This window comes from Leiobunum rupestre, chromosome 1, assembly GCF_980474605.1.
Source record: "Leiobunum rupestre chromosome 1, qqLeiRupe1.1.hap1, whole genome shotgun sequence".
NCBI lineage: Eukaryota > Metazoa > Arthropoda > Arachnida > Opiliones > Sclerosomatidae > Leiobunum > Leiobunum rupestre.
Genome location: NC_143384.1, coordinates 26,994,800 through 27,066,888, shown reverse-complemented (window position 1 = coordinate 27,066,888; position 72,089 = coordinate 26,994,800). Strand labels below are relative to the sequence as shown.

Below are 72,089 nucleotides of genomic sequence, written 5' to 3'. Positions count from 1 at the left end.
TTGCGCTGTCGATTGCACTTTTTGGCTGTGAACTTCTTTTGTTTGCATTTGCGAAATGATTTACCCATGAAGGCTAAGCTATAATCGGTTTGATCAAATTTCGATCAACATGGGATAAAAATTTTATCGAAGAAGATTTGGCGGATAGTTTTATGGCTTGTAAAAACTAGCACACGTGCTTTTGATGTAAACCAGGATACATGACGCGGAAATTGATTTGGGCGATACAACAGTAGTGGTCTCTGATCAGTATTTCATTGTCGTGTTCCCTAGTGTAAAAAAAAGTATTATAATGATTCTTTAAGAATATTCATTGGTTTATAAAAGCTAGTTTTTAATACATTTCTAGCCATTCGTGTGACCGTGGCTAATGGCTTTCCAATGCGTAGCAAAGACCCCAGTTAGCTACACTGGAAATCAATGTTACTTGAGAATACTTAAATGCATTATTTAAATAATATTTAATAAAACAGTAATAAAAATCACTGAACTTCATTAATTGGTATGTAGGTAAAATTAGCTAGCTGTAATTGCTTTGTTTGTACATGTACCACACACCTGATTTCGCACTTTGAACTCAAGCTCACAAAAAACTGTCTTAAATTACCAAGATAAATTAGTAGTTTTTTATTTAAAAAATCTTTGGTTACATGATATTATAAAGGATATTCAGTGCCGTAGCTGAAAACTCAGAGCCCCCACCCGCAAAAATCTCAATGGGGGCCCCCTTTTCAATTTTTGTTAAGTTGAGCCGGGCCCCCCTCACCGCAGGCCCTGCGGACCATCAGCTACGCCACTGAACATATTATCAAGTTCTTTAGAAGGTCGAAGAAGCTGTTATTGGAGCGATTTGGCAATTTCCAAAAATGCGTAAACTCGTACGTCGTTTTGAATATTTTGAAAACGTATAATTCTAGAGAATATAAAATATTTTTTTTCATGTTACGTTCAAAGTTCTAAAATACTAGTGTTTAACGTAATATTATGTACTTCTTTAAAAATAAATAAACATGTATATTTCCTTCACAATTCATTCTAAATTCCTTACAGGATTTTTCTTTAAAGGTCTCAATTTAAAAATATATATATATTTCTTTAAATATTGAAATGAATCATTTTGAGGAGCACATGACTCCTAGAAAGCCTAAAAATTTCTTCTGGTGGTCAACGCTATTAACGAAATATTTTTCTTCCTCCCATTACGTTTAATTCTCAAGCGGTTACAATCTAGATCGGATCATTCACCTTCAGTAGCATATGCTTATAGGAAAAATAATATTTAGATTTCAATGTCATGGATAGTCTTGGCTGATTACCATATGAAATATCACGTGAGAAGAAAGTAACGAACTGGTTTATTTGTCGGTCTAATTATTAAAACTTCCGGTTTTTGTACTTATGGAGATTTTAGGGAAAACGATGAAAATTTAAAAGATCGCAAATGTCGTAAATTTGGAAAAATTGTTTTTTAAAAATTATCTTAAAAATAAAAGCGGTTTGTGTAAAGCCAAGGGCACACTTAATCAAAAATCTCAGTTTAAAGTGTTGGCTGCACGAAATTTTAGCTATGGATAATTAATGATTCATAAGAAAGAGCAAACATTTTATAGCAAATACAGGAAATGTCTTTAAAATTGGTTAAGAGGTCTTTGAATTATTATAAAAAGAAGTCAAAATGGTGAAAATCGAGTTTTTCGGTGAATTTCCAGATTTCTAAAATTATTTCCGGCACCCGTGACGTCAGATGATGTTAATCATATCATTGCCTAATGGAATTCAGCCTTTTTATTTAAATATAAATTTTAGTGTGCAATACAAAAATGTTGACTCTGCGTCTAATAAAAAAAGGTTAAGCAAGAGCCCAAACACATGTTGGAGTACTTGCAGTAGTGTAGACGTAGATTATGTTAAAAGTCTCGTTTAATGAATAGTGAGTATACAGTCCACTAGCGAGGCCCCCGGACGAAATGTGTTCAATACCGAGTCCGCGTTGCGTCTTTGGACAGCGACCATGGAAGATATGTTTTGACCATGAAAAATACTGTATTTATACCTAAATTTAAAGGAAACTTAATATCGACTAGTCAAGTAACTGCGAAGGGATACAAAGTAGTCATACAAAAGAATACTGCTCGAATAGAAAAAAATGGCGAATTGATTGCAGAAGGCAGAAAAGAAGGACGTTTATATTACATACGTAAAGAAAATACTGAACCAATCGATTACGAGAGAGTATCGGCAAAACGATTATGGCATTGGAGATTGGGACATTATCGGCCGTTGAAAATTTGGAACGAAATGGATTCTTAACTATCGACGTTGGAGAAGATGAAGACACAAACTATTGCACTGTCTGTATGGAAGGGAAATTAAAGGCTAAATCCTTTCCGAAGAAAAGTATCACGCGAGAAGATAGAACACTAAGTTTAATTCATTCTGATGTAGTCGGACCAATTAAACCTACGTCCAAAGGAGGAAGTAATTACTTCTAGACATTTATTGACGATTTCTCTCGATACACAGAAGTCTAGATGTTAAAACGAAAAAGTCAAGTACAAGACAAATTTGACGAGTATCGAGGAAGAGTGGAAAATTTTCATGGAACGAAGATCGTTACGCTAAGAAGTGATAACGGAGGGGAATATATGTCAAATGCATTTAAAGACAATCTAAGAGAGTGTGGAATTGATAGACAATTGACAGTTCCTGGAACGCCACAACAAAATGGCGTGGCGGAACGTGCCAATCAAACAATTTTGGACGCAGCAAGATGTATGCTTTTTCAGTCCGGTGTGCCAACGTATTTCTGGGCTGACGCTGTAGCCACTGCTGTATACATTCGCAATCGATGTCCAACAAAAGCAAATGATGGCGAAACCCCGTTGGAAAGATGGAAAAAGAAACCAATTGAGACCTCACACTTGAGAGTATTCGGGTGCAGAGCTTTGGGGGGTGAACAAGAAGAGAGAAACGAAGCTTTCACCGAAAGGAATACCTTGCATATTTATTGGGTATGACGGACATGCAAAGGCTTATCGTCTATGGAATGAAGTGTCCGATGAAGTTTTCATTAGTCGGGATGTTAAATTCGAAGAAGAACACTTTCCAATGAAGCTAAAGTATGACGAAGCAAAAGAAGAGGGTATTTCTAATGAGGACTCGCTATGGTATGGTTTGATTATACCCATGGCGGAAGAATTTAAAGAAACGGAAGCACAGCGTGAAGTGGAAGCTAGAGGAGACAATAATGACCGCATAGTCGAAGACAAAGTCGAAGCAGAGTATTCAGAGAACGAGGTCGTAGAATGAGGTTCATGTGGAAAATATTGCTCGTACACAGAAAAAACAACGTTTAGCTTTTCAACATTTGAATTGCAATTTAACGCGTTATAAATGTAAATGGATACTTTTGCCATTGATTCACTAAACACCAAAGTGTTTAAATCCAAAATGGCTAAACGACTAAACACGAGGAGCAAGCGGAAATCTATAAAAACGCGTAAAAAACCTAGGCGTTTAACAAAATCAACATAAACCTAAACATCTGTGTTTTAAAGTGTTCAAAACGGATCCACTCAGAAAAAACAACGTTTAGCTTTTAAACACTTGAATTGAAATGTAACGCGTTATAGATGTAAACGGACCAAATGGCTAAACAACTAAACACGAGAAGGAGTCGAAAATCTATAGAAACACGTTTGAAACCTAGACGATTAACAAATCAGCATAAACCTAAACACCTGTGTTTTAAAGTGTTCAAAATGGTTCCTCTGGGATATAGATTTGAAACGGCTTCTGTTATAAAAGCCAAAGTTTCCGCTAATAACGCGTTAGATCCGACTGCGCCGATGTAACCGTTTATTTTGCTTCTTTCAAATTCTAATGTTCCTCACAGATTTAGTTATAATTCGTAAACGAGTTATCCTACGGATTTGCGGTCGGTGAAATTCGGCACTAAACAATACGTAACATCCGAAAGTATGGTTGGTCTTGTCCAATATTTAGTGAAATTTCGAGAAAATCACGTTTTTGAGTGTTTTTTTGGTCATAACTCGGAAACTATTAGTACTAGCGACCCGTGCTAACACATACTACAGAACGATACCCAACTCGACCAAAGTTCTAAATTTAAAAGGTTTTTTCATATCAGAGAAAAACGACTACGTAATTCAGTACAAATTACTCGGAAACAGTTCATCGTACAGACCTGTGGTTGGTCTCATTCGACTCAGCGTGAAAATTATTATCGGGCACAACACCAAACGCGGTCCAATTCGTTGAAAGCAAATTTCGGGGCCAACTGCCCCCTATTGCCTATTTTGCCCCACCCCCCAAAAACTATGTTCGCCCCCGTGCATCGCTGCGGACTCATCATCCTTAAAGTAGGCCAAATTGCAAGTTGGGGCGAATTTTGCCGTTGAGCTATAGGGACGGTTTGCAGTCGTATATTTTATTATACCTCTCGTGAAAAACGTTCGTTTACAAGCCACCCCCGCGTACCCCGGCTTGAAATTTGGTGATTCAATTCGGAAACTACTTAGTTCTTAACGCCATCCATCGTTCGGTTTTTAAACAAATATACGGAATTTTACGCGCCAAAATAGTCAAGTCGTCTGCTAAATTTATATATGTTTTATAAATTATTTGTAATTTCTGACAATAGAGTAATGACCGGCACTCCGTAGTTTTGACCATAGTCGCCATTTATGTCGCGATTTTTTATCTATAGGAAAAAGCATGGGTGACGTGCCGTGACGTCACACTGCCATTACTCTATACATTACTTTCCTGTATATCATTCCAATGACTTAAATTAGTAAATATCACTAGATTATCATCGCTGTCATGTATTTTAAATAGTTTAATTAACTTCAATATTCCAATGGCCAAGGTCTTAGGCCAAGGAATAAAAATCAACCTATCTGAAAAACTAATTCCTTCATCATCACAAGGTGCTCTTTTTTAATATTCCCTACATTTACAAAATAGAATTAATGGGTGCGGCTCTGATGTCTGCATGGCTCCTGATTATGATAGTTGCTAGAAGACTTGGAAACAGCGGTAGTCCTGGGGCCAATGGCCCTTAAAAAAATCAGGGGCCCCTTAAAATAAATCAATTGAACGGGGGTAGCGGGCCACCAGGGCCCTCATATTAAATTAAAAAATATTTTTTAAGCTGTTTCTTAAACGCTGTCTTCCTACCCTAGATGAGAGCGAAATCTAGCGTTACTGATAGTCTGATGTGTTACAAATTTTACTACTTAAGCCCAGTTCACACTATACAATTAATTGGGCCACTTAATTGTATCCAACTAATTGTAAGCAAGAACATTGTACAGTGTGAACAGAAAAAGTGGTGACATATAATATAAACAGAAAAAGTGGTGACATATAGTAAAAACAGAAAAAGTGGTGACATATAGTAAAAACAGAAAAAGTGGTGACATATAGTATAAACAGAAAAAGTGGGGACAATTCTTACAATTATTCGGCTCACACTATACAATTTTCTTGCTTACAATTAGTTGGATACAATTAAGTGGCCAATTAACTGTATAGTGTGAACTGGGCTTTAGTTACGTTTAATATGTGTTGAACATCTGCCAACGCTGTTCCTTAGAAATATTCGCATAGTCGCGTTATTTATGCTTGACTTCCATTTCAAGACGATTCCGAGCTGATCACGTTTTTCTTTGAAAGTAAGTCTACGTGAGAGATGATTTTATTGAGGTCTTGAAGTGCTTAAAATGTAAACTCGTCTATTTGACGAAACGTTTAATTTTCAAACGCGTCGAGTTCTTGACACGTGTAATATTCAAACGCGTCGAGTTGTCGAATCGTTTAAGTTTCAAACGCGTCGAGTCCTTGAAACGTTTAAGATTCAAACGCGTCGAGTTCTTGAAACGTTTAAGATTCAAACGCGTCGAGTTCTTGAAACGTTTAAGATTCAAACGCGTCGAGTACTTGAAACGTTTAAGATTCAAACGCGGCAAGTTCCCGCAACATTAGAATTCCAAACGTATCGAGTTCTTGAGACATTTCGGATTATTCAAAGAAAAAATTGATTCTAAAGAAAATTTTTATTTGCAAAAAATATTTTATTGATTATCAAACATTTTATATCAATATGATGTTCTTCCGCAAATTTTAAATATTTGGTGGTTTTAACAAATGACGATTTTGGGGACCGATTATTAAGTACGTACTCTTGCTCTGCTCCGCAGAGCTCCCCAGTGGCCAAGGGGAAATATAATCGTGCAAAAACGGACACAACCGTCTCTTAAAAATAAAAAGGTCTCATATCGGCCTCGTTACAAAAATATGGTCTCAGCTCGGACTCGTAGTAGTACATTATATTGGACTCCGCTAAGGGTCACTGCAATTTACTATATTTTAATGGTCTCATCTCAAGCTCACATATATACGCTATATTAAAATAGTTTCAGTTCGAGCACACGCTATAATATAAAGGTCTCATCTCGGGCTCAAATTAAATGACCACAACGTTTTGGTCTCTTCTCGGGCTCGTATCATTTTCATAAAAAGGCTGAGCTTAGCTTCAAATCGAGCTCGGGCTCTTGGTGTGAGACGAGCCCGTTCAGCTATGTTCTTTCCTAAAACTTCATTTTTTGTTTTTCTTTATTATTTGACCCAACCAAACTGATGTGAAGTGAAGTAGAGCTAATAAAGAAGCTTTTGAGCTGCGTGGACAATATTTAGTAAGTTGTGTGTCTACAACGAAAGATGCCCAAGAATCATTTAGACGATAAATTTGCGTGTTTACATATAACACTTTAGATTCGTAGCGCCAAGTATACGATTTCGTTCTGTGACGTAAATAGAGGTTTTGGCGCCCTGGGCTAACATTTAATTTGGCCGGCAGTTATAATACCAACATACAGGGCCGTTCTTAAGGGGGGGGGGAGAGGGGCGAGCAGGACGGTCGCCCAGGGCCTCTAAAATTTTACCATAGGGATGTATATACCGGAGGGCCTCTACACTCAGTTTCGCCCATGCATTTCGCCCGGGGCCACGATTGCTCTAAGAACGGTCCTGTACCAACGCAAAATACGTTGAAAATGACATTGCCTCACGTTAAAAATGCAGCCCAGATCAAACCGCCCCCTCCGCAATGGTACTGACTTTATTTATTACCACAATCGGTTTTTCGACAATAGGAGTCAGGTGGTCAAGTTAGTAAGAATTTTGTCTAAACCACATTGCATGCATTCATGAGTTCTACTTCACTTCAATAATATCAATTTGCCAATAATTATATTCTAAGCTTAATTTCTAGACTAACCCCTTCCTACTTTTAACCTCTTCGATAGTTTAACTTTACCAACAGCATTTATAATTATTGACTTCCCTAAATTGTAATAACATTGTTGAATTTCATATTAATTTTTGATCGAATTAATAATTAGCTTAGAACTAAAATGTTTAAGTTTTTATTTACTAATCGTTTAGATATAGATTTCATTAGGCAGACTAGCACTGGTATTCATGATAATAGTACAATACTACATCCAAGCTTAACTTAGGCCTAAATTTTCGTTAAGCAGATATTTGGAATTACATTAATATACAAAAAGAAGCAACTCTTCTATTTGGCAAGTAATTGTTAATCAGAAATAAAACAATCTCTCACGTAGACTTACTTTCAAAAAAAAAACGTGATCAGCTCGGAATCGTCTTGAAATGGAAGTCAAGCATAAATAACGCGACTATGCGAATATTTCTAAGGAACAGCGTTGCCAGATGTTCAAAACATATTAAACGTTACTAAAGCCCAGTTCACACTATACAGTTAATTGGCCACTTAATTGTATCCAACTAATTGTAAGCAAGAAAATTGTATAGTGTGAGCCGAATAATTGTAAGAATTGTCCCCACTTTTTCTGTTTATACTATATGTCACCACTTTTTCTGTTTATACTATATGTCACCACTTTTTCTGTTTATACTATATGTCACCACTTTTTCTGTTTATACTATATGTCACCACTTTTTCTGTTCACACTGTAAAATGTTCTTGCTTACAATTAGTTGGATACAATTAAGTGGCCCAATTAATTGTATAGTGTGAACTGGGCTTAAGTAGTAAAATTTGTAACACATCAGACTATCAGTAACGCTAGATTTCGCTCTCATCTAGGTCAGGAAGACAGCGTTTAAGAAACAGCTTAAAAAATATTTTTTAATTTAATATGAGGGCCCTGGTGGCCCGCTACCCCCGTTCAATTGATTTATTTTAAGGGGCCCCTGATTTTTTTAAGGGCCATTGGCCCCAGGACTACCGCTGTTTCCAAGTCTTCTAGCAACTATCATAATCAGGAGCCATGCAGACATCAGAGCCGCACCCATTAATTCTATTTTGTAAATGTAGGGAATATTAAAAAAGAGCACCTTGTGATGATGAAGGAATTAGTTTTTCAGATAGGTTGATTTTTATTCCTTGGCCTAAGACCTTGGCCATTGGAATATTGAAGTTAATTAAACTATTTAAAATACATGACAGCGATGATAATCTAGTGATATTTACTAATTTAAGTCATTGGAATGATATACAGGAAAGTAATGTATAGAGTAATGGCAGTGTGACGTCACGGAACGTCACCCATGCTTTTTCCTATAGATAAAAAATCGCGACCAAAATGGCGACCATGGTCAAAACTACGGAGTGCCGGCCATTACTCTATTGTCAGAAATTACAAATCATTTATAAAACATATATAAACTTAGCAGACGACTTGACTATTTTGGCGGGTAAAATTCCGTATATTTGTTTAAAAACCGAACGATAGATGGCGTTAAGAACTAAGTAGTTTCCGAATTGAATCACCAAATTTCAAGCCGGGGGACGTGGGGGTGGCTTGTAAACGAACGTTTTTCACGAGAGGTATAATAAAATATACGACTGCAAACCGTCCCTATAGCTCAACGGCAAAATTCGCCACAACTTGGAATTTGGCCTACTTTAAGGATGATGAGTCCGCAGCGATGCGGGGTGGCGAACATAGTTTTTGGGGGGTGGGGCAAAGTAGGCAATAGGGGGCAGTTGGCCCCGAAATTTGCTTTCAACAAATTGGACCGCGTTTGGTGTTGTGCCCGATGATAATTTTCACGCTGAGTCGAATGAGACCAACCACAGGTCTGTACGATGAACTGTTTCCGGGTAATTTGTACTGAATTACGTGGTCGTTTTTCTTTGATATGAAATACCTTTTAAATTTAGAACTCTGGTCGAGTTGGGTATCGTTCTGTAGTATGTGTTAACGCGGGTCGCTAGTACTAATAGTTTCCGAGTTATGACCAAAAGTACCCCCAAAAACGTGATTTTCTCGAAATTTCACTAAATATTGGACAAGACCAACCATACTTTCGGATGTTACGTATTGTTTTGTGCCGAATTTCACCGACCGCAAATCCGTAGGATAACTCGTTTACGAATTATAACTAAATATGTGAGGAACATTAGAATTTGAAAGAAGCAAAATAAACGGTTACATCGGCGCAGTCGGATCTAACGCGTTATTAGCGGAAACTTTGGCTTTTATAACAGAAGCCGTTTCAAATCTATATCCCAGAGGAACCATTTTGAACACTTTAAAACACAGGTGTTTAGGTTTATGCTGATTTGTTAATCGTCTAGGTTTCAAACGGGTTTCTATAGATTTTCGATTCCTTCTCGTGTTTAGTTGTTTAGCCATTTGGTCCGTTTACATCTATAACGCGTTACATTGCAATTCAAGTGTTTAAAAGCTAAACGTTGTTTTTTCTGAGTGGATCCGTTTTGAACACTTTAAAACACAGATGTTTAGGTTTATGTTGATTTTGTTAAACGCCTAAGTTTTTTACGCGTTTTTATAGATTTTCGCTTGCTCCTCGTGTTTATTCGTTTAGCCATTTTGGATTTAAACACTTTGGTGTTTAGTGAATCAATGGCAAAAGTATCCATTTACATTTATAACGCGTTAAATTGCAATTCAAATGTTGAAAAGCTAAACGTTGTTTTTTCTGTGTAGGTGGTTGGCTATGAGGGTCTCGTCGACGACTTTAGGCGCGGGATTCAGCGAGGGGTTCTTTTATTTTAAGTTGAGTTAAGAGGGATATCCGAGCGTGACTTCATTGCGCATTCTTTTATAGTTCTTCCGACATGGTCTCGCTCTTGCCCAAGAATCAGAATTCTTCTGACCCTTGAGGATCAGAATTCTGTCCCAAGTCTCTCTTGAGAATCAGAATTCTGAAGTCTTGGGCTTCTGTCTCCTGGGTTTGTTCCGGGGATTGTGGAGCGGGATTGTAAAAAAAACAACTGATTACCTCCCAAAACAGTCAGTGGGTTTTCGCTTTTGGTAGTATGTACATTATACTCATTTGTTTAAGGTTGAAATTTTGAGTTGTGGGATACTCTAATAACTAAATTCAATTAAAAAAAAGACCTAGTAAAAACTCGGATATCGGCGAATTTAATTTAAGAAAGAGCGATTAACGATATAGAGGCCTTTTGAAATCCAAAATGTAAATTTGTGGGATATTTTTTAGTGACACGGCCTTTTACAGGGTGCTCCAAATTGCGATATCAGGGCATTTTCTACAAAACCATTTACTTTATATAGAAAACTGATATTTCCGGGATATACTTTTTACGTAGGACAGGTATTATTTGGTTAATTTTGAAAAAATCGGAAAACTTTCACGGTTTTAAATGTTTTTACCGATAGGTGCTAGTTCAAAAGTTTCAATGAGAAGCTGCTGAGTATACTTGATAAACATTTATATAGTAAAGTTGGTTTGGTAGTAGGAGACCATATCTATTTTGTCAGAAAACTGCAAGCATAATAGTCTGTTTGTAAGAATGATTGATGGAAAAAATTAAATTGATGAAATTCATTTTGTTTATTTCCAATCTTTGAAATAATTAAAGAATTGTTAGAAATAAATTATTTTAAAAATTAAAAACAAATCACGAAAATGGTTCAATTCTTCCGCCTTCGGCTACAATATATATCGCTGCACTATGAATCAGGATACGAAATGTTCTTTGGATTAGGTCTGGAGTTACTGCTTCCTCAAATCTTCTTCGTAATTTTTCCCTCACTGGTCACAAGTGTCTGGTATTTAGAAACTTTTACTGGGCGCCGCCATTATCGTACAGACAACCAACGAGCAAGCCCTCTACCGCAGAAATGTCATCCCCCCAAAACCTAAATGAAAAAGCCCCAAAGGGAAAAGTCGAGTGGTGTTAGGTCAGGTGAGTGTTGAGGCCATATTATATAGCACGATTTCGTATAATCCATTGATCTGGAAATTCGGCGTTTCAGTGTTAATGAGCTTTTCCACCATCGTGCTGGAACCATAGGCGTCTGAAATCGGCCAGCGGAATGGTGTTCAATTGCAGTTAACGGTAATAGTTAGTGTAGGGAGCTGTTGGCTCGCATGAAGGGATTGTCACTACCCTCCTACGCATTGTAACCCGACCATCTGTTTAAGGCATTAAAAGTCGCTAGATGACTTGGGTGTTAGCCTACCTGATTTTTATAACTTTTTCCTCCGCTAGCTCCTTTTGAACGAAGGCTAAGTATTTTTGGCCAATTACTTGATTATGAAGAATGAATTGCCCAATAAATCTATCGCCTACCAGACTTGCCCAAACATTTAATCGAAATTGCTGCTGGTGTTGATTGAAAAATCCCCGGTGATTAACTGGCCCGTCGCTAGAAAATGAACATTCGTCAGACACCAAGAGTAGATGATGAAAATAAGGATATTCGTCGGACATATCCATAATCCAGTTGCAAAACTCTAATCGGCGTTCAATGTTTGAGTCATATAGCACTTTGTATGAAAACTGTTACGGTGATGAAGTCTCCAGATATAAGTCGTTGCTCGCACGGCGATACTCAACGAAATTCGAAGGATAGTATCTTCCTTGTCGATATTTTGACGACTTAGTATCCTGAACCTCAGGTTAAAGTTTCTTCTGTTGCTGAAATGACGAACCGCTCGAAGAATAGTCGTGTGACTAGGTCTGCTGTTTCGATAACGCCTTCTAAATAACCGGCTAGCTAAATTAGCGAAACGATTACCTTGACCACAAAGTAATTCCACAACGAAGGCGCGCTGGTCACGAGCGTAAGACGCACTAGAATTAAATTTATAACTGTAAGTTGCATATGGAAGGTATTGCTTTAAATTTTCACGTGAAATAATGACCTTTGTCCGTAATAAACAGTTATGTAAACACTGCTTTAAGCCGGGTGCATACGATACTGTTCTCTCGCATGCGATTCGTTGCATTAACACTATGCGTTTGCTAAAGCCGATAAAGAAATAAACAAGAAATAGCTTTAAAATCCCGTATCAAATAAACCGTTGCATTTTGTTTTCATCTCACTTTTGCCGAAAACTTTGAAGTAGTAGGATGAATAGGAAAAAGCTACTCGTGTTGACTTCAGGGTTTTGGGAAGTAGACAATGAATTTGTAACTAATAGGAAAAGGAAAAAAAGGACAATAATTCCTGTATAAATTTTCTTATTTGAGTATTATTATCAAAATTAACAAAATCGCTATCTATTAAAAATATAATAATTTGTAAACGGTTCCTTTTGAAATTGTATATTTTCTCTTACTATCGCCGTATAAAACTTTTCACTAGATGGATTCTCTAGCTAATTCGTTTTTCTTTCCATGGATACTTAACAGGTGAGTGTTCTACCACAGAACCACCGACACCAGTTAAATAACTAAAAATTAGAAATTCACCTAAAGCGAACGAGTTTATTTATAGTTAAATGAGTCTTACATTTGTGCTCTTATTTAAATTAAATTGGATTCCGTGTTAGATTTAAAGTATTATACATAGGTTTTCAATTGTTGCCACTTGTCTATTGAATAAAAACAAAAAGTGCAACCGAGATTTGAAATCGGGTCCTTCTGCCCTTCAAGCGAGTGCTCTACCACCAAACCACCGTCACATATAACACTGCAACGTTATTTGGGGAAACAACTCTTCCTTTAACGTCAATTTATTCTCTAATAAATTTACGTTAATAATTTGATAAAAGTCAATTAATTCTGTAAGATTTGTATTATTAATAGATTAAATTAAAATTAATTGATTTAATTTAAAATACGGTTGTAGCCAGGAATCGAACCTGAGTCATATTTTAAGCAAGCGAATATTTTACCTTTACGTCAGATGGTTGAAAATACGCTACAACGATATTCAGACAAACAGCGTTGGAGAAAGTGAGTTTAAAATAAAGTAATTATATTAAATACATATTTATTTGGGAATTTACACGTGTGCTTAATGAAGAACCAACGACACACATGTGTTGTGAGTTTCGGTGCAAAACTATCACTCCAGAAATTTGTGCAATGTAGAAAAAGTGTCGTTTCTCTGCACTCAAAGTTACTGAAGGTATGAACTCTCTCATTTTAATGAGATACTAGAAAGGTTTAAATTTATTATATTTCTCTAAGCCTTCAATTAATCCGTTACAGCTACATTGAAGGCATTCTTTGAAGCCAAACAAGAAGAAAAACCATGCTTTAATGTATGTCCATTACTCCAATTAATTAAACCAAGAATGTTTATAGGGTTGTAACCCGGGTTGTAATTTGTTTTTGGAAGTTGTTTACTTTAGAATCAACCGATTTAGGGCCCGTTCCAGAGACGAAAAAGTATCATTAAATAACGAGAAAGGGGACGTGTCTAGTAGAAATGCGTGACTTTTTCAAAAACGCGTTCCAAAGACGTTTTAACGAGACCAAAAGTCTAGTGCCTTCTACGAAAGCTCAGGAGCTATCGTAATGGATGAAGCACTATGACTGGAATAGAAACAGTCATCAGGATAGGTATCTCTATAGGAAATTCGGCAGACTAAAACACTAGCGCCACCTGAGAGTGAGCGCACCCACTAAAAAATAAATACGAATTCCTAATTTTTTGATTGGCTGATAAATTTACAAGATGGAAGTAGGTATTTCGATTTAGTAAATCGGTATAATTTACTAGGCTAAATACAATATTCGTTTTCCAAAGGACTATGGAAGGCCGGGAGTAGTGGCTCACTCCTGTAATCCCAGGCGTCCGGGAGGCAGAGTTTGTGGAAGGCCGTGTGAGGACGACTACCAATCCCCCAACGGGTGGTCGGGTTACTTCCGCCACGGGTGTCCCCACCCCTGTCCCCACGTATCCCCCCGTTGGCGTGGCCGTTACACATATCTCACCCTGATTAATCAGTTATTGTGTGTGTTCTGGTGTCTAACGCCTCGGGTCGACACCGATGTTTGTGTATCTCAAAAAAAAGGACTATAGAATGTAATTAATAATTTCTATTTAAGGTAATTAATAATTTATGTAAGGTAATTAATTTCGGTATTAAAATATTTCTTGATTAATTCTCAATAATGAAAGACATCATTTATGTTAAATTCAATTGGGTTTTTTTGATAACAGAATAATACCACTTATTGTATCAGTTTGAAAAATAAATTTTAAAAACTAGTAAAACGTTACAATATGTGTACAATGTTTCTATTTAGAAGTTATATGAATTTCATTATGTTATAAGTTGTTCAGTTTAAATGTGTAGTACTTTTGCAAGTTTCCGTTTTTTTCTATCGCTCCTGTCTTGACCCTCACTTCTTCTCATAGCTGATTTAGTTTCCACGTGTTCTTGATTTAATGATGAGATAGTACGATGAATACGACATAAGTTCAGTTAACTTGACTACATATAGTTCGTCTACTTCTTTGCAATTCGACCTGTCAGATTTGGAAAACAATGACGAGCATAAAAACTTACGGAAAGTAAACCTAAATTGCTGTCATGTGGGATTATCATTACTACCAGTCAAAGATCTAGGTTTTGAAATAAAAATAAAAAATCAAGAACATCTGGATTTAGATTCGATGTTATAATGTATTTCAGTTGGTTATTGTCAAATAAGTCTGAACTCATTTGTATCAAATCCAGCCCTTAAAGCACGGTGGCCCCCTCTTACAGTCAATAACTTTGATCGTTTTAAAATAGTCCAATTTTTCTTTAAAAAATTTTAAACTTGGAGAGTCTTTTACTAGGGGTTTCCTTATTGGTTTGTCTGTTTTCAAGGTGGTGGAGTTAAAAATGTCACATAATCTGTCAATTTCTTTGACAAAATTGGCTGTAGCCAAGCACTCTTTTTCCATTGCAACTGCTTGGCTAAATACATGACATGCACGTTTAACAGACATTTTTTGAAAGTTTGTTGGATTTAAGTCCTTTCCTGTTAATTTTGGTGCTGTACGAAAAGTTTCCACTGAGTTAAGTCCATGAAATTTTTCAATATGGTCCCATGACACTATTTCACCATTTCTATCAAAGTCATATTTTAAGAGCATGTTGCGTAGTGATTCCAGGAGATGGGGTGGATCAGGCATAAAAAAAACTTTTTGATTTTTTATTATAGCATAAGGGGTATCTTCGGTAATATTGAATATTGGCACCTTGGTCACATATTACAATTTTAACTTTAAATCCCATATCAATTAATTTTTCCAGTTTCAATTAAAATTTCATTAAGAATATTTTTCTTTACGGAGTTTTCAACAAAGTAGTATATAAGAGGTTTTTTCCAATAATGACTAATTCCCGATATCATGAAAACAGAAGCGTAATTCGCATAGTTTGAAGTCCTAGAAGTTCCGCAGTCCTCAAGTCCATCAATTGAATCAGCTTTTTTATCGTATTGCAGACATTCCTTTAAAGCCATTTCATCTACAGTTACAACAGCGGGTTTCTCTCTCATTGTGTGAACTTTCAACTTTAATTGTTAATTAGATAATTTCATTTTGGAAACCAGTTTGGCAAGGAAAATTGTCTAACCACGAGTTTAGAGTTCTTGGAGCTGGTAAATGGAACATTTTACGCAGTTGTCTAAAACTTTCGGACCCTGGAAATGTAGAGCTAAGCACATTTGTTTTTCTTCATTTGTGAAACGTCTGCCTTTGGCTGCTTTATTAATACGTCTAGACTGCATTTTTAGAAAAGCTTTGCCTTTTTCAGGTAAATTTGAAAAATTATATTCAATTGGATTTAATTCTTTAAGCCCCTTTTTCAAGTTTTTTTACTTTCTTGTTGTATTGTGTTTTGAGTAAGTGGCAAGCTTTTAATAATTTTCTTTCATAAAAGTCATGGCTAGTAGTAGGGTGTAGAATCCATTATCACATCTGCTGTTTTTTCTTCCTCGTTAATTAAGAATTTTTAGATTGACTCTTATTTGGTAATTTTTCACGGGAATCCATCATTACATCTAGGCTTCTTGAATCTTCAGATTCATCTTCAAACAGTGCAATTTCGGATCTTGTCAAGAAAATTGTTGGTTCAGCATTTTTTAGAATCCGATTTCTTAACAGATATTGAAATCAGCGAAGGAAATATTATACGGAGTATTTTTTTAAGAACTAACCTCATAGTTTGATCATAAAAACAATCATCTTAAAAGTGATTGGCGCATAAGACGAGTCCAGCTTTAAACAACTCTAGTTATCTTCCAAATAGATCCACTCTTCCACACTTTTCAATCCATTTAGAACACCTTGAAACAAAAAGTGACAAAGGCTTAGAAATGGTTGTCAAAGAAAATGACTAAGAAATAGTTCAACAGTCAAAAAATCAATAATTACCGTAAATTATCCTTAGGAAAACGGAAGAAAGATATTGTTGGGTTACTTTTCTTAGAAGATTTACAATTATGAGCCACGAAATGTTGTTTATTCCCTTTGGTTGATTTACTACATCCCTCCATTTTGAGGATGTCCCGCGGAATAACCCCTAAATTTATCAGCCAATCAAAAAATTATAAATTCCTATTTAAATTTTAGTTGGGTGCGCTCACTCTCAGGTGGCGCTAGTGTTTCAGTCTGCTGAATTTCCTTTAGATATACCTATCGTGATGACTGTATGTATTCCAGTCATAGTGCTTCATCCATGCTATCGTAGAGCTCTCGTAAATGCGTTTGGAGGATAAAATAATAATTTTTTTAGAAAATGGCGGTGGAGTTTCTTTGAGCTAACGTGACAAATCAAGGTGTAAACAACATCGAAACAGCCATCCCGCTGAAAATAATGTATTGTGAGTGTCCCAATACTATGAATTGATTTAAATAACCGGATTGGCTATTTTGAAGAATAGGTCCCTCTCCTATATATTTGTTTTGATTGTGCTATAATATAGTATTTTCGCAAGGAATCTATTGCCGTTAAAATTATTTGTGGGAAATGAATACTTAAGGATATATAGTTAATTCAAAATTATATATTATTGGTCGCGTGCGCATGCACCCGTCGGCCTAACGCCGGTGTGATCGGCAGAGATAAAACATTCATTCACTTGAATACTCGGTGCAATGCTCAAAAACATAGGGAACAAAGGCTTAACTTTGAATTTCCATTACTCCACGAATAATTGTTTCCGCAAAAAATGTTTGCACCATTGAATCCCTATCATCTTAACCTTTTTAAAAAATAAAATAAAATTAGGCTCAGGGACCTATAATTAAAAAATACCGCCCAAATCGCAGGACGCTCCATAGATTTTGTTACGTAAGTAAGAATTCCTTTACCACTATTTTTATTTAATAATCAAACGAAACTAAGAATGAACGATCTTTTCGTTTCAATATAGGTATATATAAATTGTCACTTTTGGATCCAGCGATGCGGATTCGCAAGTAATTAACTTTTAAATAATTGGCACGTGAATCGCGATTCGCGCGCCGCGAATGGCACAAAAGTGAACGTTTCCGCTTTGCTAGGTGCGCTACGGCCCTACGTGAAACAAGGCCATCAAAACCATTTGTTTCTTGAGATTGTACTTACAGAAAAGTTTAAAAAAGACTCTTGTATTAATGTATGTGGTTTAATATTTTTTTAAAAAGTAGTTAGTGACCAGTATTTTAATATAGTCTGGTTTATTTGTAATTGTCTGCATTATTCTTCCAAGGTGTCAACAAGTATCGCGTGTTTGTGTTCAGACATGGGTGAATGTTGTGTATGTTATGTAAGTATAAGGCTTCTTCTCTCCAACTCCTAATTTGTTTTTACTTTTGGGACCGGCCGAGTGCTTAGGGTTACGGTAAATTATGTTGCAACGATACTTATACAAACAACTTTGGGAAAAGTCCGTCATCCTTTACGTTTTTATGAACTCATTAACGTCATTTATTATATATTTATTATATATATTAATTGAATCGGCAAGATTTTTATTATTAAGATTAGATTAAAATTAATTGATATAGTTAAAAGTACAGTGCGAACAGGAAACGAGCAGGAGTTATATTTTTAACAAGCGGATCTTAGGGTTCCGTGATGGCAAATTCCAGGTGGAAAGTAATGTGGCAAATTGTGGTAAATACCGGTCCAAAGGTTTATTATTCATCTAATAATTAGATTTTCAACTTATTCTCTTTTCAAAAGGCATATTTTCTTAAAAAGCCATTATTAGCCACTATTTTCCAGTATTTTCCACTGGCCTGGACAAAAATCCCAAAAGGTGGCTCTTAGGAACACCGATCTTTTACAGCTGAGCCAATGACTGCCACGTCTTCTAATTGCAAATAAATAATATCATCGACATACAATGGAGGAATAACAGGAGAAGTTTAAATTTGTCACGCTATTTAGTACAGTACGACAGCCAGGTGACGCTAGCATCTCCTTTCAAAAAAACTCCGGTTAGTTCTCCATGGTAAATTTCCGAGGAGAGGTATATTTTGGGTTTCTAACTTGTTGGGCATTTTTGATAAAATTCTTTTGTTTTTTTGAAAAATATATAAATTGCTGGATCCGCGTTGGATCCAGCGGGATTGATGTCGGTCCAGCAAAAATCCAGCGGGATTGAAAACCCTGCTGGATTGCAAACCCTACTTACCCTCTAATTAATTTTTATTTTATTTGGTTTATTAAAATAAACCAAAATTTAATAAATTTTGTCTTAAATTTTAAACTCATCGTTTCTTATAGCAGAGCCTAGGAAAACCTTATGTTTTTAAAAGCATATTCTAGTTTAGCATTTTGGTTATTTTCATTTTTGAGAGCATAGCGCGGATATCAATTTAGGTATATCTTTCATTTTTCCAAAAACTTGGAGTTTTCAATTACCGAAGCGATTGGTTGGGGTGTAGGAGTGTTGACGTATATTCTCTTCACGATATTCCTGAGGGAAAAAGTATTCTTTTCTTACTACACGTTATTATCTAAGAACTTAACGAGGGGTTAGTCTCTCTCGGATGACCTGTACACCGAGTTCACGTACTTAGTACTGTTAAAGGTATTGCTTTTAAAGAGTTCACGAACTCTTATTAGCACAGTTAGAGGTACGACAGTGTACACCGAGTTCGCGGAGTGACCAACCCCTCGGAACTTGATCTCTCTATTAGATTTTATATTTGTTTAAATGAAAGTTATTTATTTGTCAACTGGTTTGTCTTTTCTGACAAAGTCTAGTTTCGTGACATAAATTTATAAAGCGATAATAAGTATGAGATTTGCTTAATGATAAATAAAAAATTTGTTAAAAACTATGCAGAAATAATTCAATTGATTTTTAGCAACTTATTTATTCGTCAATTAATGTTTATTACTTTTGGTAGTTGTATCAGCTCGCATTGTGACGTTTCTGGCAATATCGTGGTACAAGTGATATACCTCAACAAAACAGGCCTTAGAGATAATTTTAATCATTACTTTATGTACGTGATCTGAGAAATTTCAGACATTTACCATTGAATTCATCATAAGGTCTATATGAATAGTCCACGTCTAAGAATTTGAAAAAATTAATCGTTACCATGCCTTCAAATTATTGAAGAGAGACCAACTTACTTTTTTCCAAATATCTTTTTGGCAAATCTATGAAAAGTTTTGAAATTAAAGGTCAATACTTACAGATTTGGCTTGACTTAAATAGAATAACGCTAACTTTTGTAATGGCGGAAACGACTTCATCAGTTTTATTCGACCCTTTCGTCTATTATAAAATCAATATATGGGGAAAATAAATTAAAACCTCTTGCTTAGTTTTTTTTTAAATATTTCATACATATTGAATAATCTACATAACCTACAGCTTTCTGGAAATCCAGACACAATTCCAAATCCAGTTTCTTCGTTTCTAGGTAGTCCTGTCGAAAAACATCCTGGTTAATAATATGTTTATTTTTAAATTGCACTTTCTTTTGGACAATTACGCCCCATTTTTCGACGAAATTATTCATATACCGATTAATTAAAACTAACAAGATTTCTTATGAATTTATAAGTTAAAAAAAGAATTCCTAAATGAACCGACTAATTCATAAGTTTCCCTTTCAATTCTTAAGATTTCCAATGAATAAACCAATTTACTTGATGATCAACCGATTAAGTCTTTATTTTGCCATAAGTTTACTTATTTATCCATCAAGATATCAATTTTCCTAAAAATATGCTTATTTATCAAATCAGTATATTGATTTATAATTCAATGTACTCATTTACCGATAAATGTTTGTATTTACCAAACAACAATTGATTAACATTGTGTTAATCCTTATTTTATTTTTATAATATCTAAATCTTACCAAACAATTTTTTTTTCAATGGATAAATTGTTGAGAAATTGCTCGTAATTTATTAACGAGCTAAAATTTTCCATATGTCAGCATTAGTAAAACCGAAGAATTTTATTTATTTTTTAATATTTTGAAGTTGTAGTTACTTCATCGAAAAATTAAACTTTCTAAGAAGTTTAATATGAAGCAAATTTACCGTGTTTGAAATAACTTTGTTTAAGTATGATCAAGCGTCTCATAGATTTTCTAATATGTAATATTATAAGATAGAAAGAGGCCTTATAGTAACATAAAACAAAACAGTGGGAAACCCAGTAAATAGCGTTACATAAAAATACTTAGAATATATGATGATTAGATACCGTAATCAAAACCCCTTATTAACTCACAAAATATTAATTAATTTAAAATTCATCGTTTATACTAATTTGGTTAAATTTTCTGAAAATGATCTTAACATAAATAGGAGGATTAGACTTCAACATCTCAAAAATAAAGACCACCCTAAAACATTCTGTGTTAAATTAAATGGAACAATGTACATACGTCAAAGCAGGGCTTTCCTTCTGGTTTGGCTTCGGAAAATTCCTTCAGTGTAGCTGAAACGTATTAATTGAATGCTTAGAGAAATATGATATCGCGTAAAATCCAAGGAATTCACACCTTCAATAACAGGTACCAGTAGTTGATTATTGCAAAGAAATGACATTTCATTTATATTGCACTGGTCTCTGGAGCGGTAGTTAAGCACCATGTTCTCGCACCACATGTGCGTCGACTGTGTTTTGTTAAAATGTCGTGAAAACGTCTAAAAATCGATATAATTATTACTCGATCTTCATTTTATTGATTTACCAACTTACATAGTCGTATAGCTTTTCCAATTTCTTTAAATTGAAATTGTTGGTTTAAAGTAAAGTCATTAATGAAATAATACTATTTGCCTTTTTTAATGTTAGTTTCAAATAATAAATATTTATTTTAAAATCGTTAAATCTCACAGAAAAAAGTTTAACTTCCGAACAAGTTGGTGTTCCCCGAGGGGCTGATCACTCCGCGTAATCGGTGTATAGAGCCGTACCTTTGACTGTACTAATGGGATTACGCGTAATCTTTGAAGTCCCTGCCTTTGGCAGTGGTAATCTAAGCGTAATCCGGTGTACAGACTTTCTAAGAGTGGTTAGCCCCTCGGTGTTCCCATCATGTGTTTTTTTAAAGTATCTAAGTCCTGAAACCTTCGAAGTTTAAAACCTAATTTACAACACTTCAATCACATTTCAAGCGTTCTGGCACAACTATACCGTGTAGTTTTTAAACACCTATAAAAAATAATGCTGTATTTACGTTTTAAGACAGATTTTAAGGTTAGTACTTTTAAATGATTCTTGATTAATATACAGATGATATTCTCTAAAAATATTTAGTTATTAATTTTCATAAACACGACCCCGAAAGTATAACATTTAAAAATTTATAAACTTTTCCCTAATTTTCGGATTTATTGAGAATTAAATGTATTATAAAACAACTATTAAAAAAGTCTCAATCATCAAAAGAAAGCTAATTTAACTTTTATTCTGATTATATTTCATTTCGTATGATGTTATTTGATAAAATTACCAATAACATGAAATTCCTTAAGTCCTAAATCAATAAATTGGATATATTTTTGGACTTTTCTATAAATTTAACTTAAAAATTCAAGTAATTAGGAAATTTGAATCCTACTCATAAGACACAGTAATGAAAATATATGCTTTTTTATCACACCTTTAAACGGTATTGTATCATTTTTTAATATTTAAAATTTAATTGATCAAATTCTACAAGCATAATTATTAGGTAAACAAAGTTTAATTCGACACGCGTAGAAAGGTTTTAAACATATTTGCCCTTAACACAGTTTTTTTTAAACGTGTGTGAAAAAGCGTTACATTTTTACGTTTACGAAAACGTTTCGATTTTATACGTAGTTTTAAATTTTTAATATTTTTAGTACGGATTTCAAAACAGAGATACGATTTAAATTGCCAGTAAAACCCCGTGCAGCTAGTTTTTCCATTGATGCTAAATGATAAAAATCGAAATCTTAAAAATCGGTCTTTTATATCGTTAGTTTTAAACACGGTATATTCTGATTACTAAGTAAAGCTCATTTTTGGCTGGTGGCAAGGAAAGCACAAAAAGTTCAATTATATATTTACCTTCATATCTGCAATTTTGCAAACCTAAAATCAAAATTTTATTTAGTTATCATACGCATCTCTTCTTAGGTTTCACTATAAATTTTGGATGTGATGTCGGCCATGGATTAAAAGCAAGAAGGAATTGATAGGGAAAGTGGCTGTAGCGCTTTAACGGTTGGGGAAAACTAAAAATTTGTATAATTATCTGTTATACTTTGGACAATTCTGCAGTACGTTTCTCCGTCTGAAATAAATGATTTTGTTTAGAAAGCTTAAGATATTAAGTATAAACTATAACTTGTAGGGTCAATCCATGTCAAATCACTCAAGGTCCCCACGCTACCCACTCCGATTTTAGTGAAACTCTCACCAAATTTAATTCCCGCCTGTTTAGTGAGAAATCCAAAATTTCAGCTCTGTTTTCAATTTAGCTCTTGAGATACTGGTTTTGAAATTTACCCCAGGATGCGCTCGAAATTCCAAACCTTTCAAAAATCCCATTTTTAACGAATTATATTTCAGGAACGGCTTATTCGCTTTCCAGAATGATATTTGTTTTTGATAAAAAAGTTGCTAGAGTCCACAAATAAGGTGTCACAAAGGAATATAAATGAGTAGTTTATTTTATAACAATTTTCAAAGATGCTTGATAAATCACGGTTTTTGTTCGACAGATTTATTTAAACAATTTCCCAATTCCTAATAGTAGATATTATATTGTTAATTAGGACTTTTAGTAGGTAAAAAAGGGTCAAGAAACACGAAAATAGAACTAAAATTTAAAAAATGGCTTTTTTTGAAAATTGCAAAATCGAAGCCGTCTTCGGTGGCGATTTCGGGTTGGTGAGAAACTAAAATTGCAACAAAAACTGTAATACCACTGGAAAGATAAGGGTTTCATATAAAACATATCAAAAATTAATTTTGTCTTTACATTTCCTTGATACTTTAAATAACTTCTCAAATAGCGGTAAAAATATCTATATTTATGTGATTAGTGTCAGCCCTATAGAACCGCTTTGGAAACTAGCTACTCAATTCGCAACTAAAATCAGGCACCCTCGTTACTGATTTGCTTTTGGTTATTGTGGCGTTAACGTAAATTATAGTTTCTTTAAATCAGTATGTTCATAAGTTACATAATAAGCATAAGTATGACACTTAATGATATCGGTTAATGACAGTCTCCCACAAAGGGGTTGCGTATATAAGCATCGTAACCTGAGGATTTGTAAAACGATATTCGGCACTTCCTATCCTTTCGTGGCATTATATATCAGCCAAAACATATTTAGATCTCAAATTCGAATTATAAGAGGACTCTTCTCGGGCAGCCTTCTACAACGCTATCTCTAAAGTTTGATTTCTGTACCGAGGTAGTTTTCAAAAGCGTGGCGGAGGAGGGGGGGGGGAAGACAAGATCTACCTAACTTTTCAGGGGCAACATGTGATCTTATACTTTATATCTTTATAATTTAAAATAAACAAATTTCCCATCACCTAAAGACCGCTAGAATTCAACTTCGGCAAGCAGGCGCCGGAAACATGTGAGAATTCCAATATCACGTGCTGATTTATTTGCCCCTGAATTCGAAGCCAACGCGCCCTTTTGAGAAAATCGCGAACTGATCCTATCTCGGGCTGCTCCGGAACGTTAGCGTGAAGTGAAAAGCGGCCCGAGAAGAGTCCTCTTATCATTCGTCCATGGTTCCGTCATAAACAAAATTAATGCATATATGCTATTGAAAAGTTCAGTCCTTACCCGGTAATGATGTATATGGGTATAGACAAATCAGATTTATCCTTAAATAATTAAGAGTTAGGAGAAGAGGTTGTTTCGCACTTGTGTATATGATGTTACTTAAGGTATTTTTATATAATAAGTATAATTTAGGTTAAAGTTGATTTAGACTAGTGCCATTCTATTCCACAACACATTTCTGGCCATTTTTAAATTTGTGTATTTAGTTGATTTAGTACACATTGCCAGCATAAGATGGCTGTTAATTCGCTTTTCGTTTCAAGTCGCTGGAAGGTGCTGCCATCTAGAAGTACTTTCTAATTTTGTTTTAATTTGATAGAGTCCAAACTCGCTTAATTAACATGGCTTACATGTACGTTTATGTTACGGACTCTTATTCAATCTAAACTATCCTACTAACATGGCTTAAGTTTATGTTATGCACCCTTATTCAATCTGAACTACCCTACTAGCATATGTAAACGGTTCTGCGATTAGCACAAGTAGATTATTTTTAAAGCAAGTGGCGGCTTGACGTGAAGTAGCTCTTTTTTCAATAGATGTCGCTAGCGTCGAAATTAAAAAGGCGGTACTGATAAGTACCCCTCTCGATGATTGGATTGCTTGTAAATTGGTCAATAACATAAATTATAGCAATTATAAACAAAGTTGTTAGATGGGTTATATAATTTAGATTAAAGTTCACAAAATAGAGATAAGTTGTATAACTATAATACTCTACAATGACTTTCTAACGACCGTATCATTTGGCTATTTCGAATTTTAGCTTCCTTTGCCATAAATAGATGGCACCTCGCTCTCCAGTAAAGTCACGTTTTTCAAAGAATTGGCTAAGATTCCCGGCCATCTCTAATAACAGGGGCCTTTTCATAATACAGGTGGCAATGATATAACCGCCGGCGTTGTTAAAGAGCCTGAACTAACTTGGAAGAAGACTGCCATCTGATACTACTAAGTAAAACGACAAGATTTATTCAATATTATTATTCATTGACAGAAGATGACAAAATAATATTACTTTCAAGGGTATAAATAAATTACCAAAATGTACAAGAAATTAAATTAAAGGAACAGAATACAGAAAATAAAAATGGGCTTCGCGCTATAGTTGAAATTTAAACAGATTCTACTGCTGCTAATCGCAGAACCGTTAGCGGATGCTAGTAGGATAGTTCAGATTGAATAAGAGTGCTTTAGCAATGTTAAAGCGAGTACCGGCTCTATCAAATTAAAAAAAAACTATCAGAAGGCTCTTTGGGGTGGAAAAACCTTCCAGCGACTTGAAACCAAAGGCGAATTAACAACCATCTATTGCTGGCAATGTGTACTTAAGGAACTGAATGTGTTGTAGAAAAGAATGGCACTATTCTAATTCACATTTAACCTAAATTATACTTCATATATAAAAATACCATAAGTAACATCGTATACACAAGTACGAAACAACCTGTTCTCCTAACTATTAATTATTTATTGATAAATCTGATTTTTCTATGACCATATATATCATTACAGGGTAAGGACTGAACTTTTCAATAGCATTATATTCATTCATTTTGTTTATTCGAATTTGAGATCTAAATATGTTTTGGCAGATATATAATGCCACAAAAGGATAGGCAGTGTCGAATTTCGTTTTACAAATCCTCAGGTTACGCTGCTTATATACGCAACCACTTTGTGAGAGACTGTCATTAACCGATACCATTCAGTGTCATACTTATGCTAATTATGTAACTTATGAACATACTGATTTAAAGTAACTGTAATTTACGTTAACGCCACAATAACCAGAAGCAAATCAGTAACGAGGGTGCCTGATTTTAGTTGCGAATTGAGTAGCTTGTTTCCAAAGCGGTTCTATAGGGCTGACACTATTCACATAAATATAGAGATTTTTACCGCTATTTGAGAAGTTATTTAAAGTATCAAGGAATTGTAAAGACAAAATGAATTTTGGATATGTTTTATATGAAACCCTTATCTTTCCAGTGGTATTACAGTTTTTTGCAATTTTAGGTGTTCACCAATCCGAAATCGCCACCGAAGACGGCTTCGATTTTGCAATTTTCAAAAAAAGTCAATAATTAAAGTTTCGAATCTTCAAACCGTGACGCCATTTTTAAATTTTAGTTCTATTTTCGTGTTTCCCGACCCTTATTTACCAACTACAAGTCCTAATTAAGAATATAAGATCTACTATTAGGAATTGGGAAATTGTTTAAATAAATCTGTCGAACAAAAACCGTGATTTATCAAGCATCTCTGAAAATTTTTATAAAATAAATTACTCATTTATTTTCCTTTGTGACACCTTATTTGTGGACTCTAGCAACTGTTTTATCAAAATAAAAAAAATCATTCTGGAAAGCGAATAAGCCGTTCCTGAAATATAATTCGTTAAAAATGGGATTTTTGAAAGGTTTGGAATTTCGAGCGCGTCCAGGGGTAAATTTCAAAACCAGTATCTCAAGAGCTATATTGAATACAGAGCTGAAATTTTGGATTTCTCACTAAACAGGCGGGAATTAAATTTGGTGAGAGTTTCACTAAAATCGGAGTGGGTAGCGTGGGGACCTTGGGTGATTTGACATGGACTGAGCCACAAGTGTTTTTCTAAAAATTGTTATTGAATATTATCGTAAAAGAATTGCTTTAGTTACGTCATTCGCATTCAGATATTTATTAAAATATGGTTGAGCGATTTTGCAAAATTCCTCGCTAAGCTGTTGGGATCTCTCCGACATCTGTCAACGAAAGAAAAGTCTTTTAACGGAAAAAACCGCGTTTTAGAAGTTTCCTACTTTTAAACATCCTGACAAGCTGTAATTTTTATATTGCTTCTGGTAATAATTTATTTTATCTGTAATTTAAAAACTATCATAAACAGAAGTCTTATAAATGGAGAGCACAGAATGATATATTTAAATGACAGGCAATCATCGAACGATTGTTAAATCGAAAACATTCGAACACGAAATTCGTCTCGCCTAACTCTCTTCGTTAGCTAGATGCCCATAAATACTAGCAAAAACGTGTTTAAAGTCTGAAATTCCAAAATTATTTATTGAAAAACAAAAAGTGTTTATTCAAAGTAGAATATTAGGTAAATACTTAGTATTCAACGAGTATATTCCGTGTTGAGAAAAATAACTACGTCGTTTCAGCGAATAACGTTTGCATATGAACTATACTTATGAAGTATACTTGTTCTTTGATATGTTCCACTATACTTATTTCCGACGATTATTAATGATATTTATATCACTGGATTGTTAAGAAACTAGAAAATTGACCGCTTAAAATATAAAAAACAATCGCTTATACACGCAAAAAAGAAATCAATACCGTTTAAAAAAAACATTGGATTTGTTTTTCAAATCAACGCGGTTTGAACTTAATACGCGCGCTTTATAATCGAATGGTACTCGTAATTTAACACCCAAAAATATGTGATGAAACACGTGATAACTAGTGACAAAATACGTAGTATATAAGTGCTATGACCACTTGCGATAATGACCATATTAAGGTTCCGATTAAACCATTTATTAATTTCTTTATTTGTAATCAAAGTTTTATAGCTTATGGAAGCTTTTCAATTTCAATTAGCCTTGGTTGATCCAACACAAACAGCTGGCGGCGGCATTTTTGACGGATAGTTTCATACAATAGTGAGCAATTCCTAGTTCATTGTCAGTCCATCACCAAGTGATATTTTAAGTGTTCATTAACGAATTAGATGAAATACACAATTAAAAATAAAAAGTGTAATACTTCTTTCTAATTTGCTAATTATGGTATAAATTAATATTAGTGATATCGTGAGAAACCAAACTTTTGGGCTGTTACTCATATTAATTGTTTTATATATGTATAAAACATAAATTTTGTCTAATATATAAATTTAATAAAACAAATATTTAATTTATTTCTGAATTTTAATTTAACGAACACTTAAATTTGGGTTTAAAAATCACTTTCACAGAATCTAATTGAGAAAAATTAATATAATCGTTTAACTTTTAACGAAAAAGGTAAAGTAATTTGAAAAAGTTTAAAAAGTATTTAACGTGCAAACTACTTAACTGTTTTGAAGACAGTTTTTTGCAAAAGAGACTTACTGATTGTGTCAGAATGGCAATTGTAGATCGCCATTTCGCAGAGTTTCAAACGGTGATGTTCTTCGTCCTCAATATTTGATTGAGCCACGCTGTGTTTTTAAAACATAGCATCAAAACGAAGCTTACTAAAGTTAGTTTGAAGACATCTTTACCTGGTCGTTTTTGTCGCTTGGCCATTTGTGGTCTGAATAACACAGTATATCATCGATATTAGAATAACTGGAATCTGCAGCTTTTCTAGACTCATTTATACTGTTAAAGTTTAGTTTTAACGTTTAACTACTCACAGTGTTTAGCTTCTGGTGCCCAGACGTTTATATACGTTCCTTTTGTGTATTCAACTGCTTTTTTCACTTCGTGTATGCCAGAGTCTTAAATATATATATATATATATATATATATATATATATATATATATATATATATATATATATATATATATATATATATATATATATATATATATATATATTTAAACATTTGTTATTTGACAATTAAATTTTGATGTACCAAAAACTCCTTTTGAATAATTTTTCTATTCAGCTGGTAAATTTCTTGTTAACAGTTTATTTTTTTTTCAAATTGAATATCAACAAAGAAATAACAACTATGTTTTGACCTTTTCTTTTAATGTGAAAGCGCTAGAATAGCCCTGCACTATCATTACTTAATTGTCAATATTATAAGCCAACGTAAAGTGATACTTCTAGAGAAAGATAATGTGAAGTGAGCGAAAGGACATTTTATCATAGATATTTTACCTCTTGGCTGGAAAAATTAGAGGTGTTGATTTTCTTCGGAAAATACAAAGGTGAATCAAGCGCTGCCGTCATAATATCAGTTTTCGTAAATTCAAACACATCTTGAAATAAAAGTTACTCATTGCGGTTACCACTAATTCCCCGATCCTAAGTGGGAATTTGGTTCTTTAATAAACCATTAAATGTTGGCGATTTCCTGTTTCAGTACAGAATCTGAGTTTGTTTGATTTATAATATATTTCTGTTTAAACGCAGTGATATCTGAACTTCAATTTGAAGTTTCTTTTTTAGAAAACCCTAATTTTAGAAAATATAGATATATATCCAGATTGAGGATAGAGTTCAGCTCATTTTTAACTGCCACAATGTCTAAAAAGGAGATCCAAAACATATTATAGTAAAATATATTCTAGTAAAATATATTTTTAAACTTGAGATTGCAACGGATTGCCGTATATTGTAGGCTTAAACAGTGTTAATCCCATTTTTTTAATAATTTTTGAAGACAGCCAATTTATCTTCTGCTTCAATAAATAACGGTAAAATACACAGGAGGAATAAAGAAATGCTTTGCATTTAAATTGCTATGCCTGAGCAAATACTTGACATGATAAAAACTTTAGCTAACCTTTTTGCCATCAAAGGATACGTATATTATGTTTGATACTAATTTTTTGAAATGTTTATATTTCTTTTTTGGTAAAAGTTTAAATATTCAAAATGGAAAGGAAAACGTTTTTACTGAATCACTTCCTTAAAGTAGATTATTTCAGTTTTCCTTTTCTATTATTTGTTTTCTTACAAATCCCTGTTTTATTAAAACGCTTTTTGGCGGGGACTACTATACCTGTGTGTGGTGTGTTTATTCGATAACTACCGCTTGATCACTTCGAGAGTTCGTTATTGTTTTTTGGCTTTATTAAAACTTTAATATTTCAGACGCACCTAATAAAATATATTTTACGACAATCATTTTTATAAAAGTAAAGTTATTTCAAACTTATTATTTTTCCACCAACTATCTAAATAAAGTATCTTGTCTCGTCAGCTGTTACATCATTTACAACATACATCATTAAAATAAGGTTTGATATTTCAAGCCACCTTTTAGCACAGGCAAGTGTCCAAGCTAATGGAGCAAGTGAATGAAACATTTCGACCTTTATATCTAGCTTAGGTTTTTCTGCAACTAAAATTTGTTGGCCAAAAGCTTAAACCCTCTTTATGTTGATTTATTTTAATTATTATCCATTAAAAGCTGCTTCTCTAGATATCTTTATTCTGGTACAGATATCGATAGTATAAATCTACCAATTTTATCATAAAAGCAGTTTTAAAATCTTTTTTCCAAGAAATTTCCGTTTCTCAGTTTTTTCTTGATATTTGCGGTTTATTCTAGAAAAATCTTCAAGAACCTAAACAAGCGACTAAATATCTAATATATTAATGATGAATAAATCAACTGGCTTTTTTCAACGTTTATCCTCAAATTTCTTTTTTAATCGAGTTCAATATTGTTTTTACAGATATTAATTAAATTAGCTAACTTTGATGTAATATCAGGAAGCAAAATAAATAAAAAAAATTAAATTATCTTATTCCTTATAAAAGGTGAACCTTCATACCACACGAAAGGAACCTTCTTAGGAGTCTTTAAGAATGCTTTCAGAACGAGAAAGATTATGGAGCATCCAAAACTTGGTTCTGAAAGTGATGGTTAGGAAAATTTAGCTGCCATTTTTTTTTATTCGATCGATAGCCGTTCGCTTGTTTAATGCGCTTTTTGCTGTCTTAATCTTGATGAATGGAGAGACGGTGATCAACATTTGATAGTTCATTGCGACAAAATTCCTTTGTGTCAATTTATTCAGGGTTGCCCATTTAGAGATGCGACTATATTGCCATTACGAAAAAATTGTAAACAATTGATATTTTAATAAAGTAAAACGTATCATTTTGATTAAAGAGATTTTATTTCTACACACAACGTAACGGGTGATATATGACCTAGTTCACATGTGTTTCTGAAGCGTCCTGAGTTTTGGAAATATAAATATTGTTTTGAGATTGCCCATTTTTTACCGTTAAGGTAAATGTCGTCATCTTTTTCGACACGTACCCGATATTATATTTTAGTTTAATAAGTTGTTAATAAGATGTCCCTATGTGTAAATATATTTATAAAGTATGAATGTATGAGGTAAAAACTACGCGGGCTTACCACGACCACCCAACGAAGCCGGTAAATGTTTTAATCTTGAGGCAATAGGTAGCGGTTTTTAATTCAGTTGTCCCTAAATAACAGCATGTATTAATCGTATCCCGACAATAACATTCACAACATAATAATTTAAACAATCAATTTGAACATTTCTGTGGCAGCCATCTTTCCACACGATTGATAATTTTGGTTCCATTTCTACTTCTTTCCCTCTTTCCTTTTTCTCTTGTCCCTTTTCCTTTTCTTAGTTCTTCTCACCCTTTCGACATGGGGGGCGATGACCCCGAAGACTTGCATTTCTCTGGTCATCGACCAAAGAAAAAGAAAACCGATGAGTCACTATCACAAATAAATGCGACAGAAACCTCACCTATACCAGTTAGACTTAGAACAATTATTCTTCACCCTCAAATAGAAAGTGATCGTCCTAGACAACCGATAGATGATGATCAAACGACAACATTCCATGATGCAGGCTTTATGACTAATTTCCGGCAAGTTAAAGCTGAACTTGGCACAGTAATGGATTTAAAATTCTACGTCGAGGGGCACTACTGATACAGCCTAAAACATTAGATCAACAAGGAAAATTACTAAAAGTTTCCAAGTTTATTGACATTGCAGTAACCCCAAGTAGAGAGCTGCAGAGCAGCGAAAATACCATACCGTTTCCGCTCCGTTTTGTTTCCCGGTATGGTACATAAATCCGTTTCCGGTCCGCTTTGTTTCTCATCCGTTGTTTCCGTCCGTTTCCGGTCCGTTTAGTTTCACGCCTATTATTTCCGTCCGTTTCTGGTCCGCTTTGTTTCTCGTCCGTTATTTCCCTCGGTTTTTGCTCCGGTTTATTTCTAGCCCATTATTTCCGTCCGTTTCCGCTCCGGTTTATTTCTAGCCCATTATTTCCGTCCGTTTCCGCTCCGATTTATTTCTAGCCCATTATTTCCGTCCGTTTCCGCTCCGATTTATTTCTAGCCCATTATTTCCGTCCATTTACGCTCCGATTTATTTCTAGCCCATTATTTCCGTCCATTTACGCTCCGATTTATTTCTAGCCCATTATTTCCGTCCATTTACGCTCCGTTTTTTTTGTCGCCTATCATTTCGGTCCGTTTCCGCTACGTTTCATTTATCGTCAATATTTTCCGTCCGTTTCCGCTCCGTTTGTTTCTCCGATATTATTTCCGTTCGTGTTCCGCTCAGTTTCATTAATCGTCTATATTACTTAATATTTATTTACGCTCCCGTTTTATATTTTGCTTTCCCTCAGTATACACTCTTTTTAGAAACGTTTACTGGGCGCCGCCATTATCGTACAGACAACCAACAAGCAAGCCCTCTACCGCAGAAATTTCATCCCCCCAAAACCGGTTTTTTCATCACCCTCCCCGTAGACTGTAAGGTAATGGCGGTCGATAGTCTATAGTCTTGAAAAATGAGGAAAAATTATTTTATTTTCCAGAATACAGAAATTTACAGAAACAATTATTCCCCCTTTTCGCTAAACGGCCTTTGTACCTTTTGCGATACTGCGCATTGATGTACGCAACGTAGTCGCAGATAAAAAGGCTTCAGTTGCAGTCATGTTTCCCACGAGCCGGTGAAGAAGGGGGATTATGATCTCACTGTCTGGAATAGTGGGAGACCCAATCAGCAGCCGAGAGAGAAATGAAAACAGTGTCCATGCTTCAATATACGACGTTTTTTTCGGAAATTTGCACCGATCCCGTTCCATTACTAAGGTTTTGGAAAATTTTACTCCGATCCCGTTCCGTTACAACGATTTTTCGGAAATTTGCTCCGATTCCGTTCCGTTACAAAGATTTTTCGGAAATTTGCTCCGATCCCGTTCCGTTACAACGATTTTTCGGAAATCTGCTCCGATTCCGTTCCGTTACAACAAATTTTCGGAAATTTGCTCCGATTCCGTTCCGTTACAACAAATTTTCGGAAATTTGCTCCGATTCCATTCCGTTCCTCTACTTTCTTATAAATTAGCTCCGATTCCGTTCCAGCGTCGCGGAACGGAACGGAGTCCGCGGAAACGGAATAATTTCCGCTCCGTTGCAGCTCTCTAACCCCTGGAATTCGACGGGTTATTGGTGGGATAGCAACAGAGTTTACAGAAGACGAGATAAAAAACGACCTTACCGAAAACGACTTCAACATAACAGAGGTCAGAAGACTTGGTGCTCAAAGTTTTGTTTTCGTAATAACGTTTCCGGAGGAAGATCCACCAAATTTTAATGAGATACAATTATCGTTTGGCCGCCGTAAAATGCGACCGTACGAGAGATGAGCCTTATTCTGTTTCAATTGTAAAACTTTCGGACATCAAATAACAACTTGTCCACGACACTTTCGTTGCGATCATTGCGGGGAAGAACACGAGGAAAAAGAAATCTGCACTAATCAACTTAAATCAATCATGCCCAAAGAGAACCGAACAAAACGGAATTCTCCAATTACAAGAAAAAGAAAACATTTCGAAAATGGAAGCTAAGCAAGAGTGAAACCACTGCGACAAGTACAACAAACCCCACCATCACTCAATAATTCCAACTTTCCACCATTGCCAAAGTTTTTGTCACCTCAAAAAATAGTAAATACATGTAGGTCTATTACAGCAATCGCATGTGGATGTACAAAGTCTCATTAAAATATTATAGTTATCTTTGCCAACACAATCCTCCGAATCATGCCGATAGATCCGAATGCAGGCATCAAGCAAATTACTGAGCTGATAAACAAAAAATGTACAACAGCTTTATCCCTTGCTGACATCCTTGCAGATTTAGAAGCCAAGAACTACGCTTTCCATGCGTTGGAAAGGTCTAACAATATGGATGGAAGTTGGTGAGCCTTAATTGGTAATACTGTGGAACCCTCACTCCAAACTAGGGTAAAGTAGCTATGGTGCAAGTAGGTAGGTAGGTATGGGCCAGGATTGACTTCAGTATGAACATTTACTTTATTTCTAAAATTACCTGAACTTATATACATGTAAAAACATTTTTTATACTTTTCCTTTTTTTAAAACAAATGTGAAAGGTAAAGAAATATATATTTTTTAGTTTCGCACATTACTCCCCTTCCAGTGCCCGGTAAACAGGTAGGGAGGCTTAACGCACCTTCCAGACCGCGTATACTGGCACGCAGAATCAGGTAAATCCGTGAATGTCACTCTTTTCTTTGGCTTTAGAATTGGCAGCGCCACCGGTCCAAGTTGCGGTACCCTCGGCAACTCGTTGAACTCGACAAGCGCTGGCTTAATGCGGTCGATTGAGACATTATCGGTACGCGTCTTGATGCGAAGCTTGAAATACTTGTCATGTCTTTCTAGCACCTCAAACGGACCATCATACTTTGGTTGCAAAGGCTTCTGAACCGCATCCCGCCGAATCCATACGTGGGAACAAGTTGGTAGCTCTTTGTTAACGAACACGTTCTGCTTGGCATGATTAGAGGCAGGCACCGGGCGAACTGACTCCATGACTGATCGCAAGGAGCTGAGAAAATCGTCCGGACAGCACCTTCGTTGAGCAGGACGAAAGAAATCGCCAGGCAATCGGAGTGATTCACCATAGACCATCTCAGCTGAACAGGCTTTAAGATCTTCCTTGAGAGCGGTCCGGAAACCCAATAACCCCGCGCAATGATAGCAGCCTTGAGTGGTCGGTGTACTGCCTCTACCATCCCGTTTGCTTGGGGTGATAAGCCGTGACCTGTTTATGGCGAGCACCCAGATGGGTTGCGAGGTCCTTGAAAAGACAAGATGCAAATTGACGCCCACGATCCGAATACACGATGTACGGACAACCAAAACGTGCAACCCGGCCATCGTAGAAGACCCGACAGACGCTTTCCACCGTGATGTCACGCATCGGGAATGCTTCTGGCCATCTGGTGAAACGATCCACGCAGGTAAGTATATAAGAGAACCCGTCCAATGGTGGCAGTGGCCCCACCAAGTCAACGTGGACATCTGAGAATCTTTGCGCCGTAAGTGGATAACGACCATGAAGACTGAAGGTATGTCGACCAATTTTGCTTCTCTGACACGGTACACAGGCTCTCACCCATCTTGCTACGTCGGCTTTCATCGAGCGCCATACGAAACGTTGAAACATCTGCTTATGTGATCTTTGTATCCCCAAATGAGATAAACCATGGACATTCATGAAAACGTGTCTCCGAAAAGTCTGAGGAATATAAGGCCGGATCTGATTAGTCGAGGTATCACAATAGAGAGTTACGTCTGTATCAGGAACCGCGATTTTCTTCAGCTGCAGCGAAGTTGACGTAGCTAGTAGAGTCTTCAATTCGCCATCAGACTGCTGTGCCTCAGCCAACTTTTGGAAATCCAATGGTTCCCGTTGGATGGAGTCGATTTCAACTCGTGACAACGCATCTGCGACGGTATTTTCGGAGCCCCGTATATGACGAATGTCCGTTGTGAATTGCCCCAAATAGTCCAAATGTCTCGCTTGTCGCGGGCTTGCTTTGTCCAATCGTTGATGAAATGCAAAGGTAAGCGGTTTATGGTCAGTATATAAAATGAACTGCCTACCTTCGAGCATATGCTTGAAGTACTTCACCGCTGAATACGCCACGAGAAGCTCCCGATCATATGCACTATATTTTCGTTGCGCAGTCGACAACTTCTTTGAAAAAAAAACGCAAGTGGATCGATGTCCACCCCGTTCCCCTGCTCTAGAGCGGCACCAATTGCGACATCAGACGCATCGACCTTCAATGCCAGAGGGGCGTTTCCTCTTGGATGGGCTAACATTGTAGCTTCATGAAAGATTTTCTTGCACGCGTCGAATGCTATCTCAGCCTCAGGAGTCCATAGGATTTTGGTACGATCGCTCTTTTGGGCACCCTTCAGATATTCATTCAACGGCGCCCGAAACCTGGCCACGTTCCTTATGAAACGATGATAAAAATTCAGCATACACAGGAACCGGCGAAGGTCGGAGACTGTCACTGGCTTAGAATATTCCACAATGGCCTTTATCTTGCCCGGAAGCGGAGCGATCCCACCTGAGTTGACCAGATACCCAAGGAATTCAACTTGCTCCACTCCGATTTTCGACTTCGACGAATTTATGACAATGCCGTACTTCTTGGAACGCTCCAACAGGAGCCGAAGATGTTTTTTATGGGTTTCACCATCCGGTGATCCAATTATGACATCGTCAACGTAGACAAATACGAAGTCTAATCCTCTGTATACTTCGACCATGAATCGCTGGAAGGTCTGCGACGAGTTGCAGAGGCCGAACGGCATTCTTAAAAATTCCCACAGTCCAAATGGCGTTATGACTGCAGTTTTATGGACGTCGTCAGGATTCACCGGGATTTGATAGAAAGCTTTGACCAAATCGAATTTGGAAAAAATCTTGCAACCTGCAAAGTTAAAAGTAAAATTGTTCATTATTGATAAAGGATATCTATCTGGTCGGGTACGGCGATTCAGTCCCCGATAGTCTCCGCATGACCTCCATTCGCCATTATCCTTTTGCTTTATGTGGAGCGGATTGGCGTAATTGCTTCGTGACCTTTGACAAATCCCATGCTTTTCCATCTCCAGGAATTATTTTTTTGCCGTCGCAAGTTTCTGTGGGTTGAGATAACGGACTCGTTCAACGACCGGTGGACCAGTAATCTCAATGTGCTGGAAAACGTTGTGCTTCGGCGGCTCCAACGTCGACGAAGGACGAGTTATTTCAAGGTATTCTTCTAATATCTTGTGAAACTCCGACGTACCAAAGATCGTCGTTATGTTTGCTGCAGGATAGTTAATGTTTTACAATGGGCCTTGAGCGACGTCTTGCTGTCTACCAACTTCTTCAATCTCAGATCAGGAAGTAGGTGAAAGTTTGTTATGAAATCGGCCCCAATGATCGGTTTCCCAACATCTGCAATAACGAAGCTCCAAGAAAAATGTCTGCGTAGACCAAGATCAAGCTGAAGCGACTTCATCCCATACGTCTTGATGCGTGTACCATTCGCGGCAAAAAGTTTTAAATGGCATTGAGCGTTCTGTCTCTCTTGCTTCGTTGGTGGAATGACCGATACATCTGCCCCCGTATCGATCAGGTAACTGCGCTGCGACGTCCTATCATGTATAAATAATCGACGGGATTTGTGGCCATGTACGCCAGTTTCCGCCAATTCCGACTGGCCCTCTAGTTTTCCGAATCCGGTTGCTTGCTACTGGAATGAGAACGGACCCATGAACAAGGATCCGGACATTTCGTTGCCTTCTTCCCAAACCAGAAATGATAAAAACAAAGCTTGCTACGAGGATTGAAAGAACGACCTCTCGACTGTGAACGGGTCTTGCCCCGCTCACTATGACCAGCCTCTCTCTTCCTGATACGACCACGACTGATTTTATCAAATTTCCGGCTTAGCTCGTTCAATTGCTGTACCAAGTACTCCATCGGTGTTGAGTCTTTAGCTACTGGGGTGTGATTAGTAACAGCTGATATCGTAGTTGGACGAATAGTTTCGACAATCTTGTCCGCCTGAGCTGCAATTTTGTCTAGATAGTTCTCATTACTCATAACCAGAATACCCCGTACCTGTTCAGGAAGTTGGTCCATGAAAAGGGTCTTCAGAATAGCGTCATTTGCATGAGAACCAGCTTGATTTATCATTGTCTGCAAAAAAAGAGATGGTTTTTGATCACCTATATGCATACCTCCCAGCAACGTACGTAACTTCTTTTCATCTGTTTCGCAGAAAGCCGTTATAATACGGGTCTTGAGCGTGGTATATGCATCCTCAGGATGGGTTTTCAGGATGTCCGACAAGTAAAGAATGATGGATTGATCCAAAGACTGAATCACGTAGTCGAACTTCGTTTGCTCCGAAGTGATACGATGGATTCTGAACTGCGATTCCACCATCGAGAACCAGAGATCCGGGTTGTCCTTCCAGAATTGTGGGAGTTTGATCGTAACACGGGATCTCCTGATCGGCCAATGTGGTAGTTTCGTCATCAGAATGATCGTCCATAGCCTCGCTCTTGACTGTAATGACTGCACGTCCGAGTCACCAATTGTGGAACCCTCACTCCACACTAGTGTAAAGTAGCTAGGGTGCAAGTATGTAGGTAGGTATGGGCCAGGATTGACTTCAGTATGAACACTAACTTTATTTCTAAAATTATCTGAACTTCTGTACATGTAAAAACATTTTTTATACTTTTCCTTTTTTTAAAACAAATATGAAAGGTAAAGAAATATATATTTTTTAGTTCCCCACAATACAATGGAATATTCAGAGCTATCGGGTACATACCGCGGACTTATTTTATGCTATAACAACTTTACAACCGAAAATCATAGCTTTACAAGAAACATGGCTGAAGGTAGCTGACAACATGTCCTATCCAGTCAAAATCTTTGACATATTTAGTAAAGATACACAGAAAAAAAGGTGTTTAGATACTAAACACTTTCTTAAACACCAAAATGCAACAGAATATTTATCATGTTTAAAAACGAACACGTTAAGGTGATAGTGGTGTTCAGCTTTGCAACATCATGCGTTTAGAAATTAAATTTGTTATTTGCTTCTCATATTTATAGTTAAAACGTGTTTAGATAAAATACGTTTAGAGATTAAACATATTAAATGCTTTTGGCGCTTACAATGAAAACACGTCTCAAGATTTTTAAGATTAGTTTCTATACATGTTCAAAGGTTCGGGTTTTGTGGTTTAAAACATGTGTTAATTTGCCGTAGCCGTATATTTGAGTGGTTTAATTACGGTCTAAAATAACATTAATATTAATTTGCTACGAATTAATGAAACCTGCTGCCTATACTGTCGATTTCATTTTATCAATTTTTAGTAGTTCATGTTCAATTATTGATTTATATACAATAGTGTTGTTTAATTAGTCTTAATTACCAATAACTTAAAATTATGAGACGATAGAGGAACCCGGTCCATATTGTAGTTAACACTATTAATATAACGGTGATTAACAAATATTTATTTTTTTTTAGAAAACTTGAAAACGAAATTAAACGAAATATATAGACAACGCGAAATATACATTTAACACGTAACGCAATATACACTAATTAAACATCAGTGTTAAGCATTATGTTTAAAAACCACGAAGTTTAATTTCTTACCAACTGTTCCGGTTTGGAACACTACCGGAAAGATCTTGGAAGATTGTTTGAGAAACTCGTTTTATTTAAACAGATGTAAGGCTTAGGATGTTCCAAGTGCAATATGCGTTGATGATTATGAGTAATAAAAATGACTTCGTTCTATTTGCATATTTAATAAAACAATTGATGATATTTACAATGGGTCCTACTAGTTTCGTTTCGCTTAGCAAAACATCCTCAGGGATTAATCTTATATTTAATTAAATATTAATAAACGATATTATTCTTATATTTAATTAAATATTAATAAACGATATTATTCTTAAATTTAATTAAATATTAATAAATGATATTATTCTTATATTTAATTGAATATTTATAAATTATATCAATCTTATATTTAATTAAATATTTATAAATTATATTAATCTTATATTTAATTAAATATTTATAAATTATATTAATCTTATATTTAATTAAATATTTATAAATTATATTAATCTTATATTTAATTAAATATTTATAAATTATATTAATCTAATATTTAATTAAATATTTATAAATTATATTAATCTAATATTTAATTAAATATTTATAAATTATATTAATCTAATATTTAATTAAATATTTATAAATTATATTAATCTAATATTTAATTAAATATTTATAAATTATATTAATCTTATATTTAATTAAATATTTATAAATTATATTAATCTTATATTCAATTAAATATTTATAAATTATATTAATCTTATATTTAATTAAATATTTATAAATTATATTAATCTTATATTTAATTAAATATTTATAAATTATATTAATCTAATATTTAATTAAATATTTTAGTATTTTGATGTAAAATTTGATAATGATCAAGAATTGAACTCGGGTTGCAATTTTCGTGAACTTGTTAAAGTCTAAATATTTTACGTATGAAAATTTAAAGGTCAAATCTTGTTTTAGCGCAGTCAGCAGATAAAATGATTAAAGGGTAGAACCCGTTGTTTTTTCTAATTTATTTAGTTTTTCAGGCTTTTTTTTATCTATTGAGGTTTTGGCGTATTAGTTTTCAAGGGAAATAGTTCATTTATGAAGAAAATATCGAGTAGTTGTCTGGTTTCTTTAACTGGGTCGTCATTACTTCGTAATTTATTTTAATCGTTTTCTCTTGGGTTCGTTTGTTTTATTTATTAAGAGCCTAACTACTTCGTTTAGTCAAGGGGCTTTCTGTGCTTTGTGAATGGTTAGTTTTTCGCTTCTTGTTAATTTATTCTTTATTGGTGTGGATATTTGGACATCTACGATTCCTAATTTAGTCATTGTTTTCCTGGGTGTTCGGGTCATTATATGATATTGGAAATTGGACGGTATTGGTCTTTTTAATGCGGTATGTGTCACAACGTCAACAGGAAGTCTACGAGCGTTCACTACCAGATGTCGAATATAGCTATTCTACGGTATCTTCATCAAGGGCGACTGTTGAAATAAAATGAGCGTTAAAGATGCGGTGTTAAATCTCGATTGTATAGAATGGTTTTTAAATTTAATTAATTAAATGTATATAATTTTAATGTATATAGGTAAATTAAGTGTATTGTTATGTTGAATTTAATTTTGTTATATTTGTAATTTCGTAGTGTATTGTAGGTATATTTTTGTGAATCGGTATTTCCCCACGTATTTTGTAGGCGCCATTTGGGCCAATACTTTTTGTCAAATAAATAGCTAGTAGACCCCCTAGGAAGGGAAGCGAAAAAAGTGTACTGTGGAAATTCCCCAAGTAGCTCGAGGAAGTTGTTTCCTCATGTTGAGAAAGGAAAGGGAATGTGGACAAAGTGTCGACCATCCGCGGGATGGTCACGGGTTGGAAAAACCCCAAAAAAGAGAGATTACTGGCCGTTAGGGCCAGTCTTTAAAAAGAAAAAGGTTTTCGAAAGAAAACCGTTAGAAATCAGAAGAGTTTTAGACTTAGTCCAGAAAGGAGCGACTGCGGCCGTCTCCTAGTTAAGAGCCCCTTGTGTCAGGGCATTTAGTAAAATAATTTTGTTATATCAGTTTAAATAAAGTAGTTGTTTTGTTTTAAAGAAGTTTGGTTTAAATTCATTCAATTCTCACGTAACCCATCGTGTCAGGTCATGAAGTCAGCGATTGGAGTGTTTCAGTCCGCTTTAATCGCCAGTTAATTTAAGCTCTCCCTATAAGTGCGTTTTGGTTTTAGTTTTCAACATTATTTTGGTGCCGAAACCCGGGACGTGAGTAATTAAATATGAGTTAAAAGTAGTTCTATAAATTATAGACAATGGCGGACGATTTAAGAATTTTAAAGAAACAGCTATCCTCCGCGAGAGGTATGGTAACGCGAGCTTGCAACAGTATTCAGGCGGAGCTCGAGAAATCAACAGTTATATGTGAACAAACTCTCAAAGATAATATTGCGCAGTTAGACTCTAAAGAAATAAAATTAAATGATCTGGACAACCGGATCCTCAAACTCACAACAACCGACGAGGAATTAGACGCGGAATTGGAAACCATAGAAGAGTACAACGAAAAATTAGTGTTGTGGAGGTCAAGAGCGAAAGGATGGCTACAAGACAGACGGACGACGCCGAGCGGAGGAGCCTCCGGGACGGGAAGCAACAATACCGTCAACCTGATGGGATTACCACCGGCGAATGGGAACGTCAACGGCAACGTCAACAAGGCGGTGCGGCTCCCAAAACTAGAAATTAAAAAATTCGACGGTACCATTTCGCAATGGTTAACCTTTTGGGGCCAGTACGAAGGAGCCATTCATAATCAAACTAACATGGAAGATACAGATAAGTTTCAGTATTTAAAGTCGTATTTAACGGGCGCGGCCGCGAAGGCTATTGAAAATTTACCAATAACTGATAACAATTACGCTACGGCGATAGAAATCCTAAAGTCACGTTTTGGTCGAACAGATTTATTGGTCAGTGCTCATTTAAATAATTTTTTAAAAATGAACCCAGTCTCTAAGTCGACAGATGTCGCTGGTCTTAGAAATTTGCATGATAATTGTCAAGTAGAAATACGTAGTTTAGATTCCTTGGGACATTTAAGTAAAAATTATGGAGAATTGTTAGCTCATATTGTTGGAGGTCTTTTGCCGATCGATTTGTTAGAACAGTTTACTAGAGATAAAAGTGAAGAACAATTGTGGAATATAGAACAAATTATGTCATTTTTAAATAAGGAAATTCAATGTAGAGAAAGAGCGTTAGCCGTTCATAGAGCTTCTAGTCAGCAAATAAAATCAGCTAGTCATAGTTCAAGTCAGGTTAAAAATAATTATCAAAGTCAAAGCCATAGGCCAACAGTTCCCCCATCCGCCGCGGCCCTACATACCCCCGTAAATAATTTCTCCAGGTCTTGCGTATTTTGTAATAGCCCCAATCACCCCTTCTATCAATGTAGAGATCTTTCCATAGACAATAAGAGAGGTATCGCCAGCCAGAAAAGGTTATGTTTCCTATGTTTAAGACCAGGTCATCAGTCCTGGCAATGTAAAGGAAAAATTCAAAATTGCAAAAATTGTAATAGAAAACATCACCAGGTTGTTTGCGACGCCAATCCTGATCAAACCAGAACCAATACCAATTATAAGTCGATAAATTCAAATTCTTCTCAAGTAAATTTAAATAGTGCGCCATTAGACAGAAACTCCCAAGGTCAAACAAACGCCACTTTAGCTACTATGACACCAGATTCAGATTCGGGGATAGTGTTGCTACAAACCGTTTCCGCTAATATAGAGAACGATTTAGGAAATAAATCTAGAGTTAGGTGCGTACTAGATGGCGCTAGCCACAGGTCTTTTATTACAGAAAAATTGTCAAGAGATTTAAAGTTAGAGGTCTTAGGAACAGAAGGAATAGACGTTTTCCCCTTTGGTCATACGAAGCCAATCCACGTAGAGAGAAGAAGGGTTAAGGTTATTTTGAGTAATATGACCACTGGTGAAAGAGTCGAAATTGTAGCACTAGAAACTCCAGAAATTTGTGGAGCGAAGTTTAAGATACCAGGAACGGAAGTTAGAGCGGAAATGCAAAAACGCAACTTAGACCTAGCAGATAACCTCGAAAATCAAGGTGGGGTAAACGCGACCAAACTAGATATTCTGATTGGCGCAAACTACTTTTGGAAGTTAGCTACGGGTGAGTTAGAGAGACTAGGAGAAAGATTAATGGCCCTAAATACAACATTGGGATGGACAGTGATGGGAACGAGCGATATGTCGGAGCCAGGAAGCCTAATAGCTGTAAATTCAGTATCAGTCATGCATATAGGGGTGGGATCGGAAGATGAGCTATTGTCTTCGCAAGTGCAAAGGTTTTGGAGTCTAGAGTCAATGGGAATAAATGACGGTGAAAATCAAAAATCTTTAGAGAGAGAAAATAGTTTAAAATCGTTTGAGGAAGACGTAACATTTAAAGAAGGGCGTTACGAAGTTGCACTTCCGTGGAAGGCAAACCAGGATCAGTTAGGAGACAATTTTGGTCAGGCCAAAACTCGCACCCTAAATTTAGTTAAAAAATTGAAATCAAATTCCCAGCATTTTAAGGCCTACGATGACGTAATCAAAGAACAATTGAAAACTGGAATTATAGAGAGGGTTGAGAATAGAAATAGTGTATCATCAGGTAAACTATACTATATTCCTCATCACGGAGTAATTAAGAACGATAGGCAAACCACCAAGTTAAGAATAGTGAATGACGGATCATCCCACGATGCCAACTTACCGTCATTAAATGACTGTCTAGAACCTGGTTTCAATTTATTGACAGAGTTGTTTAAATTGTTAGTTCGCTTTCGCCAACATAGAGTTGCAGTCACAGGTGACGTAGAAAAGGCGTTTCACCAAATTGGAATTAGAGAAAAAGATAGAGACGCGTTGAGATTCCTATGGGTCGATAGTCCACAGAACCACAATTTAGTAACATATAGATTTAAAAGGGTCCCCTTTGGTTGCACGTCAAGCCCCTTTTTGTTAGCGGCGACTATTAAACATCACGTTAAAAAATACGAGCGTGAGTTTCCAAACGCGGCTAGAGTCCTTAATGAAGACCTATATGTTGATGATTTGGTAGGAGGCGAGAAGAATGTGGAGGAAGCAAATAAGTTAATTGGCGAAGCTACAGAAATTTTAGAAAAGGCAAACATGCGTTTACGTAAATGGCGCAGTAACTCTAGAGAAGTTAGAGAAAGGTGGGGTGACAATAGTAAAAGGCAACAAGGTCAGGATATTTTCCCCAGCCCAGCCCCCCACAAAGTGTTAGGATTAACTTGGGACGAGGTCAATGATTTATTTACTTTTGAAGTTACGGGATTATTGCAATTCTTAGTGAATAGGAACAACACAAAGCGATGGGTGTTAAAGGCAGTCGCAAAAATATTTGACCCCTTAGGGTTAGTTTCCCCCTTTACCATTAGAGCCAAATTGTTATTACAAGAGTTATGGGAAAATAAGATCCCCTGGGACAAAGAGTTAAAAAATGAAGAAGAATATTTATATTCGGAAAAATTCAATAGTTGGTGCGAAGAACTGCCTATGTTGGAACAAATAAAAATATCTAGATACTACTTAGTCAACGAGCCCGTTGACATGGCGCCAAAATTAGAATTACATGGCTTCACCGACGCTAGTAAACGCGCTTACGCGGCAGTTGTTTATTTACGTAGTGAATATCCAAACGGACAAATAAATACGTCACTAGTGGCTTCAAAAACAAGAGTAGCGCCTTTGAGCGAATTATCATTACCGAGATTAGAATTAATGGGAGCATTGTTAGGCGCCAGGCTTATGTCAAATCTGAGGGAAACTTTAGCCTATGACCGAAGTACCATCCATTTATGGACAGACTCTACTATAGTGTTACATTGGATCAGAGGATCAGCCGCTAAGTGGAAGCCATTTGTTTCCAATAGAGTTAGAGATATACAAAAATTAGTTGATCCAACTTGCTGGCAACACTGCCCCGGTAAAGAAAACCCGTCTGACTTACCCACTAGGGGTAAGAAGCTAAACGAATTAAAAGAAAGCGAGTTATGGTGGCATGGTCCATCTTTTCTTCAAAATCAAATTAAGTTAGACCCAGATGTACAATCAGAAGTAGATGAAAACAATCTTATAAGTGAATTGCGTGCTAAAAATGAATATGTTTGTTTGGTTTCGGGAGAAGGCGAAAATCAAAGAGAACCCCTACTCCAACTTAAAAATTATAGTTCCTTGGTTTTGGTTTTAAGGATCACGGCTTGGATAAAGAGATTTTTAAATAATTCAAAATCAAATGTTAAAAATAAAGACCCCTTATCAGCTGAAGAATTAATTAGCGCAGAAAAATATTGGATAGGAGTAGCCCAAAATGATAGTTATCCAGAAGAGGTTAATTTCTTAAAATTAGGCAAAGAAATACCAAAAACGTCCAATATTTTAACTTTGAGTCCATATCTCGATGAAGATGGTCTTTTATGTGTAGGAGGTCGTATAGACGCGGCTAATCTTAGTTATAGAGAGCGTCACCCGTGGATTTTATCCCACAAACACAAATTATCAGAGCTAATTACTGACCAATGTCATATTCGACTAAAACACGCTGGCGTAAATGAAACTTTGACGGAAATTCGAGAACAATACTGGATACCAAAATTAAGACAACTTGTAAAACAAGAAGTGCATACTTGCCCAAGATGTAAACGTTTTCGCGCGCGAGCTTCAACGGCCACAATGGGCCCATTACCCGACGCCAGAATAAACCCGTCACCCCCGTTTTCAGTGTGCGGGATTGATTTCGCTGGACCGATGTACACCAAGCAAGGAGACAAATGTTACATCGCGTTATTTACTTGCGCGGTAACCAGAGGAGTGCATTTAGAGATCGTATCGGATCTATCTACTGAGAAATTTTTGTTGGCATTCCGTCGTTTTATAGCGCGTCGTGGAATGGTGCGCGTAGTGTATAGCGATAATGCTAAAACGTTCAAACGAGCTGAAGCAGACTTAAACAGCCTATTGAGCAATTTACGTCATCCTGAAGTTGCAAAATTTTTCGGTACCTTCCGTATCTCTTGGAGGTACATCGCGGAACGCGCCGCTTGGTGGGGCGGGTTCTAGGAGAGGATGGTCAGATCCGTCAAGTCATCTTTAAAGAAAACTCTCTGGCAGGCCCGCCTTACTTACGAAGAATTAGAAACTATCTTGATAGAGATAGAAGCTACGGTCAACTCGAGACCTATAAGCTACGTTTATCAAGAAGCCGGAGAACCAGCTCCGTTAACTCCATCGCATTTTCTAGTAGGGAAACGTTTGACCGCTCTTCCTTCGCGAGTATATTCAGCCAACGAAGTAAGGAATTATCAACGGGACGAATTAACCAAACGATTAAAATATCGACAAGCTCTGCTGGACCGATTCTGGGTGCGTTGGAAAAAGGATTATCTTTTAGAACTAAGATCCGCGCACCATAAACCAAATTGCGTAACTAGCAAGGAATTGAAAGAGGACGACGTGGTTCTATTGGAAGAAATAAAGACTCCGAGACTATTGTGGAAAATTGGAGTAGTGGAAAACACAGTCCGAGGTCTAGACCAAATAGTCAGATCTTGTATGGTGCGTCTTCCTAACGGAACCCGTGTAAAACGCCCTATCAATCTTCTTTATAACTTGGAAATTTAAGTTGTTGAACTAAAGGTTCAACTCGGGGGAGGTTGTTAAATCTCGATTGTATAGAATGGTTTTTAAATTTAATTAATTAAATGTATATAATTTTAATGTATATAGGTAAATTAAGTGTATTGTTATGTTGAATTTAATTTTGTTATATTTGTAATTTCGTAGTGTATTGTAGGTATATTTTTGTGAATCGGTATTTCCCCACGTATTTTGTAGGCGCCATTTGGGCCAATACTTTTTGTCAAATAAATAGCTAGTAGACCCCCTAGGAAGGGAAGCGAAAAAAGTGTACTGTGGAAATTCCCCAAGTAGCTCGAGGAAGTTGTTTCCTCATGTTGAGAAAGGAAAGGGAATGTGGACAAAGTGTCGACCATCCGCGGGATGGTCACGGGTTGGAAAAACCCCAAAAAAGAGAGATTACTGGCCGTTAGGGCCAGTCTTTAAAAAGAAAAAGGTTTTCGAAAGAAAACCGTTAGAAATCAGAAGAGTTTTAGACTTAGTCCAGAAAGGAGCGACTGCGGCCGTCTCCTAGTTAAGAGCCCCTTGTGTCAGGGCATTTAGTAAAATAATTTTGTTATATCAGTTTAAATAAAGTAGTTGTTTTGTTTTAAAGAAGTTTGGTTTAAATTCATTCAATTCTCACGTAACCCATCGTGTCAGGTCATGAAGTCAGCGATTGGAGTGTTTCAGTCCGCTTTAATCGCCAGTTAATTTAAGCTCTCCCTATAAGTGCGTTTTGGTTTTAGTTTTCAACATGCGGCACATATTTCGTAAGCGAGAAAAATACAAATACCCCCTGTAGATATTTATTTTATTAAAATTTGCTTCGTATTATATTTAAATGATAAACTGGTTCTGTAAATAGGATTATATTTAATTGTGCATTGTTTAAGTACGTCTAACTCGTTGTTGTAACTACTTAATTTATATTATTCTGAATAAATTATAATCGGTTGTTTGGTCTCAATTATTCTAATTATAATTAAAATTTTATACCGTTGGGATAGAACCGGGATTACGGTTTTAGTAAATAACTATAAATTGCGGAGATGTATCTTTAAGTGTAAAATCGAGAAAAACGGTTTTAGCAACTTACACGGATGCTTCAATGGTAGCTGGTTACTCAGTAGGAAGCTTCGGAATATACATAGACATATAAGTAAATTCGTCCCATATGACATACAAAATACACTTCTGGGCATTTTGGAAGCCTTAAAACAAGCTACATTGTTTGATCTCCTTGAAACTGATCATATGTTCATACTCCAAGTCAGGTTTGATGGCTTTGAATGAAAATATTACTACTGACCTGTTGGTTACTGCGTTCAAAAAGGAATCCTTCTCCTTTCCCTTATCTTTACATTTATTGTGGTGCCCTGCCCGTTGTGGAATTGGAGAAAATGAAAGAGCAGACACGATTGCAGGCGACAGAAGACTTGCCTCTTACAGGACAAGTGGGTACCTGATACAAAAATACTCTGCAAAGTATTTGTAAAAAACGTTTTAAAAAATTGTATATAGACAACTGGAAAATTTCCAAAGAAGGAACCGTTCAACAATTATACAGACGTGACCCATTATCTGATATGGTCGGAAATTTACAGCTCACAAGGCTTCAAAGTACTCAAATATCGCGATTTCACTGTAGGATATTAGTTTATAAACTAGAGAAATGTTAAGTAAATTGGTAGATCGTTCAATCTCTCCAAATTGTACGTTCTGCGGCGAAACTGAAACATTAACGCACGTTCTTCTGTTTTGTGCAAAATACGATCAGCAGAAGGCGCGGCTACTCCGAGAGCAGAGGCAGGGTTCAAATATTGAAATCGTTAATATTTTACAAAACTCTGTAGCTGGAGAAAAGCAGACGAGTATCCCTACGCGAAATAACAATGGCTGGACATGTGGCAGATTTATTGCCCGGTGTACCGGTAAGATTCAAACCACACCACCGGAGGTCTGTCATCATTATGCCCTACGCCAGCGTCCACAGACCCGGACAGGTGACAAAACCAGCATAGGTAGCACAACCCCACTACTGATGGTCGCACCCTCGACGCAAGCCACTCAACCCAGCAGAAGGTGAAATAACAATGGCTGCCGAAGTTGGAAAGCTGTATTACCAGAAGTTGTCGGATGATGCGGTTACTCCTACTCGTCGTTCAGACAAAGCAGCAGGTTTCGACATTTTTTGTGCTGAAACTAAAATTATTCCGCCATTCAAGCAAGATGCGGTGAAAACGGATTTGGCTTTGGCAATTCCAGAAGGTCATTATGGAATTATTGCGGCGAAAGAATCACAATTAGAAAAAGGTTTCCATATAGGAGGCGGTGTAATAGATGTTGACTACAGAGGTAACGTCACCATAATTATCTTCAACCTATCCACCTCAACGGTGACTGTCAATAAGGGAGACAACATTCCGAAACTCATCATATCCAAAATCCTCCTAGCAGAGCCAGAACCCCTAACGACACTCTCCACAACAGAAAGAGGAGAGAAAGGCCTCGGTAGTTCGGGCACCAACTAAAGTATGTATATATATATAACATTTTTTTGTATCAATCTAAATATGTTCGAAATGATATGTTTATTGTATGGAAAAAAGAAACAAACAAAAAACACTTATACTCTGCAAAGTAATAACAAACTGTAATTATGAAGCGGGTGTGATGACTAGCCTTGTCCCGCTCGCCCTTATCAAATCCAATAAAAAAAGAAAGAGTTTTAACTCAAATTCCAAGCAATTTTTTTAAATATAAACGAGTTGGCAAACGCTGAGTTCTTTTACACGTACTGGGCATAAGGATTATGTAATCTGTTTTTTTTGCGATTACCTTTATTAGATCATATATAACAGTACCCGAATTACAAATTTGTTCCGGATGAAACTTCTGATAATATATCCGTGCAACGTGAAAAGAACAAAATGTGGAAGTTAGGATCAATGCGTTATGAAATGCGAAGAAAAAGATCGTTTAAGTACGGTTTCTCGATTGATTGCATAGACTAGAGAGATTTATAACGGGCTGGTCTGTATTACACAAAGCACAAAGACTGTGTCAAGTGTCTTTTCTGTTATTGACTTAGGTAAAAAACGACTTTTCTATCAAATATTAATCGAGTTATACATTCGTTTTATACCAGAACTGTGGTTATATACCTTGCGAGTACCAATTACCATCTAAGGAAGAATTGAACGCACTGATGTCTTGCCACGTACTGTAATAATAATGAAATTTTAAACGCTAACAATTTTATGGAAATTTTAAATAATAATGACCAAAATCAATAATTTAGAAAAAGCTTGCAAACATTAAGAATCATTTTGAATAAATATTTTAAACTTTAAAATTTATTCAATTTTTATATGAACAATTAAAACTGGTTTCTAACATTAATATTCGGTTCACGCGTTCGAATATACAACGAATAAAAACCATTTAATTTAAAAAAAATGGTTTATGTTTCCGAAACGTCCCACTAGGAAGTTAGTTATGGGTATGTGTTATAAATCCATTTATAAACCAAATAATGAAACCTTGTAGAGGTTAACAGTAGTGGCATTGTAACCCGGCCACCTAAATTAATGGCATTTAAAGTCGCTTACCTTGCGTATTAGCCTAGCTTTTTATTATGATTTGAATGTGAGACTTCGAGGGGTCGGACATTTATCAAAATCCCGTACACTTTGTCTAAAATCGTAAAATCTTTTAACTCTCTCTATGGTAAATTAACATTGAAATCCCAAAATCACTTCAAAAAGTAATGATAAAATCGCCAAAATCTCTACGAAATCACGAAATCCCGTACAAAATAATGGCAAGTGTCCGACCCCTCGTGAGACTTAATACAATAAAATAAATATAATTTAAAAAAATACAAATTTAGATTTAAACGTACCTTTTTAAAGCTATTGTTTATTCGATAAATATAAATTGTTCGAGATAAACAAATATTGTAGGAAACTGGTAATTAAACTAGTTGGAAAGCCAAAATATACCTCTCCTCGGAAGAATTGTCCCTAGTGGTATAAGATTCTCAAGTTGACACTTAAAGATACATCTCCGCAATTTAGAGTTATTTACTAAAACCGCAATCCCGGTGCTATCCCGCTGGTATAAAATTTTAATTATAATTAAAATAATTGAGACCAAACAACCGTTTATAATTTATTCAGAATAATATAAATTAAGTAGTTACAACAGCGAGTTAGACGTACCAGCGCTGTCAGATTTTAAAACGGAAATTATGGTATCGATGATAAAAAATTATTGAATTCTTCTCAAAATTATTGCACCTCCCATTTATGACGTATTTAGCTAGTTTGGCGAGATTTTCAAATATTAAAGTAATGCTGTAGTCGTTTTAAGTGTTTTCCTCAAAGATTTACATGTTCTTGAAATACTTGACCTGTCATTCGACCATAGAAAATCACTTTTATAAATAACTGCCGGCAACAGTGCCGAACTCCCCCAAATGGGTGGATGGGGCTTGAAAAAAAAAGGGAGTGCATCCAGGTAAAACTTTTGTCACGTGATATTGTTAGCTACCTGGCTCCCTCTAGGCCATGCCATGGCCATGCTCTAACGGTTTGGGTTTTTGAAAACGCTGAGATTTCACAATAAAAAGAAAAGTTATTTGGAGTTAGTGAACGTATTTACACCAAGGCTTACCATTTATTTTAAGTTATTTTTTCACCTTTTTCGATGTTATTTAGTTGTGTCTTTGACATAGAAATCTCATAGGTAACTAGAATGCTGCCGTGTAACTGGCAAATGGGCCAAACGCCGTGGCAGACGATAGCCAGATCTCAGCCAATCAGAGCTCAAAGAGTGGTTCTGCCAAGAATTTAATGTCACCAGAGAGAATGACGTCACCTATCTCCCGCTATAGTAGCGGATCCAAGGAGGATTATTATCCTCCTTGGCGGAACCACTCTACGGCCTCTCATTGGCTGAAGGTTCAAGGCGAACTGGCGTCAAGCTCGGCCGTAGCCGGCAGCATTCTAGTTACCTATGAGATTTCTATGGTCTTTGACTGCTTTTTAAAATTACGTGATTTATGATAAGTATGATCCATAATTATATTGAAATTAATAATAATAACTTCAATTGAGAGGAAATAAAAACATACTAAAATAGAACGCATGGCCTTGTAGATGTATTTTGTTATATGGAAAGAGGGCGCCATGTAAGTTGTAACTGCTACAGCATGTTCACGTGACAAATATTTTACCTGGATACCCCTTTTTGTCGTCCCCCAATTCTCCCAACTTTGGGTGGAGAGCGGCACGAAACGGGAGCGAAGCACCCCACTTATTTCATCTCCTTACCCTCTTTTCTCCATGCGTAGGTTGAAATAGAGGAGTCAAGAGAGGACTAAGTTGCAAACCTGCTTAGCGCAGTGCTACCGCAGCCGTTACGAGAAAGCGGGGCTGAACACGGTGTTCATAACACCAGAAAGTGAAATCGTACAATGACTTTGTTATTGAAATCGAAATTTTTTGAGAATATGATACTATTTAAAAAAATATGGAAATTATAGTACAGCCTATCAAAATTATTGTAAATAAGCGTACCATATGGTACATCGCTAAAATTATGGTACAACCCAAATTTCTACCTAAAATTATTGATTTGTACCATAATTATGGTACGTCTAACAGCGCTGAGACGTACTAAAACTATGCACAATTGAATTTAACCCTTTTTACAGTACAAGTTTATCAGTGGAATATAATACGAACCAAATTTTAATGAAATAAATATCTACAGAGGGTATTGGTATTTTTCTCGCTTACGAAATAGTTGCCACATTTTTAACGCTCATTTTATTTCGACACTCGCCCTTGATGAAGATACCGTAGAATAGCTATATTCGACATCTGGTAATGGACGACTCGTAGACTTCCAATTCACGTTGTGAGACATACCGCATGAAAAAGACCAATGCCGTCCAATTTCCAATATCATATAATGACTCGCACACCAAGGAAATCAATGACTGCATTAGGTCTCGTAGATACCCAAATATCCACACCAAATGTAATAACAAGAAACAAAAACCTTACCATCAACAAAGCACATAGAGCCACTTGACTAAACGACATCTCGTATATCAATACACGTTAAATTAAACGCCTTTGCATTATTACAACTATGTTTCGGATGGATTTCATTTGCATAACGTTTGTGTTATAATTGAACCTTAATTACCTTACTTAATTACTTAAATTAAAGACGCACCAAAAATTGGGATGGCAAAAGATAAGTATGTTGCATGTGCTTTACCAGTTAAGAATAAAAATACAACATTATACGAATTTGTATCAAAATACCAGTGGCACAAATGCAACGTAACTTGTATGAGGAAGAAAAAAGGAGATAAATTCATGACATGCTGTTTCAAGTTTCCCATAGATGTCACTGATACGGCTATTCTTAATGCAGTTGATACTACTATTAAGCTAAATGCCGCAGGAAAATCCGGGAGCAGGCTTTACTTGCTACCTAGATCCAAAGCCGAAACGCACATCAATGATTAAAATCCTTTGTTGCTTTTTGCTTTTAAAGGAGAAATGGACATTCAGTTTGTATCTGACTTGAAATAGCTATTGCACGCTATATTACCTCGTGTATTACAAAAAAATAGAAAAATCAAATAACGAGAGTTTATGGAATTATTTAGGAAATAAAGATTTACGCAGCCGTTTGTGGTCAGTAGGTTTAAAAGCTATTTCATATCCTGAAATTGGTAGCTACGAGGCAGCTGATCGCCTAAAGCAGCAGCATCTGTATGGGAAAACGGATTCCATTGTTTTTGTTAATTCTTTCCCTAAATAACATAGAAAGCGATAACTTTTAAATCTCAGAAAGAGACTGATTCTGAGAGCACACATATATTCCTGAAACACTTAGTTGATGATGTATATCCAAATCGCACTGATAGTCGAGAATACACTTGGTTTTATGATTGGGCGAGATTCTACAATCGGGTTTCGACGAAGCCTATTATTGTTGAATTAATTTAATGTTTATTCTATTCTATTAAACAGTATAATTGTAATTTTGTTTAAAATCGGTTGTGGAAATTTTGTATCGTGTATTTTGTATTTTTTCTTTCAAATGTATTTTTCCTTTTTTTCTACCTCAATATCCGGCTGAGGGAAATTCCCTCTTTTGTGACCAGTCAGAGTTCCCTTCCCCCTTCCTCGAACCATCAGCAGCGACGGAAAGTTTTGGGCATTCTGGTTTTGAACTAGTTTCGGGGAAACTGAGTCGCCGCTTGAGTTGGGGTTTTTCGCTCGTCTGGAAATTGAGCCCCTATAAAAAGGGGAGTGTGTATATTTTTCTCTACTGTCTCTTGGATATCATCACGAGTTGCTGTATCCTTGAAAGTTCGCGAACCCTTGTCGAATTTTGCTTGTACGCGGTACTTTCCCTTAAGTTTTTATACAGTCGCGATTTGTAGTTAGTACTTATTTTCTTCAGAATAAAGTTGTTATTTTATTAATCCTCGTATCCCCTTATTGCGTCGACTTAATAATTTGCACTCACTCGCTCTACCACGTGTAAACCCGAACCCAGTAATTTGAATTTGCCCTTCAGATGTTTCATTCCGTCTAAAGTATAGTCTAAGGCTCTTCCACCCTGCTATCTCGGCGCTTTATTCCACAATTACAAAAGGACCTTTTGAATTAATTGAACTAAAAAATGGAGCTGGTTTTGCAAAGATGAGGGATCAACCTTGACACGAAGAGTCAAATGTTTTACTAGAGGCAGAAAAGGAACTGCAAGAAGCTTTAACTAATACACCAGCTGCAAATCAGAATACATTTGTGAAAATTTAATTTTAACTCCTGACAGGCAGGAACTGAATAAAGGGATAAACAGTAAACCTATCGGTAATAAACACTGTTTTTTCATTGTTATACATTATTGATATTAGGGAATCTCACTACAGATATGTTTTCGCCCTGGGAGTGAGAGAGAGCGACCATAAATTACGTGAGGCGCTTAGGGGAGAGATGGGGTCGAGCTAAATCTCACCCAATCTCACGTGGAGGAGAGGGGGGGGGGGGTTCGGTAAATATCACGTAATTTTTTCACCGGAAGAAACACTGTGAAATTGCGATAAAACTAGGTTAAATTTTAATAGTTCCTTAATAAATAAAATTTTACTATTTTATTGTTAGATTTTCTCACTGTGATTCTAGACTACGTTCTGTCTAAAATACTAGTCTGAACTAGTCTTACATATAAATAATTCAGCAAATTATGTTTTTTTAAATGAATCCAACGGAATTAACGTATTTACACTAAAATACGAATTTTTAAAAATCTCACGTGATATTAGGAAGGAGGGAGGGGGCCGAGCCAATCTCACGTGATATAAGGGGAGTAGGGGAGGTCTACAAATTACCAAAATCACCTCACGTAATTAATGGGCGCTCCCAGAGCCCTGTACCTATTAAAGAACTCCTTTTATTTTTCAGTGCCCGCACCTTGACTACTGCTCAAGTATTTGGTCCCCTCACCTAGTCGAAGATGTTAACAAACTGGAGAGAGTGCAGCGGATAACCATAAAATATGTGTCGCGTTGACGTACCCTCCCCTACCAGATCGACATAAACGCCTGGGCCTCTTGTCCCTTTCTGATCGTCGACTTCGCACTGACCTGATCGAAACCTTTCAAATAGTTCATTTCCTCTATGCTGTGGAGGCCGACCAATTCTTTACCCTTACGTTGACTGGTCGTAACGCGCCAACTCGGTTTAAAATCAGATGCAAAAGTCTAACAAGAAGGGCTTTATTCACGCATTGTGTGATTAATCACTGGAACGAGCTTCCCTCTATTGTAAAAGCTAAATCCTCGGTTTGTGCTTCAAGTCCCCTCTGGACAGGTTTCGGGGCTGTACCTTTTAGTCTACTCCGTACCAACTAAAATACTCTGCTGTGTGTATATTTTTGTGGTTACCCCCATCCATTCTTTGTAAATAACCAAAAGTGGCACTTTTGAAATATATCTACATAGTGGTTTTCCTCCACTGTAATTTACCCCTTATGTCTACCCATTTGTATTAGCCCATAACGTGGTCATTGTATCTCACCCCTTGTTACCCAATTTTACTATTGTACGAGTAATCTTCTTCCTTTGCAGCAAACTTAAACCTATCCCCTAACAATAACAAGCTTTAAAAATAATAATAATAAGCTAGGCTAATACCCAAGGCACCACCTTAGGCCTAAATCATCAAGCGACTCATAATGCCATTAAATCAAGTGGCCGGTTTACAATGCGTAGGAGGGTGGTGGCAAGCCCTGCATGCTACGCGAGCCAACAGCTCCCTACACTAACTATTACCGATAACCTCAAAATGTTTTTACGTTGGCCCATGTGATTGTATTACTACTTTCCCATAAACTACTTCTTGTACATTAATAAATGCGTAGTCAGGAGCCCAATAAGGGTATTTCACTTTCTATATCCTTATAATAAAGTATTATTATGTTTTTATGACCTGACTACATTTTTAAACTATGTCGTTACGAAATACTTGAACCGTTTCACTACTAGATTTCTAACGAAAATAATTCTTTCTTTGTAGAAGTCTAAGTCAATGGGTTTTTATCCATTGCTGTAATAGGATGTTTTGTATCTTACCTTTCTATTAAATATACTCCAGGAACATACGAAAATGAACGGCTGCGGAATGAGAAATATTTATATCTCTTAGACAAGTATTCTGCCCCTTTTCTCCCGTCCCGTAAGCTCCGTCTCTCTCCAGCCGGCTGTTTTTAGAGTAGATAAATTTTTAACTGAATTGGTATTCGATGATTTACTACTTGAAATTAACTGGAATTGATTTGAAATATAGACAAGGCCGAGGATTTGAAATGTCAGGAATTAAATGCAGTTTTCCGATTTCACCTACGATGAGTAGCTTTTCTCTAAACCCAATTCTATAAACAAGGCGGCCCACGCCGTAATATTATTTCCACATCGGTGTATTCGGGTGGGCAAACCCATACACCCTTAGTAGACACAGGTAGGCAAACTAATAACAAAGCTGTTGAGGCCATGTGATTTCCTATCGTTTGATATATAATTTACCATCCTATATTAAAGAGTTGACACCGCCCATCCTCAGAATACGCGGGTAGGCAAACCAATACAAAAGCTGTTGAGGCCATGTGATTTCCTATCGTTAGATAGACTTTAAGTATAAAGGTGAAATAGCTAAGCAAAACACGACGAACATAATTCTTTTAAATTATTGAAATTAGTGGAAATATGATTTAAAGAAATTCTTCAACAGAGATTCAAATGTGTTTACTTTAGAAAATTTATATCAAACATTTGGGTAGTTTAGGCACCAAAAATCATGTAAATTCGCAAATTCATAAAAAATACCCATTAATTTATTTTGCGGAAAATTGGAAATCAGTTGAAGACGCGTCAGAGCGATGATTTCATCGCAATTTGTAGGCCAAGTTATAATTTTAGTGGCGTACGATATCGTACCATTCGGTGACTCTCCCTTTAAGTTGTCTCCAGTTAAATCACAATCCAAACTTGTCTTTTATGAAATACCAAATTAATTAAATGTATTTAACTATGTTTAAATTCGATTATCAATTCTAATACAATCATGGTGTCGATATTTACTAACCTAAAATTGTTTAAAACGAACTAATAAAAACATCGACAGTATTTCTACACCGATTTAAATAACACCTTAATTTGAATTTTAGTAGTTTCCTCTGAAAGATACGAAACGAGGGTTATAAACTCCCGGTATATAATTGGCAGGATCTGCTACTACGAGGCACTGAAAAACAATAAAACATTCAATTTTTTACCATATTTCTAACACTGCACAATGGTAATCGATCTTGAGGAAACGACGATGCGTTTTCTTAACAGACGCAAAACCAGAGGCAAATAGTTGGTCGCATAGTGTTTCAATGATATCTTAAAAGATACTTTCAACATGTTTTTGAAATAGAACTGTTAACTTCATAGAGGATAATGAATTAATTATCCCTTTTGTTACTTTTGCTTTAAAAATTGTTATGGCAACAGTGTCTGTTGTTTGTTTTATTTATGTGTTTGATATTCTCGTTTTCAGTGAACAAAGAGTCACTTTAAAAGTGAGTGAGGAGAGTTCAATTACGTTTTGAATTTTAATCGTCGAAGCAGACGCTTTGCCTTTAAAAGGACAAATAATCTACTTAGCTTAGAGACTAAGTGGCTCGATGTTAAAGAATAGGCTATTTATCTTTTCGATTAAGCAAAAATGTATTTAAACACAATTTAAAAATTGGAAAGTCCTAGATTTATATAATAATAATAATCAGCCAGGCTAATACCCAAGACACCACCTTAGGCCTAAGTCAACATTCGACTTTTTTAAAGCCATTACTCCAGGTGGCCGGGTTACAATGCGTAGGAGGGTGGTGGCAAGCCCTGCAAGCCACGCTAGCCAACAGCTCCCTACACTAACTATTACCGTTAACCTCGACAAGTTTTTTATGGAAGGTGAAACTGAAGAACTCGGGGGAAACCCTTTAAGCAAGTGGGGAGAGAACTTGCATACTCAACGCAGAAGGAGTAATTCCGAGTTTTCATCCAGTGCCACAAATTGTTATCGAACTCGGCTCCTCTTGCTGCGAGGCGAAAATGCTCCGCCACCCCACACTAAAAAAGCAAATTACTGTTTCGCACTTCTGTTCTGCCTTTTTTTTAAGTCTAGTATAGTTTACCATTTTGGTTCTTTTCTTTTTTGAGGGCATATCGCAGTTAAGCAATTTATGTGAACGGTTTCTTTATCCAAAAACATTTTCAATTAGCAAAGCGTATGGTTAAGGTGTAAAAGTGTTTATGTATTTTATCTACACGATATTCCTGAGGCAAGACGCATTCTATTCTGCACAGATTAAATTTAAAACGCGTTCTTTCTACGCGTTGATCTTTACGAATTTAATCTCTCGATTGGATCATATATTTGTGGATATTTTAATTGTTTTTGTTCAACTTGTTTGTCTTTTCTACAAAATAGAGTTTCGTGGAATAAATTAATTAAAAGATAGTTTATTTTGAAGTTCGGTAAATCAATAAATTCAAAATTGAATAAAAATTATGCAAGAAACAATTCAATTAATTTTTTCAGACTTATTTATTTGTCAATTAATGATCGTTACATAGCAATGTGCGGTTAAAACTTATATCGTAGGAGAATTCCTCTGCCTCACGAAAACAGGACTTGGAGATGATTTTTATACATTACTTTTTTGTACGTTATCTAAAATATTTCAGCCACTTACCATTGAATTCAACCGTAGGTTAATTTTCAGATTCCACCTCTGAGAATTTCAGAAAATTCATGGTTACCGTGCATTCAAATTAATTAAGAATGACCAACTCATTTTTTTCCAAATATCCTTTTGGCAAATCTTCGAAAATGTTTAAAATGTTTGGATATTAGTTACAAATAGGATTAAATAAAAGGCAATATTGCTAACTTTTGTAATGGCGGGATCGACTTTATAAGTTTTCTTCGACTCTTCAGTCTATTATGATATTAGTAAATGAGAAATAGTTTTAAACTTCTTGTATTTTTAAATATTTCACACATTTTGAAAAATCTACCCACAAAACCTCCAGCTTTCTGGAAATCCTGACACAATTCCTAATCAAATTTCATCATTTCGAGATAGTCCTGTTGAAAAAACATCTGGGTTACTGAGGCAGTTTTTTAAATTAATTAGATAGATCTACGCCATTCAGGTTTATGTCCAATTGGATTTAAGCCGATGTCAATATGACAATAACAAACCAAGAAAAATAAGAAAAAAAATAAGAAAATCATTAATTAAAATGTGATCAGCTAACTTAATTAGGCCTGATGAAATGTGGCAAATCAATTCAGATTGGTAACGTCATATAAAAAAACCGATAGAATTTGCTGAGTGGTCTCTAAATATACTCTGATACAAATCGACTATAATCAGACATAATAATAATAATAAGCTAGGCTAATAATACCCCAGGCACCACCTTAGGCCTAAGTCATCGAGCGACTTTTAAAGCCTTTAATTCAGGTGGCTGGGTTACCATGCGTAGGAGGGTGGTGGAAAAGCCCTGTAAGCCACGTGAGCCAACAGCTCCCTACTCTAACTATTACCGTTAACCTCAACAAGTTTTATGGAAGGGGAAACCTAAGATCTCGGGGGAAAACCCCTAAACTAGTGGGGAGAGAACTTGCAAACTCAACGCGGAAGGAGTTGTTCCGAGCTTTCACCCAGTGCCGCAAGTTGGTATCGAACCCGGCTCCTCTTGCTGCGAGGCGAAAGTGCTAACCACTCCGCCACCCCACCTAATTTGCACAATACACTTAAAATTATTCGGAATAATATTTTCTTAAATGGAAAATTTACTAGGGGGTAAAAGTTCAACACCCCAAAATTAATGACAGCCTCAAAACATTTTGGGTTTAATTTAATGGAATAATGAACCTACATTAAAGCACGGCTTTCCTTCTGGTTTGGCTTTGGAGAATGCCTTCAATATAGCTGTAACGGATTAATTGAAGGCTTAGATTAATATAATATGTTTATACCTTCTTAGTTTCGCATTAAAACCAGAGATTTTGCACCTTCGGTAACTTTTAATCCATAGTTGCAAAGGTTATTCAATTCATATACATCGCAAAAGTCTCTGGAGTGATAGTTTTGCACCGTAATCCCGCACCACATGTAGGACGACTGTGTTTCATTATACGCACGTCCAAACTTCTAAAATTATTTATAATAGATAAACTCGGTAATAAAATTAAAATAACACGACTGATACTTCATGGCTTAAAAACATTATTTTTGTGTTAAAACGTTAAAATTGCGAGCTTTCGGGTACGTGACCCCTTGTCAAGCACTAGGTTTACAATCGGTCTTCATTTTATTTATTTACCAACTTACATATTTGTTCAGCTCATCCACTTCCTATAAATCAAAATAGTTAGTTTTAATAAATATGATAAATAAAATTATTTATTCAAGAAAGTGTTTCGATAATCCTATTAGATTTTGAAAATTACATTCAAATAATAAAGATTAATTTTAAAATTTTAATTTTCATAGCAAAAATGAAGTGTAACTTTTCAAAAAAAAATTGTGTTCCAGTCATCTGTTTTTTTTCAAGTGCTAGTTGCTGTATTTACGTTTTAAGATCGATTTTAAGGTAAGTATTCTGAAATTTTGGCTAATCAATATAAAATATAAAGCTAATAATTTTCTTAAAAATGACACTGAAATATCAACCTTTCCTTGAATTTAATATTGAAAGACCTAGGCCCCCAAATAATAATATTTCTGATCTGATATAAAAAAGCAAATTGCACCAGTTTTTTGAATAATTAAATTGAAAATTTAAATTTTATCGATATTATTTGTAAAATTACCAATAACGTTTAGTTTTCTTAGGATGTGAGCATTCTCTTAACGAAAACTAAATTTATAAAAAAATAATTTTTTATGGTCTGGTATATTACTTTTTTATTAAGTATCTAAATTCACCATGATTTTGAAATTATTTTATTTCATTACCTAAAGTTCCTAAGAGTTTGAATAGATGAAATAAAAAAAGTTTTCCCGACGAAAGAAGATTTTGAAGCCCTTAATCAATAAATTGGGTATATTTCAGTTTATTCTATTAATTCCGCTTACAAAAAAATTAAAAATTAGGACATTTGAATCCTACTCATTTGACACAGTTAGGAAAAAATATGGTCGTTTTTTATCAATAGTTTAAACTGTATTGTATCATTTGTAAAATACAAATGTATTTGACCAATTTTCACATGCATAATGATTACTCATTTTAAAATTATAGGAGTAGAAAGTATTAAAACATCTAAGGCACCTAATTTAAACATGTTAAAAACCTTCATCCTAATTTAAGGAGAGACAAAACACTAACAATTGTAAGCGATCTCAAAGTTGTTTCAAACTAAAACCAAATAATCATAAACACGTCTTGAACATAATAATATGAATAATAATAAAATAATAATAATAATCAGCTAGGCTAATAGTAGATTAACTTAACATGTTTATTCGTTAAACATATTTGTTCTAAACTTTTAAAACATGTGTAAAAAAGCGTTGCACTTTGACGTTCATGAAAACGTTGAAATTCTACGCGGCGTTTTACCCGTAGAACTATTTCAGTAAGAATCTCAATACAAAAGAAATGTCTATCTATCATAATTTTTAAAACGATTTATTCTGATTAAAGGTGGATTTATATATTTACCTTCATATTTACCACATTGCAAACCTGAAACCAAAAAAATAGTTATTTATTTATCACAAACATCTCTTTTAAAGATTTACTATAAATTATGGACAAGGTGGAGGCAAAGTTTAAAAGCATGAAAGAATTGATAGCGAAAGATGCTGTAGGGCTAATAAAGTCAGGGGAAATCTAAAAATTGGTAAAATAATCTTTCATACTTTGACCCATTCCGCATGAGTACGTTTCTTCGTCTGAAATAACGTTAAGAATGCTTTAGTCAGTTAAGTATAAATTATAGTGTTTTTATAAAAAATTCCAATGGATAGTATCGTAAAAGAATTTGTATAGTTACGTCATCCGGATCTATCTTTAAATCTGACTGGACGTGCTGGCAAAATTTCTCGCTAAGCTGTCGGGCTAACTCCGACATCTGTAAACAAATAGGAAAGTCTTTCTCGGAAATAAACGCGTTTTAGAAGTTTCTTACTTTTACACATCCTGACAAGCTGTAATTTTTAAATTGCTGCTGCACAAGGTTTTTGTAACCTGTAATTTAAAATATAGTATAAAAAAGGGTCTAATATTTAAAATAAAGTTTTAATAGCTTATGAAAGCATTTCAATTTTAACTAGCCTTGGTTGCTCCAACACAAACGGCTGGTGGCCACATTTTTACCTCTCCGAGGGGACTATGTCCTCTAGGAGGGGTTATACAATCACCGTGTCTGTCTGTTGTCTGTGTGTCTGTCCTGCGAACGCGTTCGCATTTTCCGTGCTAAGGTTAATCATTGCGTACGCAGTTTCTCGAAATCTCTGCGCTCGCAGTTGCTAGGTCTGTCGAAGGGTTGGCAAAACCACCGTGCGACGGTGAGCGTTAACGGATTAACTTACGGTTGGGTTTGGTTTGGATGGTGCTTTTTCGTTAACGCCACTTTCTTATCGAAACCGTGTATGGTCAGAAGTAATAAGTAAGTGTGCCACTTTCTTATCGAAACCGTGTATGGTCAGAAGTAATAAGTAAGTGTGCCACTTTCCTATCGAAACCGTGTATGGTCAGAAGTAATAAGTAAGTGTGCCACTTTCTTATCGAAACCGTGTATGGTCAGAAGTAATAAGTAAGTGTGCCACTTTCTTAACGAAACCATGTATGGTCAGAAGTAATAAGTAAGTTTAAGAGCTTGAAATAGAGGCTTGAGCCTAAAAGCTGTCTGGTGTATAAAGACCGTCATGCTATAGAAGGTGTATAACATTGCTGTAAAATTCAATGCACCGCTCGCATAAAGGGCACCCAGGGTGTGTAATGGTTAGCAACAGTAGGAAATTGGGAATGGAGGAATAAGTACCTTCACGACTGAATATATATCCAATTTCTGATGAAGTAATCCAGTTCTTTGGGTCAAAAATACATATTTGGCTCTTTAAATTGGGCCACTTTTTCAATCAACCCTTTTAATTGGGTATTATAAACTTCCAAGATATTTGAGTTAAATTAAAAACTTAACCTTAAAATTTGGGCTATTTTGAATATAACCCATTTTTGGGGTTAATATTTTATTACCCAAAATTTTGGGTAATTTTAGATTGACCCACATTTGGGTAATACTTTTTGACCAATTTAGGTATTTTAAGGTTTGCCCAACTTCTTGGATAGGTGCAATAGTGACCATAGTTTTGGGTAAAATTTTACCAATTTTGGGTACCATTTGACCCAACCTTTTTGAGAGTGAAGGAAATATATGTTGGGGTTTTTTGAGGGAAAACTACAGAAAATATTCGTAGGAAAATATACTGTTGCGATTTCTGAAGAAAAACATCAAAGAATATTTCCAAAGAAATATACCTTACGAATTTCCAAAGGATAACTTCGGAAAATATTCGTAAGAAAATATACCCTACGAATTTCCAAGGGAAAACGTCGGAAAATATTCGTAAGAAAATATACCTTACGAATTTCCAAGGGATAGCTTCGGTAAATATTCGTAAGAAAATATACCTTAAGAATTTCCAAGGAAATTCTGTAGGGAAAGAATCTTAAGAAATTATCCTTCATATAATAGTGAAAGAGTTTCTAAAGGCATCAATGATAAAATGTCGGTTAAGGATTTACTCCCAACAACACCTTACAATTCCCAAGAATTTTCCGAACAATCCCTTAGAATGTTTTTGTAAGGGAATACCCAAGGCACCACCTTAGGCCTAAGTCATCAAGCGACTTTTGAAGCCTTTAATTCAGGTGGCCGGGTTGCAATGCGTAGGAGGGTGGTGGCAAGCCCTGCATGCCACGCGATCGAGCCAACAGCTCCCTACACTAACTATTACCGATAACCTCCACAAATTTTTAAGCACAGTACATTGTAAATGTGACTTACCAATTCTATATGGTTGGCATTCGTGGATCGCCTGTCTGCACATTTCTAAATGGTAATGTTTGTCTTCAAAAATAATTCGTTGGGCCGTGCTGTGTTTTAAAATATTATAATCAAAACTGAGATCATTAAACTTACAATTAGGATATCATTACCTGGGCGTAGTATTCGCTTGGACATTTGTGGCCTGAATAACAAAGAATATCATCGTTATTGGAATTACTGGAATTTGCATCTTTTCAAGACCCATTTTTATTGTTTAACGTGACGGCTGAAGTTAAGATTTGACGTTCAACTACTCGTGCTTTTTGGTCTAGGTGCCTTGGTGCTTATATACGTTCATTTTGTGTATTCAACTGCTTGCTCCATGCCGGATTTGTTAGCTCTTTTAAATTGAAAAAAAAAAAACCAATTGTTATTCCGACAATTTATTTTAAAAATGCCAAAAAATTGTAACGCAAATATTTTACTATTCGTCTGCTAAATTTCTTATGAAAAGTATAATTATTTTTTTAACTAATATCAAAATAGAAATAACAATAATGTTTTCACCTTTTATTTTAATATACAGACTCAATCATTTATTAGTTGTCACTATTATAAGCAGTGAGAGTGAAAAACATTGAATCTTAAATGTTTACCCACTGCGCTGGAAAAACCAGAGTCGTAGTTGTTTTTCGGTTAATACAAAGGTGAACTAAGCACTGCCGTCATAGTCACAGTATACGTTAAATCATACATTTTTTTTAAAATGTGCTAGGCGAATAAAAATCTTGGCGATGAAAACAAGCATTTGGCGGCGAAGTCCAAAATTATGTAAAATAATTTTACTTCTGCAGAGATTTATATCGCATTTTTTGTTAAAAACTTTCGGAATTTTTCCTTAAAAGAGTTAACAAAACAAGAACTTTGTGTGGTATTTAGTAGTCAAAAGTGTGCCTAAATCTACTTTTAACGTTTTTAGTAGTCTTATCGACCATTCTTAGTTTAAAGTATCGCTTACTTTATCTCCATCCTTCATTAAATTAGCAAACTTTGATGTGAAGTAAATGATAGTTACTTTGATGTTATATCAGTGAAGTAAATGATAGTTTTGAAATTATCGTATTCCTTATACGACGTAAAACTTCAGGTTCTTCCAGTTCATAATGCTCAATTTTAGAGTGTTTACTGAGATTTTGGCTTGTGTAGTCCTGAAAAAATGATTTGTCGCTTTAAGCATGCGCTTTGAGGTAATAGCAATTTCGCCTTTTTTCTTATCCGATCTCAATTCGAGAGTTTGCAGAAATGATTCACGTTCTTCAGTTGCTCGTTTTTTATCACGATCTGTTAATAATCACATTATTTTACACAGCCTAGACTCTGATGAGGCACTAAGCGCGGACTTAACTTTGCTTACACATCGCTTATTCCGATTGCTTCTGTTCCAAGTAATCAAGAGCTTTTTCAACTTAAAAGCTACCACGCATTTCCTTTGTAATATATTTCTTGAAAGTTTGATGACGCTTTCTTTGAAATGAATAAAATTGATTAAGGCTTTCTTATGTCATTAGCTTTGTATAAAGAATTCGAACACTCTTTCTTTTTGAGTTTTATTTAATCATTTAATGAAGCATTCATTTAATCCATGAATGTAGCCTATTCTCACTTAAAATACAGACACGTTTTGAAGGTTTGCATTTATTTTATGCAAATTTGAAATTTTTCCGAATATTTCACTAAAAATGGAGCGCTTATCGTTCTTCATAAATTGAATCAAACAATGACGTATCTGATTGCAAAACTTACATAAATTCCTTGTTTCCATGAACGTTTACATTCTTGACGGACCGAACGATGTTAAAAAAGCAAAAAATAACCTGCTTTTGGCTCTGAGAAAAATGGTTTCGGCGTTTCTTCGTGTGACATTTACCATAATGAAATATATTCGGTTGTAAGAAGAACGTACATAATATTGGGAGTATTTGAATACACATCTACGAAAACCTAATGAAGATCAAAAGGTTCCAATAATTGTTTTGTAATTAATACCCTAAAACCATGTTTTCCTTCGGACTAAGAGAAATGATTTGAAGTATTTTTTTGTAAAAATTTTCAATATTCTTTTCAATAAAATACTTTTCTGTTATAGGTTAAGAGATATCGTTACCATCCTTTCCGGAAGATAGATCTCTTAAGGATTTTGGAGCAATATCTGAGCCAGTTTATAAATCAATGTTTGTCCGTTTTTAACTTAATTTGGTTTTACCAAATAATCAACGAATTTAAATAATAATAACACTGTCACTAAAAATACCTTCGTCTTCGGTAAAGACAAACTCTGAAAAATTTGAAACATTGATACTTCTTAGCCTTGGTGCTGCGAAGCTCGGTAGGGGGTTAAGAATTTGGCATACAATTTTCAAATACGAGATTTACTACAACCCAAACCAAATCATGATTTGCCGCGGAACAATTACGGTGAGCCTGCGAGCGTATGCAGTGAAATATCAAAGAACCGTGTTCTCACGTTCAAAATCAGGTTTTCCTACACCAAGAAACCAAGGTTGCACATTACCATAACGCTCAAAGTCACAACTAACCGTACAGTGATCACCGATCGGTTATCATTCGGATACCATTCTGAAAAAATCGTGCACACACTTGTTATATTTCTTCTACGATCTTCATAATGCAAATAAACTATCTCAATGCACAATCGTCGAAACATTTACACTTTTTATGATTTACAGTATTAGAAAGAAATCCTTTCGAGAAACAGTAAAGAATTTACCATTTACTGGAGTGTTTACAGGTTAGAATCCCCTGAGCTATTTAAATCTGAAATAATGCATTTCTGTTCGTTCCTTTCGTTGAATAAAAAAGGACGCGTCTCCTTAATAAGCCTACTTAGTTCAATTATTTGTATTAAATGTTAGAGCTGAAATAGCTATCGCACAGTGGTTTTAGATGAAACGTTTTTTAAAAATGTTTAAATGCAGTCTTAAAGAAATAAATAGTGTCGAACTATTTACATAAAATTGTCATTCACAATATATAACTCCCTTTGGTTACGCCACTGACTCAGTTTCATAAAGTATTTATAATATCTAGAAGCTATTTAATAATTGAACACTAATTTATATTACAACTAAAGTATTTTAAAGTCATTAATTCTTGGTCCAACAGTTCACTTTACTTTAAGAAGATAAATAACTCTATTAAACCAACTATTGATATTTTTCCAAATAAAGTGAGAAAAAAAAGCATTTGTGACGACAAAAATTCATTTTAAAAATTAAAGATACCAATGCCAACAATTTCCTATTAGAATTGATTTCAAAATTTATAATCCGGTCTGTAGTTAATACCGCACATTTACCTAAAAACATTTATGTGCGCTTATTGTACGGACGGTCTCAAGGAAATGGACTAGAAGCTCAAAAATTGTACTAAAAGCTAATTCCTCATATCGACGAACGTAATGTTCAAGGCTGTAGATACACAGCAAAGATAAACATGACAAATACAACTAGCAAATGCTCGAGAAAGAGGGCAAGATGTTCCAGAAGTTTAAATGGAACAAGTTCTTACGATTTTTACGATAATTTTGAAAATGCACACCTCTGGCTGTAATACAGGCGTGGGCGCGCCGCACAAATGATTCACATACTCATACAATTATTTAAGGCGTGTTACGGATAGAATTATAAATTACACTTTGTGAAAAATCATCAAGGTCAATTACTACTGTCATTCATAACAAATTCTTCGGATAACCTCAGAAGACAATCTCGAATAGGTTTAAATATGGAAATTGCGCTTTTCATTATAAGATTCCGGGCCGACCTGAAGTATTCACCTCAATGGCAACGTTGCATCAAGGCAACTTAAGCTCTACGAATAAAATGATATGGATCCCTTGCGAGTCACTTTCTAATGGCACGTCATCGACTAACTCGGGTAAAGTATCTTGATATTGATCACCGTATAGCAGAATTTAAAGAATGCGATGTCTAACAACAGCAAGTTACGTTATAACAAGTCATGTAGTTTGTTAGCAGAAAAGGTTTCGATAAACAGTTGGAAATTTTAAACGTCTTTGCAAATTGTAAGAATAATAATAATAATAATAATCAGCTAGGCTAAAACCAAAGGCTCCACCTTAGGCCTAAGTCCTCAAGCGACTTTTGAAGCCTTTAATTCAGGTGGCCGGGTTACAATGCGGAGGCGGGTGGTGGCAAGCCCTGCAAGCCACGCGAGCCAACAGCTCCCTACACTAACTATTACCGTTAACCTCAACAAGTTTTATGGAAGGGGAATCCCAAGAGTACGGGGAAACCCCTTAAACCAGTGGGGAAAGAACTTGGTAACTCAACGCAGAAGGAGATGTTCCGAGTTTTCACCCAGTGCCACAAGCTGGGATTGAACACGGCTCCTCATGCTGCGAGGCGAAAGTGCTTACCTATCCGCCACCCCACCTTTAGAAGTGCAACCATTTTATAAAAATAATCCGATGGCATTTTTAAATAAATTGAAAATGCTAGCCTTGTTATTTCGGAAATTGCCCTCCAATGAATATGCATTCCAAAGCTACGAAGATACAGCTGTGGTGGTAGCTTAAAATATCTGATTCTAGAGCACACATTCTAGCTTTTTAAATATATACATTGGCCCATTTTCTAGATACAGCATCGCCAAAAAATTATATGACTGTTACCTTTTTCTAAATATAACCTGGAGATTTTAACGGATTTCGCCAGAGTTAAACGTATTTCCAATTAAGATTGTTTCCGAATAATGAAAAAAATGTGATATTACCGACCAAACCCAAACCAAAATAACTTTTTTGATTAAAACAATTGTTTTTTAATGAAACTATTAAAAACGTTATTAACAAGAACCGAAAGTTGATAAGTGAACAAAGAAAATATCTCGGGCTCAATCTGGAGATGGGGCTGGCCATCCAACTGTTCCACCTAGTCCTATTCACCTTTAGAGACATGGTCTCTCAAATTAAATTTATGATTTTTGGTCCTACAGTGATTTGTTTCAGTGATATGAACCCACAAAAAAACCGTCCAAAACCACAAAATTACCGACAACTATTCAACCTTAAACTAAATTGTTTAAATTAATAATAATTGGTTTTTATCGATTGGTGACGGTTTTAACAAGTACCAATTTTTGATTTAAGGCTAAAAGAAGTCTCGCGGGTTTAAATCTGGAGATCGGGTCACACACTTCCTATACAAGTATTTATTAAAGACAGGGTGCTATTTTTAAAAGTCATACATTTTATACAACTTTGTTTATGGTATGGCTTATTTTACTTATTTTGAATATGCGGATTAGAACCATATGAACGGTCGGTCAAGGGAAAATAGCACAGAAGGTCAAAGAATTTACAAGGATAAGTTTGCAAATAACATATTACATCGTTGGACGTTCACTGCCGTTAATCGTATTAAAGAGAAAGCTCAAGACGTTGCAGAAGCTACTTTCAAATTAAAACTATTTATATTTAGTATTTTCTCTCAACTTAATTTACCATCGATGATCCTCGGGAAAGTAGCAGACAACTTTGTGCAAATCATTATATGCATTGGCATATTTTACACGAGCATCATTTTCAGCCATACCACTTTCAAAAGGATCAAGCCGTAAACGTAGCAGAATATCCACGGCAAATTGACTTTGGTCAGTGGCTAGTGAACAGAGCAGATATTGACTTTCATTTCCATAGAATTCTGTTTGAAATACGATGCGGCAAATTTATATCGAGACGAAATTCTTCAATTGCATAAAAAGAAACCCTCAAGCAACTAGTGTTAGATTCCACCAAGAAGAATTGAGTGTGGCAGATAATAAATGGTAAGGCCTATTAACGATTTGTTCAAGATACTTTACTCGAGTTATTGAAAGACGTAATTCTGGAATATGGACAATTATTTAGGGTTGACAGGATGGAGCCCCAATCCACTTTAAATGCGAAATTAGAGCTCAATTCGAAGCGTTCATCTTTAAATTAGATAAATAGATCTGGGGCATTTCCATGTCCAACTAAATCTCCAGAATTAAACGATACAGATTTAATTTTCTGAGGTTATTTGAAGAAAGATGTGTTAACGACCGAAGCATGAGACGTAGAGGCCCTGAGACAATGCATTATTATATGGTGTGAGACAATTAAAACAATGGAAACTAAACAGGGTTTAGAAAAAATGTGTTTAATAAAGCAAAAGCACCTGTAAACTATTGAAATATACCTAAGTTTAAAAATAGGGATAAGATACCCTTCCCTGCTTAATTAACTTCTTAGTAAAAGTATGAAACCCTATAGAATAGAAAGTGTTTGGCTTGCCCAATTTGACCATTTATCATGTCGCGTTTTTCTGTGAAAAACAGCTTAAGTTTCTTAAAATTATTAATACTTAAGCGATAATAAATATTAACTTATTTTTAACAACAGAAAACGTCGCCACAAAACCATCGCCTCCACTTTGTTTCACGTAAAATACGTGGTATTCGCGTATCCGCCCATTTAAGCCAATCCAATGAAAAAAACAGCAGAAGCGGACGCAGAAACGTAACAGTAAATCCATTCGCTTTTTCCGTTTCTGTTCAAGCTGAAAATGTACACCAAAAATGGACCATGAAAACAACTCTTTACTCGAAGACGTGCCGCTAGAAATCAGGCTAGGATTGTGGTTTTACATGACGGAGGTCCAGCTCATTTCAGATGAGAAAAAGGAGCTCAATGGATACTTCCAGTGGGATTTAATGTCAGAAGCAAATTACAAGAGCAAATACTATGATAGCAACGCCATTTTGTAAAACAACAAAAAAATTAACTTCTATATTTTACGCCGGCGAACAATTATTCAATTTACATTATTATAAAATTGCAAACTTAAAAACGGAAATGGAAGTTAAAAACACTTTT

The 72,089-nt window shown here is 35.6% G+C and overlaps 4 protein-coding genes, 2 long non-coding RNA genes and 1 pseudogene across 6 annotated transcripts in view; 4 read left to right on the top strand and 3 right to left on the bottom strand.

Moving 5' to 3' along the window:
- Positions 1–59, top strand: part of LOC149962004 (uncharacterized) — a 2,546-nt gene extending 2,487 nt beyond the window's left edge. The window contains exon 3 of the mRNA XM_090164357.1: positions 1–59. This exon is cut by the window's left edge and continues 161 nt beyond it. Within this exon, the coding sequence (XP_090020483.1) occupies positions 1–59 (59 nt within the window).
- Positions 60–19,764: 19,705 nt separating this feature from the next.
- LOC149962003 (uncharacterized) lies at positions 19,765–21,500 on the bottom strand. Its single transcript, XR_016477751.1, has 6 exons — positions 21,470–21,500; positions 21,270–21,414; positions 21,153–21,205; positions 20,121–20,177; positions 19,879–19,905; positions 19,765–19,815 (listed from the first exon to the last, which is right to left on the bottom strand). It is a non-coding gene; the product is annotated as an uncharacterized LOC149962003 (long non-coding RNA).
- Positions 21,501–37,851: 16,351 nt separating this feature from the next.
- LOC149962002 (uncharacterized) lies at positions 37,852–38,856 on the bottom strand. The gene has a single exon (XM_090164343.1). It carries the CDS (start codon positions 38,854–38,856, stop codon positions 37,852–37,854), a length of 1,005 nt encoding a protein of 334 aa, XP_090020469.1.
- Positions 38,857–42,101: 3,245 nt separating this feature from the next.
- LOC149962001 (uncharacterized) lies at positions 42,102–46,943 on the top strand. The gene has a single exon (XM_090164342.1). It carries the CDS (start codon positions 42,102–42,104, stop codon positions 46,941–46,943), a length of 4,842 nt encoding a protein of 1,613 aa, XP_090020468.1.
- Positions 46,944–46,949: 6 nt separating this feature from the next.
- On the top strand, positions 46,950–47,504 carry LOC149962000 (uncharacterized). The gene has a single exon (XM_090164341.1). The coding sequence runs from the start codon at positions 46,950–46,952 to the stop codon at positions 47,502–47,504; it is 555 nt and encodes a 184-aa protein (XP_090020467.1).
- Positions 47,505–49,594: 2,090 nt separating this feature from the next.
- On the top strand, positions 49,595–50,032 carry LOC149961999 (deoxyuridine 5'-triphosphate nucleotidohydrolase, mitochondrial pseudogene; annotated as a pseudogene).
- Positions 50,033–60,037: 10,005 nt separating this feature from the next.
- On the bottom strand, positions 60,038–61,421 carry LOC149961998 (uncharacterized). Its single transcript, XR_016480655.1, has 4 exons — positions 61,163–61,421; positions 61,027–61,079; positions 60,161–60,226; positions 60,038–60,077 (listed from the first exon to the last, which is right to left on the bottom strand). It is a non-coding gene; the product is annotated as an uncharacterized LOC149961998 (long non-coding RNA).
- Between the last annotated feature and the right edge of the window lie 10,668 nt (positions 61,422–72,089).

Bases quoted from the DNA above. Each gene is read 5' to 3' on its own strand.
- LOC149962002 (XM_090164343.1), bottom strand. From the start codon at position 38,856: ATGTACAGAAGTTCAGATAATTTTAGAAATAAAGTTAGTGTTCATACT.
- LOC149962001 (XM_090164342.1), top strand. From the start codon at position 42,102: ATGGCGGACGATTTAAGAATTTTAAAGAAACAGCTATCCTCCGCGAGA.
- LOC149962000 (XM_090164341.1), top strand. From the start codon at position 46,950: ATGGTCAGATCCGTCAAGTCATCTTTAAAGAAAACTCTCTGGCAGGCC.